Genomic DNA, 72,089 nt, shown 5'->3' on the forward strand with positions numbered 1-72,089 from the left:
CTCATTGTGGAAAGGTATCAGTCTGGAGAAGAGTGGAAAGTGTCCACAACATTGGATATACCATGGAATACAGCACAGACAGTCACCAGACAGTGGAGAAGATATGGGACAACAATGACACTGTTAACACCTGGACGTCCATCCAAAATGGATGAAATGACAAGATGACAACTGGCCATGGAGGCTGCCAGGGGACCTACAGCAACACTGAACAAGCTGCTGGAATGCCTGCCAAGTACTGGGTGTGTACCACATGTGACAACAATCTTCTGTATTCCCTATATGTCTGCCCTATGTGGTAGGGGTGCTAGATGGAAGCCTTTTCTTATACAGAAAAACATCCAGAGCTGGACAAACATTGCCAAACAATACATCAAGTCTCCCAAAAGCATGTTGAACAATGTGTCGTGGTCTGATGACACCAAGTTTGAACCTTTGGCCCACAATTCCAAGAAGTATGTTTGGCCCAAAACAACACATTGCATCACCAAAAGAACACCATCCCCCCCGGTGAAGCATGGTGGTGGCAGTATCATGCTGCGGGGTTGCTTTTCATAAGCCAGAACTGGGCCTCTAGTCAAGGTGGAGGGAATTATGAACAGTTCCAAATACCAATCAATTTCATTCCCAAACCTTCAGTCATCTGCTAGAAAGATGAAGAGGGATTTTACCTGTCAACATGACAATGACCCCAAGTATACATCTAAATCGACAAAGGAATGGCTTCACCAGATGAAAATTACAGTTTGGGAAGGTGCCAGCCAGTGGCCAGACCTACATATAATAGAACATCTGCGGGATGACCTGAATAGGGCTGTGCACAAAAGATGCCCTCACAACTTAACATATTTGTAGTGCTGTTGCAAGGAAGTCTGGGCAACTATTACCAAGTAAAGATGTGCCATGATGATAGAGGCCGACCTAAGATGACTGAATTCTGTCATTATCTAAACAGGTGCTTCCACAAAGTATCTGTTTAAACAAAAACCTTAAACCTTAAAGGTTTAAACCTTTTTCACCACTTTCCTATCACCCCTTTTTTCTTTTCTTTTAAAGAAATTAGTGCGGGGGTAAGTGGGAGTAAGCTGCAGTAAGTAGCAGTAGGTGGCAGCAAGTGAGGTTGTGTGATGCTAAGTGATGCCTACACAGATTAAGCAGTTTCCCATTTAAGCACGTGCTGGCATTGCTTACCATCATGCAAACCCACTCACAACTGCTTAAAACTGCCTTAATCACCCTGTCTCCATCAGCCACTGTTCTGCCCAGCAACAAAATAGTCAGCCCCACCAAGTCTTGAACCCAGGACCCTGTACTCCAAATTCAGAGCAATTTACCACTAAACCATCCAAGATGCAATAATGGAGGCGGTTTTTTCAAATATATCATTCAGTACAGGTATAGAATAGTAGGGGACAAACTCTGTGGAATCAGTCATGTTTAGTATATATAAATATACACATATAGATGTGTATGGTGATAGATAAATATCAAAAAGTATATACATCAGATATATGGAGCTATACATTTAAAACATATATGTATAGCATATATACATATATAGTGTTATATAAACATATGTATAGCTATCAAAAAAGGAATATATATATATATATATATATATATATATATATATATATATATATATATATATGGGTCTACTGTACTTCATCGAAGAAACACTTCTTTGAAAAAGAAAAGTAGACTCACACTTACGCGAAAGTGCACTTAACCGAAAGTCCACTTTTGTGAAGGATGGCTCAACAAACCATTAAGGAATGCCAAAACAATGTTTTTGCAGAGGGGGAGCTGGCCTGCACACCCCACATGCCCCCTATTTAAATATACCAACTCACCACTGTAGTGTGCTTTGGCGCCTCAGTGTTCCTTAATGGTTCATTGAACCATTCTTCGTGGAAGTGTACTTTCGGTTAAGTGCACTTTCACGTAGGTGTGGGTCTACTTCTCTTTTTCGAAGAAGTGTTTCTTCGGTAAAGAAAAGTAGACCCATATATATATATATATATATATATATATATATATATATATATATGTGTGTGTGTGTGTGTGTGTGTGTGTATATATATATATATATATATATATATATATATATATATATATATATGTGTGTGTGTACACATAAATATCAGTATAGATATATCTAAAAGAAAGAAATATATATATATGCCCATAACATGTAGTGGAGTCATATCCAGCACCATACATCTACACCTCTCTCAAAATGGGATGACAATGGTCCAAGAACAGGGACATAATGCACGTACAGCAGTTATGAATGTAGAATGTTCCTACAGTAACAGGATCCATGTCAGCATACATGCCCAGAAGGATGTGAATTCTGAAGAGATGGTGAACTGTACACCCTGCCATGTATGGCCCACAGCTGTCCAAAATACCCCTGTGTAGGGCGCTTACATGGCATGACTGTGTGCATACAAACACACACACAAAAGTCACCTACACACACACACACACACACACACACACACACACACACACACACACACACACACACACACACACCACCTGTGCACTGCCCATTTAATGAACACCCCCCCAAACACACACACATGATGTCAACTGTGTGGCCCAGCCTAGGCTTCTGGCAAACCCACACAACACCCTGTGCATTTGATGATACCTGTGCCACATCCATGCCATCCATACCATTGATGCAGGGACATGCTTATATGGATCTGATGCACAGGGTGACTTTAGTACACTGTAGCTATTTAATGCTGTCTAAGGTGCTGTCATCTGGCATTTGTAATGGGTACACATCAGAGTGTGTGTGTACCTTTTCAGCCATGATGCATTACTGGTGTTAGTAACACTAAGCGAATGTGTTCTCACATGCTCTATTCTGTTTGTGTTCCAGGTGTCTGTGTGCCAGCAGGATATGGCCCTGCAGACATCACCAACAAGGGGTATGGCAGTGTAGTAACACATCAACCATGTCATTGTCGGGGTACAGCTGTATCTGCACACATTTCCCAGGTCTGTGTAACAGTTCTTGCATGTGCCTCACAGATTATAGGGCTGAGGGGGTTGTATCTCAGTCTATTGTGGTTGACATCAGCTTTAGTATAGTGGACAATGGTAAGTGTGGTGGGTGGAACACACCTCAGATTAACGCTCTCAACCCCAGAGGGTATTGTCTCAACCAAACACACAGTGAATATTGTTCACACACACACACACACACACACACACACACACACACACACACACACACACACACACACACACACACACACACACACACACACACACACACACACACAGCATCACAGTTGCCAGTGTTGTGTTTGGGACCCCTACCCATCAAGTTGTGGTACCACACTATTATGCAGTTACTGCAGGAGGCACAGGACTACCACTGTGATGAGTGTTACAAGGTACCTGTAAGGTGAATAACATCATGTGGCCTTGTGGGGTATGGCAAGGGTAGCTGTATTGGGTGTGTGAGTACTCATAATAGTGTTGCACACTCACAATCCCTGCTATACACAGCAATGCACACACACACACACACACACACACACACACACACACACACACACACACACACACACACACACACACACTTGACAGTACTGACATTAGCAGACCAACCTATCTTGTTATTCGTACCATACTATTCCATACACAGGGCTTATAGGGCTGAAGAGTGTCTACAGATACCACTACAGTTGATGTGAACCTCATACAGTACACTTAGGAATGTGTACTTTGTGTACCATGGCATAAAATATGAATCCATGCCCATCCAATGGATGTCATTCACACACAAACACACATACACACAAGATACTCTTTTCTCACACACATTTGCCAGGACTGGGAGTAGAACTCTTACCTATCTACTTATTGTTACTACATTGTTATGCATTTATCACATGCAAATTATGACAATGGGGGATGTGCTGGGTGAGAGAGGCCACAAAATAATGTAACCTACACATATACACACTTACACACAATAACACACACACACACACACACACACACACACACACACACACACACACACACACACACACACATTTGCCAGGACTCATATTAGAGCCCCTAACTATGTGGTTATTGGTATTATAGTGTTATGCAGTTAATGCACATACCACAGAGCTTATAGGTTATGGAGTGTCCAAAGGTACCTATACAGTGAATAACATCTACATCACTTGTAAGGTATGGCAGTGGTAGTTGTACTGGGTGAGATGAGCCACCAACTACTTTCACCCACATGTTTACACACTCACAAACACTTTTAGACACACTAATGCACACACACACATTTGACAGTACTGAGATCCATGGGTTCAAATAGTCATAGGTGTGTACGTGGCAAATGGCCATGGAGGCTTTACAAGGCTAGCCCATGGGAATACACTGGCATCATGCCACTTGATGATACTCCCAGTGTGTCTGCTGAGTATAGTCACTGGAGTGATCCCCAGGGTGGGTATTCTATTCCCCATCCACTCCTCCTGATTTCTCTTGAAGAGGGCCAGTGATGTGCTCAGCATGACATGTATGTGGCATCTATTCCATGTTGTGGCCAATCTCTGGGTTGTGAACCTGTCCCTCCAGCTTGTCCTGTTGATTCTGAGGATGGGGTTGTGTTTGAGATATCTGGGGCATGTTGTGTGGACAGATTGTTGTCCTCGAATGTAACATTCCTGACAGGGTTGGGTCAGACATGGCTGTGTATGTCAGGCAGAGATTCATTGCAGTTGTTGGAGTCTGTCCATATGGGGCAAGTGTGTAGTACCAAAGATCCTCTTTGTGAGGTACATTTGCAGCCTCTCCTGTTGTCACTGGTGTCCAGTAGGGTACATGGCAAATGGGCCATAGTACACATTGACTGGCCTACTAAGGGATGTGTACAGGGAAACACTGTCCTTTTACTTCCCGGATTCATCACCCTGAGTCAGGAGAAGTGACACATAGAAGGATGTTCAGAAGACAGTGGCACTGTGGTGGTCACCATACAGCTCACTGTCAACCTGTCTTCCCAGTTCCATTATGCCAACAGCAGTGTTCAGTGGACTACCATCAATGTATTACTTTATGGGAACCATGTTGTACCCAAAGGGGATGGTGGCACATCATCTGCCATTGAGCTTATGCCCAGGGTTCTGACAACAGTCATAGGTCTCAGAGATGCCTTTCTGAAGGATGTCAACCTCACGTGGGGTGGTAATACTAGCACCCACCTTGTAGTCATCTGCAAACATTGTTAGCCAGGGCGCCTTTGTATTGGGCTGATCCTCAGAGGTGTGGATCCCAAACATGAGGGAACCCAGATCCACAACCTGTGGGACTCCACTCATGGATTGTTCAGCAGTCTGACATGGAGTCCACTGCTTTCACACTGTGGGTTCTATCTGTGAGCCGGTTTGCAGGCCACCTACTGGTGTAGGTGTGGCTGCCTATCTGACTGTGTTTGTGTATGATTCCTGAGTAGGGAGTGATATTCAAGGTTTAGATGGGCAGCCTATCTTGTTATTCCACACAGTCACATAGTTATTGCACATGGCACAATGCTTATAGGGTTGCAGAGTGTCTACTGGCCCCTGTACAGTGGATGGCAACTGTGGGCCTTGTAATGTGGACACTGGGACATGTACTGGGTGGGCAACAGCAATCCCCAATGGTATGGTTCTCACACAAACACAACAGCCCCCCTGATAGGATACTGGTCACACACACACACACACACACACACACACACACACACACACACACACACACACACACACACACACACACTTGCCCAGACTGAGATTAAAACCGCTACCTATCTATTTATTGCTACTACAGTGTTATGCATTTATCGCACGCGTCACTGAGCTTATAGGGTGAAAGTTGTCCAAAGGTACTTCTAAGGTGAGGAACATCACAAGCCCTTGTAAAGGTATGGCAATGGGTGATGTACTGGGTGAGAAAGGCCACAAAATACTTTAAACTACACATATACACACTTACACACACACATTTGCCAGAACTGGGATTAGAACTCCTACTAAACTAGTCATTTGTACTATAGTATTACACACTTATTGCACACACCACAGAATTACAGGGCTGAGACCTGACAAAAGGCACTTCTAAGGTGACTGATATCTGCAGGACTGCTAAAGAAGGGAAAGGGGAAGTGTACTGGGTTTGAATGGACCCAAAAGTTTTTACTTGTAACACACACACTTTTACATTTGCCAGGACTGAGATTAAAAATCCCACTACAGTGTTACGACACACACACACTTACATTTGCCAGGACTGAGATTAGAACTCCTTTCTAGCTAGTTATTTGCATTATAGTGTTATGCAATTATCACATGCACCACAGAGCTGAGGCTTGATGAAAGTCACTTCTAAGGTGACTGATATCTGCAGGACTGCTAAAGTAGGGAAATGGGAAGTGTGATGGGTTTAAATGGACCCAAAAGCTTTTACTTGTAAACACACACACTTTTACATTTGCCAGGACTGAGAGTAGAACACCTACCTAACTAGTTATTTGTGCTATAGTGTTACACAGTTATCACATGCGCCACAGAGCTTAGAGGGTTAAGGTCTGACAAAAGTAACTTCTATGGTGACAGACATCTTCAGGACTGCTAAGGTAGGGCAATGGGAAGTGCACTAGGTGGGGAAGGCCTGTTCATTCCTAGATCCCACTGACATTTCTCTAAGTGCATGAGCATGCCCAGTGTGAACTTCTGTAGTACATATGGGACTCCATTCCAGGGATTGTTGTACTCCAGTATGGTTTGTTTTGTGCTACACCCATACCTCTTTACCGGTTGGTGCAGGATATCTGGAGATAGCCTATCAAAATGGGGGGTACAATGGGCCATACGGTGATTGTGACTATTTATCTCAGTAATGTATAGGTTGCTAGGGTTACAGGGCTTGTTTTAGCAGACATCTGACATATATGCCATTTGAAACTGTCATGTATTGTTTCAGTACCTTGTGACATACCTCCTCAGATCATCACAGTGATTTACCAGAGGAATACAGGATGGATGTTGCACACACCAGGTTATGAGCCAAATGCTATGCATTCTTGCACAATCCAGCCTGTTGAGAGATGTGCCTACAAGCAATTGACTGCTGGTGCTGTGGAAATGGTCCAGCACCTTGGCAATATATTACAATTGTGGAATCTCTGTGCATTTCTGTTCTGGCCTGGTCTGTTATCCAGACCACAGTTGGGTAATATAAGTCAGAGAGGATCAGGGTGACAGGCAGACTCCGGATAGATTTGTAGGGGATAAGATATGTGGAGGGTGTGTGTCCTGGGTCAGATATGTTCACCTATAGTTACCAGTACTTTGCATTTGGGTCTTTTCAATGGTTGACTGTACTTGGAGGGTCTTGTGTGTGTCAGACTGTTTGACCAGCCTGGAGATGTGCTTTGTCTCACACATATGTATGGCCCACCTCATTTTGCTTGTATGGCCTCATTTTGGGGTCAGGATGTTGCTTAGGATGAGTTATCAGGGAAGGGTGTGTTACTCTCCATGGCTGTAGGCCACGGTTCTGTGGATGAGAACATGTCACCATCTTCCAGGGTTAGGACTGCCTGCAATGAGTGCATTGACTCCTAGCCCTGCCTGTCAACTGTACAGAGTATCACAGAGTGTCCACATCCATGACTCATATATCTTGTTGGTTACCCAAACAAGTGTGGTTTTCAAGGACAAGTGTTTTGCAAGTCACTCAGGGTTGAAGTCAGATATTACTGACAGTTGACATTGCAGTTTCAGACTTTGTATCCATCAGACATTCCATGCTACTACAATCATTCCAGCAACTTTATAACATTATTAGAGCAGTATTTCAAAGGTGTTCTTCTCTTTGGACATTTTTCACCCCATTATTCATGGCTTTGTCCAGATTTCTGGCTCTCTGACACTGGCAGATTTTTGCCAAGCAGTTAACAGCATGACCTTTTTTTGCATTTTGTAGACTGAGTTATGTTGGTGTTATGGACCCCATGACACTCCCTAACAGGGCACTGTGGGTGAGGCATAGGCATTTGCCAGAGGCCTGTAGGCCAGGTGTGACAGATGTAGGCCATCTGTAGCAAGGCAGTGCATTCTGATGATCATATGTTCCCAGGCTGCTGGCAGTAGACAACAATGGAATGGTACCAGTATGTTGACTGTGGGTGTTACTGACTATTGCTTTCTGTTTGTGTTGAGACATCACTCTAGTTGATGGCTGGATGCTGCTTATGGCTAGGGACATTTTACTGCATTTCTATGGGGCTGTGGAGGGGGAAACATCTGTACACAATACACATTTGCAGAGACATTTTGGTCCCATTTAGCATAGTGGTGTGCCCTATCTTTGAAACTACAGGCATAACATTATCGACCACAGGTCAGATTGTTCTGGCATGAACATTTGTAGTTTCAGACTTCTTACCTTTCAAAGCCATACTGCCACTGCCAGACCTGCTGTGATGTCATTGTGTAAAAATCTGTAGGTGGGGACTTCATGGCTGTCACCATGTGAGGGCCTTTGCCAGACATTTCTGTATGGTTTTCTACAGCTGATATGCTGGGGGTGGGTATGGGATCCCCACTTTGACATCCATGCATGTGATCTATGACCCCCCAGTTATTTGGCTCACCGCATATACTGCAGTGGTATTTGTCAACTAGGGTGCCATTGCATGGTGTGGGTAGGCCAGTGCTGGGGATACACTTCCTGCTGTCCCACAGAGCTGTCAGTTGTATACTGCTATCCCAGTTAACCACCCCATTGCCTTGCATGCTTGATCAGTACCATAGATATGTTATCAGAACATTCCACTCCATTCATTTATTTTATTAAGGAGATTGGCTTACCTTTTGCCTGAGGCTGTTGTGAGGATGGTGCTTGGGGGCTGACTATGTTGGATGCACGCAGTACACTGCCTATACATGGTAAGGTACAGGTGGTGTGATGCTTGGCATCCATTTTACTGTGTGTGCGAGTCAGAGAGAGAGATCAGTCCCTGGGGCCCTACAGTGTCAGTGTATGTGCTATGTGTTGCCTCTTTGCTAAGGCCAGGGCATACTGGGCATGCCTCTGTCTGCCTACAGGGGCAGGCTCAGAATGTTCCTCCTCCGAGTTCCTCTGTGCCTGTGGAGACATTGGCAATGGTGGGGGCTGTGTGGCCCTTCCCCATTTTGTTCCTGCTGCAGCTGTTTCCACAGGATCATATTGTGTAGCATGGCACATACTATGAACACGAGTGCACTTGTGGGTGGAGAGTACTCCACTAGATATGTCAACACAGCGGAACAGTGACTTGAGCATCCCAAACACATGCTCTATAATGATCCAGGTTTGTCCATGTGCTTTATTATGGCATTGTGTGGCTGTGTGTGCATTTCTGATGGGTGTCATCATCCACAGCTCCAGTTCATAGCCAGCAACCCCCACCAGATGGCCATATGGGATGTCCCCATTGGCAAACAACCGGTACAGCTGTGACAAATGCCAGATGTGGGAGTCATAATACCTTCCAGGGCTGCCAGCACACACGTTTATGATAATGCCCTGGGCATCGCACATGACCTGGCAGTTGATGGAGTGGAATCCCTTGTGGTTTAGGTAGACCCCACACTGGTCACCGGGTGCTGCTCTGATGTGGATGTGCATGCAGTCTATGGCACCCAGTACCTCTGGGTATTCTGCTACACGGTGGAAGAGATGCATATTGCTGATCCTCTCCTCACAGATGCTGGGGAAGTAAATGTGCTCAGCGGCATGTTTTCACATGGCATCCAGGAACTGGTAGAGTATCCTGGACACAGATGCCTGTGAGACCCCCGTGATATCCCCAGTTGGTCTTTGGAAAGTACCTGCAGCTAGTATTCTTAAGGCTTACACATACCTTGGTATCCACTGGGATGGGTTCTCCTCTGTTGGTTCTGGGTCTGAGGCAAGGCCAGCACAGCTCAAAAAGTTGCTGAAGTATGTCCCTGTCCACCCTGTAGCACTCTACTATCTCCAGATCATGTAGCCCTTGATAGGTTACCCTGGATCTGAACACTCTTCTCCTCCTCCTCAGTCATAGTTGGTTGTCAGCATTATCCTCCTCACCACCCTCAGTCTCTAGCACACACTGATAGATCAGAGCAACAGCAGCCCCTAACATGTTTTGTTACATTTGTCAGTTTAAAATTCTCCCAAATGTGTATACCAGTGGTGTAGAGTTTGTGGGAAAAACCAGACTGAAAGGTGTTAACATAGTTCATAGTAGTGTCCTGGGTTGCTGCCTGTGTAGTTGGCTGATTCTGCTACATTCCACCTGCCAGCTATGCTAATTCTCCTTGATTGCCTTCCTTCTGGTGTTTCCCCTTATCATTTCCTCCCTGTTTAAGCCCTGATGGGTGCTGCACATACACAGTGCTCAATTGTAAACAGCTCTGCTATGTCTGTTGTTTTTTTTGGGGGGGGGGGTTTGGTTTTATGCCTGGTGCATGCCACACACACCCGTTTAGCTAAATTATATGCTCTGCATTTAATGGTATAAGAAAATACAGCCTCAGACATACCCTCTTCCTTAGCTGTGCTTAGCTATGGGCAAACACAGGCCACTGAGCTCTAATGTACTTACAGCAAATATGACACACACACTTTTCATGTTTGCTGCTCCTCCTGTTTACTCGGTGGTGTTGGAGCACCTACATGGTTAGGTGCAATCTGACACTTAGAAGAAAGTTCTAATTCAGTATAAGTCCTCTCATTTGCATACACCACTGCCTTACTCCATAGTTACCACACTTACACTGGGCCTTTCCCCTTAGCAACCACTATTCCCTGGTATTGTTTTCATTCTGCATACCATTGACTATAATGGCAAAATGCAGATTTCTGTAAAAAAATAAATTTTCCCCTTTTTTTTTTTAATTTTTAGCACAATCCCATTTGTGCGCCGCTGCCCTATGCTTAAACAGCTGTTATCAGCCAAAAAAAAATTATTTAAAAAAATTAAAACTATTTTTCATGCCAATGGCCATATATTTGGCCATTGGCATGCCTACTAAATATAATACATGCTTTCTTTCGAGCTGTCATGCCTCGGTTTTCTCATTTGCAGAAATGTATTCATCTAGTATATTTTCTGTATATATTACTGTAATCAAACAAACTAGATTCCTGCTTTTATGTATATATTCTGTATATGTTACTGTATTTACTATCTGTAACACTATTACTTCTGCACCAATTAATGTTTATATTTTTTCGGTATCTATGTTCTTGTTGGAGCTTTTCTCCCTGGGCCTCCATTGAAAATGGGCTGTTGTAGGCCCATTGGACTTTCCCGGTAAACAAATGCAATGAATAAATAAATAAATAAATAAAGTCTAAGGCAGAAGGGCTCAAAGATAAGGAATAAAAATGGAAGATGTATGAGTTGTGCAACTTCAGTACTCAAGTTGGCAATCATTCCGTTAAATGTTCCTGTGATACTGCCCTATTATTTTAAAGTCATGCCTGGCTGAGGACACAGCTCCTGCCAGATCATGTCAAGGTAAAGGTATTGAATGCACCATCTGATAAAGATTTCCTCACTGGACCTCCAGATGAAATGGTGTATAACAGTCTAAGGAAGAAAGGGAAAGCCATGCTGTCAGTCCAATATTTTTTTCATTTCTAAACTCCAAACTAAACATACCAGAATCTACTAAAGGCAAAATCTTACTAGGGAAAGAAAGCATGGTACAGGAAAATGGATAGCATGTCCATAACACCCAGAGGGAACAAACATTACTCATTCAAACTCATTCCCCCATTTCTCAAAAAAATACCACCTCAACCCTCATTCCTCCTTACCCTTCCTTCCACCTCCTCTTCCTCTTAAAAATGGGGGGCTCAGGTCTCAGGGTGAAGGACTGTGAGGTAATTACTCAGGACCTATGGGTCATCAATACTCTAAAACAAGGACACAAGCTCCAGTTTCTAATCATACCTAAATTCCCAGGGATCCTTACCCCATGTTCCAAGGAACAAATACACTTGGCCCCTCCTGGTTCAAGCACTTATACAAACAATACAAAAAGGGGAAGAGAATGCAGGATTTTTTCTCGCAACTGTTTTTAGTGCCTGGACAAGAAGGTACTTGGAGACCTATTTTAGATCTCTCAAGGTTAATTAATTTCTTAAAAGTGTCAGCATTCAAAATGCTTACATTGCATGGCCTTCTGGTTCTTGTAGTTCCTCAGGCCCTTCTAGTCAACTAGGATGTAAAAAATACCTACTTTCACATTCTTATTGTAAAGGTACAGAGGAAGTTTATATGATTTAAATAACAAGGAATTCACTGCCAGTTCACCAAATTGCTCGTTGCTTTACCTACTGCATCCCAGGTATTCACAAAGTGCATGGCTAATTGGTTATTGTAGAGCCAAGTGTATTCACCCCTCTTGCTACCTAGATGACTGCAATCAATTGAGCTTCAAATGAAGAGATTCAGAAGGTTCTGCTGTTTACTCTAGCATGTTTCAAAAATGTATGTATGTTTTTAATCTTGCAAATGTACCACCTCACCCCAACAACATAAAGTTTTGTTCCTAGAGGTATTACTAGACTCAAAACAACAGGGGACAGTTTCCCAAATACAAAGTGCTCTCATTGTATAAATAATTCCAGACAATCTCAGAGTCCCTGAAAGTTCTGGGGTCAGACTCGCCTGCACACTGATGGCCCCCTGGCAAAAAAATGCACATAAGTAAGCTACAGTGATACCCCAGGATGAAGTGGTGTTAGCACACTTGATCCTTGGGGGGAGGAGGTGCACAAACAACTGCTTCCTTTAACCTCCTTTCCTGCCTCCTCCTCCAGTGTCCTTCTGATTTGCTGCTACAGCTGTCCTGTCCTGCTTCTACTTCTCATTCAACCCCCTGCTTCTCCTTTCCTCATTATGCTCTTACTGTAAGCTACCCATAATCCTTTTCACCCTTTAAACCTTACCCGCGGTTCTCCCACTCCATCTTTACTCTCTCTCTCCCCTCACTTATCAAGCAGTCCCATAGTGTGCTCTGGCCAACATAAGTGAGCATTTCACTTTGTTTTTCTACAGATTTGCATCAATTTACATTAGTTTTACTGATACTGAAGTGTCGTCTATGGCTTAGGTTCAGGAAAACCAACAACTGTACTAATTTTTGTTCCTGTTTAATTTCATGTGTATGACTTAACTCAGGAAAGCCTACAACTGTAACTGCATTGACTGTTATTTTTTGCCATTTTTCACTTGTGCATGACTCTGAATAATCAGGTGACCTTACTGCCTGCTTTTGCACGCTATCGCCCATGCACTCGTGTTACTCTCCGATCGTAGTTTAACCTGGTAGGGCCTATGCCACATGTGCATTTCAGTGTATCATCGGCTGTTGCTCTCTATAATTAGTGTACCTCTTCTCTTCTTTATTTGTCCTTACTGAGACTCAGACAACGACTACCTTAGCCTGCAGTAGCTGCTTGTTGTTAAAGTGTACTGTTCATATACATTAACAGAAATTGTTTTTACTCCCAGTAACGGCTTTCTACTAGTGCTTTATATATTACACAACTCCATCAGCTGCAGTGACCTATACTTAGTATTTGTTTTCCCTTTTAGTCTGCTCTCACTGAACCTCAGATAGTGACTGCCTTAGCCTGCAATAGCTTATTTTGTGTTTAGGAGTACTATTCATAAATAGTAATACACATTGGTATCTGCTTCCATTAGTGGCACTTCTTTCAGCGTTTTATAGAGTACACAATCTCCTAGCCTGCCAATGTGTTTTTACCCTATGTGTTTCACTAATACACACATTCTGACCAGCATTACTTGTTGATATGACTCTTTCTTCTTAGTTTAATAGAATGCAAAAACCTGCATTACGTATTGGAAATGTTCTTAAACTGTAAAAGGCTATAAACAACTGACTACATATGTTGCTTTTTTGTGTAAGTTATCAGAAAAGGCTTTGAACTGTGAAAGATCTTAAACTTCTCATTAAGTAACTTATAAGGTCACTTCTGCTTTTATAATACACAGTGTATATATACACGGTTTATTTGCTTGCTGTTTCACTAGTGACCATAGTCTACTGTGCGTGTAACAATGCATATTTTATTTGTCTTGCTTTGAAGATTTTGCCTCATTTACATGCAAGTGTTTTTGCTACTAATTATACTGTTTTTTTGCCTGCATTCCTCCATTCTTCTCTGTTGTACATACCCCCCTGCACATCTCCACCACTCATCTACCGCACTTAAAGTCTTACCTGCAGTCATTCCCCTGCACACTTCCACTCCACTCTCGGTTTTCTAACCTGCCCTCTCTCCCCTGCACCATAACCACCCAGGGCCCCTCCCAAACCATTTCTCTTATCTCAAGACCACTGCCACTAGTAGCTTCCATCAGTAGTCACTCTCTCATACCCCTCACTCTGTTACATAGTATACCCCTCCACACTTCCACTCCACCCCCAGTCTTCCAACATGCACTCTCCTCCCTGCACCCAGAGGTCCTCCCTAACCATTTCTCTTACCACTGTCACTAGTAGCTCTCTCCAGCAGCCACTCTCTCTCACCCCTCACTCCATCACATACTATAACCCCCCAACACTCACTAATAGTTGTTCAACTCTTTGTATCTCTTACCTGGGTTCCACTTCTCCCTAACCCTTCTTTTTCTTTCTTCTTTTTATAAGTTAGCAATAACTCTACATCGGCAAAGGCCACTGACCTACCCTGCCTGGAACTACCTGTGGTCAAGTCCCGTCATGGGTGCCTACCTCAATTTATTAGAGACTGTATAAGTATGTCCTGCTAAATGCACTAGTTGATACCTGAACTGTTGCTCTTGTGCAGGCTATTCTGTTGCACATCTCCGGGCCGCCCCCTGTTCTCTCCATCTACCCTGCTCCCCCACTCTCCTACCTTTCTGGAACTAGTATCTCTGTCTGCTGTACCTCTCCTATGCTCATTCACTAGTTTCTCCAACTATGAACTGTCCCTCCTGCACTCCTCCACCCTTCTGACCATCTACTTATCTCTATACTCTGTACTACTCCCTCCCTTCCTTCAGATTTGTAGCTGCTCTACCCCCATCTGCTTCTCCTATTACCACTCCTGCCAAACATACCTGCTTTACTGATTGTTTCCCTGAGAGATATCCATAGGTGTAACCCCGCTCTGTTCATCCTCGCTATGCTCAGGCTCACTTTGCTCCCCAACCACCCCCACATCAATTACATTTCTACTATCCATTCCCTCCCCTTCCTGTCTGCTCAACCCCACACTCCCACTTCCTGCCCAAAACCACTCCCACCCTTATACCAGCCATACTTGAAATACAGCATTACCTACCTTCAACTAGAGGACATCTTCACAACTTTTCTTCACACACTCTAATATGCAACTCCCTCTCTTTACCACTCCTCTTCTTATGTTTCTCTCTGTTCTAACCTCTTATCACTCTCACCTATCCCACCCTTATATATGCCCCCCTACCTCTAGCATCCCTGAAACTCGTCCTAATACCTGCTCCTTTAGTATTTCCCCATCTCTCTTCAACTTCACTACTCACTGTTTTCATAAACTAACTATACTTCAGAACTGCGCACCCACCTGCAAGTCCAAATCTAAATTCTATAACCATCTCTTACAATTTTCTTCACACACATTTTTCACTAATAACATACTCCTCTCTGGGGACATCCACCCCAATGCTGGCCCCCTCTCCTCTCCCCACAGCCACATTCATCATAATACTCCCTCCACCTCCCACTCTCCTCATGCTTCAATCCATCTTCATCCTCCCAATTTACACTCATCCCTATACAATTACCTAGCTATCTACTCGCTAAATATTCAAAGTATCACTAACAAAATCTCTGAACTTCACACCTCGATAGCCCATACCTCCTCTCACATTCTATCCTTATCCAAAACCTGGCTCAAACCACACATCTCAAACAGTGAAATCCTCCCCCCTGGCTATAATATTTACCGCTCCAACAGAATCCCAATAAAAAGGTGGTGTAGCCATCCTTTACTCACATGGCCTAAATTTCTCACCTGTCACCATCCCTATCTTTGATTTTCACCCAGCAGAACAAATCATCCTAAATTGCCACCTTACCCCACACAAGAAATTTGTGATCACTTCCATTTATATCCCACCTGGTAATAATATCCCCTCCCTAGAAAATATCCAGTCATGGCTCTCCCATAACATACCTTATGAATCCCTCATTCTCAGAGATGTCAGTATAGACTGGTCCAAAGTGACAACTGACTCACCTCAATTTAGTATAAACCTACATGAATTCCACCAACTAATAACATCCCCCACCTGCCTCCATAAAACCACATCACACACCTCTACTATTGACTGGATTCTCACTAACTTCCCCAACCTCTACCATAGCCCAGCTAGCCTATCAGACTCCTTAAGTGATCATCTCCCCACCTCTATTCTGAGACATGCTACCCAAGTACCCAAATTACACCTATACAGAGACTGTCGTAAAGTTACTATCTTTAATAGTACTCAATTCAACTCTGTACTGTCTAATGTTGACTTGTCCATCCTTAAGTAAATCCCTCTTAATGATGCAGTGTGTAAATTTAATAGCATTTTCCTGAACACCCTCAACTCCCTCGTCCCCTCCAGAAGAATTAGAATCAAACCAAAGTATGCTCCCTGACTTTCCAAGGATACTAGATCCCTTATGCACAAGAGACATAATGCTTGGAAAGTCTGGGTTAAAACTAAAGGACTACCCCTACTACATAATTACAGAGAACTACAGAATCTTGTCAAGAAACAAATCAATAAGGACAAAAAAGCCTACTTTAACACTGGCCAACTCACTAGCAAATCCAACCATGTAACTTCTGGTCTACTATAAACAAAATGATTTTCCAGGCTGTCCTTCCAACCCCTCCCCATTCCCTAATAAATCTCCTCTAGAAACTGCCACCGTCCTAAATAAACACTTCATTGACACAATCCAAAATCTCACACCCTCCAACTCTAACCCTACTACTCCCCGACCCTCCAAACCCACTCAATAAAAACCCTTTCTCCTTTCAACCTATACCCACTTCCTATGTCAAAACACTTCTTCTGAAGCTTAAATCCTGCTCTCCTTTGGCAGATAATCTCCCTCCTACCTTCCTCAAACAAGCTGCTGATTCTATTGCCTACCCTGTATCCATTCTCATCAACAGATCAATTCAAGAAAAAACAGTTTCATCCATTTGGAAATCCTTCTTCAGTATCCCCCTGCATAAAGGAGGTAACTCAATTGACCCATCTAACTGCAGACCCATTGCCATCCTATCCCTGCTCTCTAAAATACTTGAAAAATACATTCACACTCAGCTTCTCAACTATCTCCTCCAATATAACCTTCTCACTTCCACTCAGCATAGTTTCCGGCCTAACCATAGCACAACCACTGCCCTCCTATCATTTACTCATATTATCGCTGAGGCCTGTGATAATAACCAACTCATATCCTGTGTCTTTCTTGACCTATCCAAAGCTTTTGACATAGTCTCTCACTCTATACTGCTATCTAAACTTGCTAACATCAACCTACCTTATATCGGTCTAGCCTGGTTCTCTAGCTATCTTTCTTGTAGGCAGCAATCTGTCAGATGGCTCTCATCCTGCTCTTCATACATTCCAGTCCCTTCAGGGGTTCTGCAAGGTTCCATCTTGGGTCCCCTTATGTTTAACATTTTCACTAATAAACTATACACATACTGTAAACAATCCTCCCTCGTCCAATATGCAGACGACTCAACTCTCATCTCCACCTCCAGCAATATCTCAGAACTCCATACCCTAACCCAAAACACGTTTCAATCCACTGAAAAGTGGCTGTCTGATAATCAACTCATCCTTAACCCTAAAAAGACCAAACTCTTGCTCTTTCTCCCATGTTCTCTCTCTCATCATAAATCAACCTTTGCTATTACATCCTCCAATAACACTATCATAAAACCCGAACCCCACACAAGGCTTCTATGTGTTATAATTGATGATGAACTTAAATTTAACCTACACATACTCCAGTGTATAAAAAAAACTCACCAGAAACTAGGCTTGCTATATTGCAACAAAAAATTCCTAACCACCAATGTCAGACTCTCCCTGGCACAAGCACTCCTCCTCCCCTTCCTTCTATATGCTGCCCCAGTTCTAACAAACATTCAGGTCACAACATTGTCCAAACTTCAATAAACATATCACAAAATAGCTAGATTCATTATGAACTCTCCTTACAACTCACACCACTGCCTGGCACTAAACTCTCTCCAATGGCTTGAACCCCCCAACAACTCCTTCTATCACAATTTCAAATAATACACTCTATACTTTTAAAAACATCTTCCTACTCAGCTCTCCCCTCCCTGGTATCCACCTATTCCCCATCTCAGACCCTCCACATATCAAACCAGCAACTCCTGGATATCTACCTACCAAAGAAAAATGTGGCCAGACTTTTATGTAAATGCTCTGTTGCCCAAGCTTGGAACAAACTATACACATTCGCTCCACTAGCACCAACTATAATTTAAAAAAGAACTCATATTACACCTACTAAACTCCAAGACTTGCCCCTGCCATGACCCAACCTAACCCTATAATACTCTTGTATCATAATTCCCTCCACTTGTGTATTAATAACACTCTCACCCTTTTCTCACCTAGTAACCTTCTATGTGTTTACCAGATAAACTCAAGCTATCAAAACTGAAGTCTTAACTTTTGATGTATATTTTGATATATCTTTCTACAAATGTTATTTTGTTTATTTGTTATTGCGCATGTACTTCTAATTTTTTTTTACTATATTGGAGTCTAAATTTTTTCTACATACTGTAAACTATTTGAGTGTGAATTTTGAACTGTAATTTGTTTGTTATCTGGAGCTTTTCTCCTCGGGTCTCCACTGAAAATAGGCTACTAGTCCAGTTGGACTAACCCAGTTAACAAATGTCAATAAATAAATAAATTAAATAAATAAATCAGCACAGACTCATATGGCACAGACTGAGGAGGGTGTGTGCTGGAGACATGATAATTCAAGTACATGACCTAGATATGTCACAGAAAGACACACTTGTGTCAAAGAAATTAGAGCAGCAATACTAACCCTCAAAGCCTTCTACATATTTGAACCCAGGAGGCTTAACACATCCTTTCAGGAAACACTACATTTAAATAGCACATCTACAAGCAAGGGGAACCACTCCTACCTACTGTGCAGATTAGATAGTTTGGGAGATATACCAGGAATCAGGCTTAACTCTCATGGCATCTTACATTCCCATCTCAGGAGAGCATCTTAGTAGATAAGTCAAATGCAACACACACTAACGGATGGTAAATAGAGATGTGTTCCTGGTGTTGACTCACAGGAGGTAGTAGGTCATCCTGAAGTAGGCCTTTTTGCTTTTCCAGACAGCAGACAACTCAGAATCTTCTGCACCTGATCAGCAGCTCCAGAAACCAAGATGATAGATACCTTCTCCATAAAATGGGCAGGCCTATTTCTCTCTGCTTGCCCTGTGAGATATCTGATCCGCCAAATATTGCAGAAGATCAATGAGAAGAAACAATAAATGCTTTTAATGCCTCCCTTTTGGCCCAGACAATATTGATTATGTTCCTGCTAAATCTAACAGTGCCAGAGCCCATGCTAGTGTCTTAACACATGAATCTCTTAACTCAGAAAAAGGCATTCCTGCTGCATGCAAACCTGAGGACCCAAAATCTGATAGCTTTCACAATCTAGTACTCATCCCATTTAGTTGCTTGTTTTTAGAGGTTGTGCTGAACACTATAAGGACAACTAGGAAACCAAACAAACGGAAACCTTATGTAGCAAGACTCTCCACCTGGTACCTTGTAAGGAACCAGAAGCTAAATTCAATAAAAGTGTCCTTGGTTGTCACTAATCTGTCAAGTCTTTACATAATAAGACTTTTATGCCTATCTTAAGGTGCATGTACCATTTATTTCAGCTTGCCTGCCCCTGGACACAAGATATATGTACCATCTATTTCAGCGTGTCTGACTCTGGACCCAAGATATACTGTATGTACCATCTATTTCAGCTTGTCTGCACCTGGACACACCCTTATACTTTCAGCTGTCAGTTAAGCAATTCCAGAAAGGAGTGTTGCACCTCAGACCATATAAAAGTGGCATTACTCCACCTTAAGGCCTCTTATATCTTAGTATCCATACTGGAAAGCCATCAGTTTGGTGGCTGTTACCTCTGTGGGAAAGATTTTGGTACTACGGGCTGTTACATGCAAATAAGCATCTCTGATTTCCACAAGGGCATAGTCACACTACAAACTAGTCCTACTTTTGCATTTTTTTTCTAAATCCTCAGAGTAAAGGAGAGGGACTATAACAATCCTTTGAGGTACATACTTACATTTTACTTAGAACTAAACAAATAAGAAATCCATACCAACTGTCTCCTTTACTAACAGCAGCAAAGAGAATCCTGTAAGTAGAGTATTTATATAAATGGTTAGCTTACTGTGCCTGTCTTTGGTATTTCTTCCATGGCAAGGCAGTACCTTGCACATTAAGTCCCATTCCTCTACAGCCAGTGTAACTACCATGGCTTTTCTCATGGGAGAAAATAATCAGTCCATCTTGGAAGCAGCTACCTAGTCATCAGTCCACACCATCCAGGGCCAGAACAGGTTTTGACAAGGCCATCCATCAGGGTCTTTGCAACCTCCTCATGTTTTGTTTTTTTATATAATTCCAGGGCTCACACCTACAAGTCTCAGAATTACAATAAGAAGTCCTCTGGGCTCATTTACAAACAGGAGAGATAGATGGGAGCTTTGTGCTTAGGTTATTTTCCCTGAAGATGACTCTACCAGGTCCACCTGTGCACTAGTGCCTCTATGCAAGTCTTCTTGGCGAAAATCCTGACAGCCAAGTAGAAAAAGTAGAAATCTGTTAGTCAGACCAGCTGTCAGGCCCTATGTAGGCAGGAACTCCAGATATAAATGTAGCAGTGAATATACTCAAACATATTTAGTTATGGCAAGTAGCCAATACAACTGTACTGTCTTGAACTATTTATACTAAATTAAGAAAAACAGTTACTAACTGACTAAGAGTGAATTTAAGTGTTTTGAAGAGCTAGGTTAATTTCTCCACTCATGTATCCCTACATTACAGTACTCTTTTGTCAACTACACACAAAAATAATCAACTACAACTGTGGAATAAACTTATCTTATAAGTTGAACAAAGTGACACCCTAGCATTCTTCAGATTAACCCAGATGTGTAGATAGGTATGCATAAATTTACGCTGGGGTTGACCTGCATTGCCGTTCTTGAGAAGCGGGTACAGCATAAAGGTGTGTATTAGAAAGGTGTAAATGGGCTATGTGTTTGCCATGACCCTATGATCCTATGCATACATTAAATACTTCTTGCCTACTCTTATTCTCTCTATCATCTCTTTCTTATTTCCCTCTCTACCATAAAGCTCATCTCCATAATTTCCATATATACTCTTTGTTTTTCTATTCATGATCAAATCATGCCACATTTGAATAAACCCATTACTGCCCAGACCCAGTTGTAGTTTATTGCACAGATACGCAATGGTCTAGCTTAGAAACTTTCATGTGGAGCCAAGAAAATAAAAAGAATGAAGTGCAAAATCTTATATGTTGCTTTGATTCAACAGAAATTAATGCAGTGCCTTAAAGTTGAGATGGTATAATGACAGACCTTTGGAATAAGTCAGCTAAATAAATAAATTAATCAATTAATTAATGAATAAAGCATTATTAAACCATGTGTACTCCTCAGATTCTACAAAAGTCAAAGAAATACTTTAAAACAAAATGAAAAAGTAAGAGATTTGAAATTATGCATTCTGAATATTGACAAACAACTTTAATGCATGAAATAGCAACTGCCAGGTCGAGCAAATGTAATATAATATAATATAATATAGTATAATATAATATAATATAATATAATATATATAATATAATATAATATAATATAATATAATATAATATAGGTTCATAGGTTCATATTTATTTACTAGGTTAAGAACCACAAAGGCCTTTTTAAGCCTAGCCATGCATCCCAAATCTCTGACAAGTTCTGATACCTTTGATAAGTGTAAGCAGGGGCCTGGGAGATGAACCATTTACATGTTACCTATAAACCTGCAAGTCTCAGAATTACACAATATAATATAATATAATATAATATAATATAATATAATATAATATAATATAATATAATATAATATAATATAACATAACATAACATAACATAATATAATATAATATAATATAATATAATATAATATAGGTTCATAGGTTCATATTTATTTAGTAGGTTAACAACCACAAAGGCCTTTTTAAGCCTAGCCATGCATCCCAAATCTCTGACAAGTTCTGATACCCTTGATAAGTGTAAGCAGGGGCCTGTGAGATGAACCATTTACAGGTTGCCTGTAAACCTACAAGTCTCAGAATTACACAATATAATATAATATAATATAATATAATATAATATAATATAATATAATATAATATAATATAACATAACATAATATAATATAACATAATATAATATAATATAATATAATATAATATAATATAGGTTCATAGGTTCATATTTATTTACTAGGTTAACAACCACAAAGGCCTTTTTAAGCCTAGCCATGCATCCCAAATCTCTGACAAGTTCTGATACCTTTGATAAGTGTAAGCAGGGGCCTGGGAGATGAACCATTTACATGTTACCTATAAACCTGCAAGTCTCAGAATTACACAATATAATATAATATAATATAATATAATATAATATAATATAATATAATATAATATAACATAACATAACATAACATAATATAATATAATATAATATAATATAATATAATATAATATAGGTTCATAGGTTCATATTTATTTAGTAGGTTAACAACCACAAAGGCCTTTTTAAGCCTAGCCATGCATCCCAAATCTCTGACAAGTTCTGATACCCTTGATAAGTGTAAGCAGGGGCCTGTGAGATGAACCATTTACAGGTTGCCTGTAAACCTACAAGTCTCAGAATTACACAATATAATATAATATAATATAATATAATATAATATAATATAATATAATATAATATAATACGCAATTATTTACAACATCGAAATTAAACAAACCTCATAAAACTGTATCAGCTATACCCATATAAAGCTGAAGATGAATAGTAAATAGTAATGCACATATTCTGGGATTAGTAAAACAATTCTGAGATAAGATTAAATAGTCTATGCAAGTTATTACTAGAAATAATCTTTTTGACCCTAGGCTAATCCTGGTTGGAAAATGTGTTTTACATGGGTCTTACCAAATTTAAAGGAAAACTAATATTAATCAATGTCCCAGAAATATCCCACTACATTAAAAACAAACCCTTTTGTTTTCGCAAGTAAGCCTTGTTTTGTCTGGAAAATCAGAAAATACTGCATTGATTATTACAGGAGAGTTTTGAATTTCTGTAATCTGAGAAGATTTTTTGCTTATAAGAAGAAAAAAGATACACTATACTCTGTGATCTGTTAGTAACGTAGCTTTCTTGAACATTTTTCTTGCATTTCTTGATTTTGTTGTCTTTGAGAAATGTATATATTGATTTCATATTGTGGCTTAGTTTTAAATCGTCATGCAAACAGTGCTAGCTGCAAAAACATGTTTTCACTGTTTGTTTACACTGACATGTAAGACTAAACAAGAAAAGGAACAGGCTATGCACTTAATTTATGAACGAGAGAAAACAGACACTGATGAATTTCTTTTCTGAGAATCCTACCATGAGACTCAGCTAGACTGAAAAAAGGAGAAAAACACTTTCAGCAAACTCTGTTTTTCTTTTATCCAGGTCATTTAATGCAAAATCAGAAACAAAAGTTTTGTTAATTACTACCTACCACCTTAAAAATTAATTTCACTGAGGATCAGAGTTTTCACTTTTTCTTAAAATGATATAACACATTAAACTGAGCACTTTTTATTTCTTTGTTTGGCATTTTCTTATTTCTTAAAATATAAGTAACATTTAAATAAAACTTTTCTCTCTTGTTCCTATTACTGTCTGCTGAACAGCAAATCACTGCAGTGAAATAATTAGAACCCTGTGGACATAAGCTCCATGTGTAAACACCATCGCCTAACATTGAATATCTATGAATGTTTTTATAAATGGTCATGACAGAATAATGACATATTCTCTTGTTATGAAGAATACTGAGGTTGTTTCACTTCTGGTCACCTACCAAGATATTTGATATTTGTGGAAATGAACACAATGCTGCTTCATATATCTATGTATGTATATATATATATATATATATATATATATATATATATATATATATATATATATATACCAGAAGTTATCAAAACATCAAAAAAGTCTTACAGAGGATGCATATAGGACCTAAAAGACAGACCTTAGCAAACTAGAGTAATGTATGTGTGAAAACATTTCCAAACCTCCCATTAGTTGGACATCATGGGAGATATGCAAGTTAGAGTTCTTTCTTTTTACAATACCACATTATATTGCCCTAGATGCCAATTGTATCTTACTGACTTTCTTGCAGAGAGCTCTGTAACACTTATCAAGTATTTCAACTGCATCCAGAGCCATCCATGCTAAAATAACACTTTTTTTTGTTTACTGCAATTGTACTTGCTTTATATAGTGATCACTACAGTTTTTGAGAATTTTTTAAAAGCCGCTGTTTAATTTTGTGGCAAAAAAATCACTTCTCTGTTTGTTGGCTTTTCTAGTTCTGTTTGCTTCCAAATTGTCTTGCAGATGAGCAAATTAGCCAAGGACGTAGTTGTTTGGTAGTTGTTTGTTGTTTAATCTGTACTTGAGATCTGCTTCTGCTGGGGTTTTACATTAAGAAATGTCAGTATCATTCATTTTGTGTCAGAATATTTTTATTTAGTCTCTGAGTCGGGAATCACTCCAGAGAATGCAAAGTATGGTTGTTTATTGGCTACAGGGCACAGAAGTCGGATTTCAAGCTTTTTTCCTCTGCTATAAATCAGTCAAGTTTGCACAAAGCTGACACTGAGCAGCATCAGTTAGAAGTGCCCTGTATAGTAGTAAATGCCTAGAAATTAGAATTTCTGTATAATGTTAGGATTAGGTCCAAAACCTGTTAAATGTTATGGCATGGTACAGAAGTAAGCTTAGAGCAGCTAACATGCACATAGAATAGCACTACCATATCCTAGCACTGTATAATATCTTGCCTTTAAAAATACCTTAGGAGACCCCTGTTAAAACCTAACCCTTAATCCTAAAGAGCCCATGCTCACTGCCATCGTTTTTAACCTAAATGAACTGTATTTGCAGCTGGTACAGACGGTTATGACTGCAAGCTGTAGTTCCTGTGGTAAGGTGTTTAATGCCCTCATTTGCCTACTGTGTGACCTTGAACAAGTAATTTAACCAGACATTGTTGCTGGGTCACCCCTGAAAGGGGACTGTTTGTCTGGTGGGCCTGCTTACTTAACAAATGGGTATTATTACTTATTATAGCATCTGTGCTATCATCTGCTCATTGTTTGACACTTGCTACCAAGCTAGGACTGACTGTGAGCCTATCTAATTAGTTCTCTAATGTTTTATGTGGCAGTTAAGAAAATGTTTTGTCACATTTCAATGAGCCACATTCTTTACCCATTTCTAATCAAATCCTCAGTGTGTCCAGTTAGAGAAAATGTTACTGATTACCCCATACAGGAGTGAAATTAATTCACAATTCCATTAGATTTCTCTGGCATAAACTTCCAGCTGTAAATCCATGCTGCCTTTGGCTTCATTCCACAGTGGCGTCCAAATATTCTGCAGATCTTTCCTTCAAAATGGGTCACCCTACAGGCAGTTTAATTGCCCTTGTCCTGCTTCCACTGTTATAAATGGGAATCACATCTGACTGTATTTATTGTTGTTATAAGTAATTCTCTGAATCCACGGTGGTGGTGCTGCGTTAGCGTTGTCGCCTCATAGTAAGACGCTGTCCGGTTCGATTCTCAGCTAGAGTGTCTTCTTCATGGAAACATGCGTGAATGGACGTACCTTCATTGAAGGTTGTGCATCAGGGCTGGTAACTCGGCACATAAAAATCAACTACCAATCATTAGTGGACCGGAGTTCCGCTGTGGCGACCCCTAACCGGGAAAAAGCCGAAAGACACAAACAAACAAATAAGCAATTCTCTGAATTTCTTAAGAATTCTGATTGAATTTTATCAGGCCTCATTGCCTCGTACACCTTTATTATTTTTTTTATTTCAGATCCTTTATTAGAATATGCTGATAAGCTATGATATCTTAGACATTACTAAAAACTGGTTTGTGGGAATACCCATTCTCTTTCTTAACTGATGATAAACAAATTATTCATTTAGTAGACCTTCTGCTCTTCCACATTTTCCTTCCAACCATCAATATTTTGAATTTGTTATTCTGCCCTTTATGTGTCTTTTACTGTTATGCATCTGTAAAATGTTTTCCCATCCTTCTTGAAGGAACTGATCATCTTTCCTGTCTGCCATACCAGTACCTTCAGTCTCATTTTGTGTATTTCCTTGTTGTTCTCTTTCTGTGCTCCTTTGTATTTCTCAATTGATATATTTTCCCTTATCTCCAATGCCACTTCATTAGGGAAAACATTTGTTTCTCATATAAGCGTATTCTCTTCCAATGGTAGTATAGAACTAGCATGCAGCATTTGTGATGATTATTTAGAACTTTTCTGACATATTCCTTTTTTCAAATATGATCCGACTGCATTCCTTTAATCTCAGATCTGATTGAGTCAAATCTGTATTTAAGTTGTTGGTGAACTCACTGTTTGGTAAGTGTGCATTACAAAATGGCTGCCACCTTCCAGATCTTAAATCCTCCCTTCATGTATTCAATAATGCTTCTACGCTCCAGAAGTAGCTGCTTGTGGACCACCCTGTAATGTCTGTAAGTCTGGCTGGGTGGTAGCTAAATAACAAAGTGACAACATCCATAAGTGAACTGTCTAGAATAAAGCAAACTACACAATATGCTGCTTCATGTAACTTGCTCTTAACATTTAAAGCTACATATTCCATATATCATTTCCCAATTTAGCTATGAAATATATTTATATCAACCTGGTTTATACTCATTACATGATGTCATACTCATTGTGTTACACTGATCACATTAAAATTAACTAACAGTTTTAATCAATGTCATTTTTTGTTTTTAGTACCACAAATATGTTTCAGTCTCTCTCTATATATCTGTCTGTTTTTTTCAGAGGTGTTCTGTAACTAAGCAGTTTAATAGGGATATTTACAGTGGATATGTAATTTTTCTTTGGGGACAGTTGTTGCTACACTATAGCATTTCTTGATGACAGCAGTTTAGTTGCCCTTTTCTGCAATTATTGACTAATACAGTTCTCACAGTCTCTATTTTGTTACACCATAATTACCTATAACAGCTATGGTTGCTCTTCTTCCCCGAAATCTGACACACTTGTCTTAAGCAAATGTCAGGCATTCCTCATCCACAACTTTCTAGCTTTTTATTTTTTTAATTTGTTAACTGGGTAATCTCACCAGACACGTGTCACTTTTCAGGTACAACAACCTAGGAAAACTGTTGGGTTAAGCAACTTGCTCAGAATCGCATGGTAGGTAAATGGAGGGTGAGGGAGTCAAAAACTGGACTGCAGGAAGTAGGTCATTACCAGCTCATAACCTTAAATCTCTTTAACTGTCAGATATTATCACCATAAACAACAACATCAGGCTCAGGTTGTAGATCTTCCAATGGCTTTTGTATTCTACTCTGCATCCAGCCTGTAAATCTTGTTGCCATCTGCAGTTTCTATCACAGCAACAATTCTGTCTTTACTGGTTATTTCATTCAGTGCTTCCTTTACATTGTATTGATCTTCAATCACAAGTAGTGTTGTTAAAGCCGGTAGTTCTTTTTTCAGTGTCCTGCCCATTAACACCTGAGATGCAGAGCCAGACTAAATACAGTGGAGTACTCCTATATTCTAAAAATGCAAGATGACAGTTGTCATAACCATGGCACAGCTCCTTCTCATCAGATTCTTCACTGGTTGGATAGTTGAACCCACTTCTGGGTACTGTAGGCTGGATGTTATATGTCTGAATTCCAACTCACACACATCTTTCTTGTCCTTTATATCACAGACCATTGTCTCTTGTGACAACATGAGATATTCCCTGTCTCAATAATCTGCACTTTAAGGCATTAATCATGCAGTCACTTGCTGTGTCTGTCAGTTTGATTATTTTAGGGAACATACAGTAATTAAATACAAAGATAAGACACATATCTTTTATGTAAGGCACATATGAGTGGCCACTGTCCTTAACAGCACTACCATAATAAACAAATATAGCAAAATAAATAAACAGATGACCTAGTGATATAGTATACAGACCTCACTTCCTTTGGATTGTTTCTATGGCATGAATTGCGGATTACACAATATGTAGTAGTTGTTCAATATGATCTGACATTCCTTGCCAATATTAGAATACGAGACTCTAAAACCAGGAAATGAACACACAAAACGGATCCAAATAGGAGCAAAACCAACGCCAAATAAGCCAAAACGTGCTGAAACATGCTGAAACACAGGACAACTTTATTGCAGTTGTCCTGTGTTTCAGCACGTTTTGGCTTATTTGGCGTTGGTTTTGCTCCTATTTGGATCCGTTTTGTGTGTTCATTCCTTGCCAATATGTAAAATCTCTCACTCTTTATACACATTTAACTATTCCTGTGGGTGAGCTCAAAAACTATTATTTTTCAGCTTTGAATACAGAGCTATGGGCACAGCTTATTTCTTCCTTGAAAGAAAAAATTGACTCCCACTGCAATGTATTGTATTGCTAGACTAGTGTCAGTACGCGTTTAAAATTATTTTCTTTTTTCTTCCATCATATTACACAAATTATCACCAGGTTTTTCTCTTAACAGTTCTTTATCCATCTCTAGAAAATATGATGTTATCAATGCATTTTCAATGTGCAGTGTTTTGCCTGGCCAGTATTTTGATTTTAGACCATACTTAGGATTAAGTCACATCCTCTGCAGTCTTGGAGATGCTTGTACAATGACTTTCTGAATAATGTTTTGCAAGGATTTTTGGCCTATTTCTATCATAACTTCTTTACTACAGATATATTTCTGACATTTCTTGAATGCAAATACTTTTGCTAATGGTTCTTTTTCAGTTTTAGTATATTTCTTTTCATGTCTATAAATATTTTTGCTACAGAGGCAATTTGTTTATTCTGTTACCATAGCATAGGGTAACAGAATAGGGATATTAAGGGATATATAATAGGGATATTTACAGTGGATATGTAATTTTTCTTTGGGGACAGTTGTTGCTACACTATAGCATTTCTTGATGACAGCAGTTTAGTTGCCCTTTTCTGCAATTATTGACTAATACAGTTCTCACAGTCTCTATTTTGTTACACCATAATTACCTATAACAGTTATGGTTGCTCTTCTTCCCCGAAATCTGACACACTTGTCTTAAGCAAATGTAAGGCATTCCTCATCCACAACTTTCTAGCTTTTTATTTTTTTAATTTGTTAACTGGGTAATCTCACCAGACACGTGTCACTTTTCAGGTACAACAACCTAGGAAAACTGTTGGGTTAAGCAACTTGCTCAGAATCGCATGGTAGGTAAATGGAGGGTGAGGGAGTCAAAAACTGGACTGCAGGAAGTAGGTCATTACCAGCTCATAACCTTAAATCTCTTTAACTGTCAGATATTATCACCATAAACAACAACATCAGGCTCAGGTTGTAGATCTTCCAATGGCTTTTGTATTCTACTCTGCATCCAGCCTGTAAATCTTGTTGCCATCTGCAGTTTCTATCACAGCAACAATTCTGTCTTTACTGGTTATTTCATTCAGTGCTTCCTTTACATTGTATTGATCTTCAATCACAAGTAGTGTTGTTAAAGCCGGTAGTTCTTTTTTCAGTGTCCTGCCCATTAACACCTGAGATGCAGAGCCAGACTAAATACAGTGGAGTACTCCTATATTCTAAAATGCAAGATGACAGTTGTCATAACCATGGCACAGCTCCTTCTCATCAGATTCTTCACTGGTTGGATAGTTGAACCCACTTCTGGGTACTGTAGGCTGGATGTTATATGTCTGAATTCCAACTCACACACATCTTTCTTGTCCTTTATATCACAGACAATTGTCTCTTGTGACAACATGAGATATTCCCTGTCTCAATAATCTGCACTTTAAGGCATTAATCATGCAGTCACTTGCTGTGTCTGTCAGTTTGATTATTTTAGGGAACATACAGTAATTAAATACAAAGATAAGACACATATCTTTTATGTAAGGCACATATGAGTGGCCACTGTCCTTAACAGCACTACCATAATAAACAAATATAGCAAAATAAATAAACAGATGACCTAGTGATATAGTATACAGACCTCACTTCCTTTGGATTGTTTCTATGGCATGAATTGTGGATTACACAATATGTAGTAGTTGTTCAATATGATCTGACATTCCTTGCCAATATTAGAATACGAGACTCTAAAACCAGGAAATGAACACACAAAACGGATCTAAATAGGAGCAAAACCAACGCCAAATAAGCCAAAACGTGCTGAAACACAGGACAACTTTATTGCAGTTGTCCTGTGTTTCAGCACGTTTTGGCTTATTTGGCGTTGGTTTTGCTCCTATTTGGATCCGTTTTGTGTGTTCATTCCTTGCCAATATGTAAAATCTCTCACTCTTTATACACATTTAACTATTCCTGTGGGTGAGCTCAAAAACTATTATTTTTCAGCTTTGAATACAGAGCTATGGGCACAGCTTATTTCTTCCTTGAAAGAAAAAATTGACTCCCACTGCAATGTATTGTATTGCTAGACTAGTGTCAGTACGCGTTTAAAATTATTTTCTTTTTTCTTCCATCATATTACACAAATTATCACCAGGTTTTTCTCTTAACAGTTCTTTATCCATCTCTAGAAAATATGATGTTATCAATGCATTTTCAATGTGCAGTGTTTTGCCTGGCCAGTATTTTGATTTTAGACCATACTTAGGATTAAGTCACATCCTCTGCAGTCTTGGAGATGCTTGTACAATGACTTTCTGAATAATGTTTTGCAAGGATTTTTGGCCTATTTCTATCATAACTTCTTTACTACAGATATATTTCTGACATTTCTTGAATGCAAATACTTTTGCTAATGGTTCTTTTTCAGTTTTAGTATATTTCTTTTCATGTCTATAAATATTTTTGCTACAGAGGCAATTTGTTTATTCTGTTACCATAGCACAGTCACTCTACTATTCTGGCTAGAGTATACTTGCAACAGGGATGGCTTATTCATATCATAATATTTTAATGCTAGTGCATTCTTAACAAGTTTCTTAAAGGGCCCAATTCCAAAAGACTTGCTGTCAGTGTAAGTGGTCACTTAACTGAAAACAATCTGAGAGCAAGTGTTTCTAGAACCTGGTCCCTGGTGTAAGCTTGTTTATAGAGGGGCTTTAAACCAAAGTAAGTCACCTGCACTTACAGCACGTCTTTCAGAATCAGGGCATACTTACACTGAGAGCAACTCTTTCTGAATCTGTTCCAATGACTTCAAGAGTCTTCCTGTTCATAACTCCATTCTCAGCCTACATCTTGTTCTAACCACTTTCTTTGAGTCAGAGTTATCTTAAGCATATTACATACAATTTTTGAATTATACTGCATTGATCTTAGAAACCTCTATAATGTTTCATGTCTTCTGGTTTTAGCATTTGCACAAATGTTCTGACTTTTTCTTTTTTTTCTGTTTTAGGTATGAGTCCTTTTGACCTTATTGTGTGATCCACATATTTTAAAAATTGTCACTCTTATTCACTCTTTTATACACTTGCTCTTGTATAACTTGAAATTAGAAAATTGTAATCCATTTAATAGTTGCAGCCATCACTTTCTATGCTCTATTTTTGCCTGACTCCAAAGTAGCAGGTCATCAGATATGTTAGTGCTGTCACACCCTTTGCATTCATGTGTACCAACTCTTGGGTATACTGTAGCTGAAAAAAATACCAAACAAAAAGCTAAGAAACCACTTTCTTCCTAAGAAAGCATTACATGGTCAAAACTTGGGGCTTTGTTCATAAACACTTTCTCTTCCAGAAATTCAGGTTTGTACCTAATACTGAGAAAAAATTAGCATTTGTCATTTTTGTGACCACTTCTTCAGGTATAAGCAATATGCAATGCTTTTTTTAATTCAGATCTTATGGATCAATGCAGCTGTGACTCTGGTCTTGCTTCAAAACAGTGATCTCACCATTCACCCATTCTGTTGGTCCAAACTGCTTCTTAATGGCACCTAACCTTTCTGCAATTTAAATTCCTATTCTGTTTTACTTTTTAGAGATAGTCAATAAATTGGTATAGTCATAAACATTACATTGTTATGGTTCTGCACAGTACCCTGACATGTCTCTCTGACTGTACAGCTACTTACGTACATATACTCTTTTGTTTCACACCATGAGTGCTTTTAAAATATCTAGTTTTCCACAAGTCAAACAACTAAAACATTAGCAGAATTTATTTATTTAAGTGCTATGACTTGAAAACGGATCTTACATTTCATAAGTTTGCATTCTCCCTTCAGTAGTTTCTGCTCCAGTTGTTCCAGATAGTAGACAGAACACATAAACAATATGTATATGGCTCTTGCTTTGGTACTATTGAACCCCAATACTAAGTATCTTCAGACAAAACAGTGTACTCTGCATCTCTATCAACATTAATTTCACATTTTTGCTTATTATTTCTTTGTTTCTCAGCATTTCCAAAAATCTAACTAATATTCCTGTCTCAGTGCCCCAGAGGCATTTCAGGATTCACTGTATCAGTTCTTTCAACTTCAGTTTTACCCAAAAAACTGTTTTTGGCACTGGTCATTTTCATATTTCTGTTCAGCAACATTCACGTTATTTTGAATGAACTTGTATTTTCATTTCATTAAAAATTTAATTTTCTAGTGTAGATTCAACAAAATGTACTAAAATCAAAATTATCTTGCTTGCAACCGCACCTACTCCATGAGGTTTGTAGTTCTACCACATGAGCTTTATTCACTTGTTTCCAGTACTGTTACAAATCATTGTCACATGTTTCTGTTTTCATATACATTACTTGTCCAAATCATTCTCACATTGTTTCTAATTTTTTACTTTTTGTTTGACTTTACATTTTATTTTATGCTCATCGTTTTCCTCAGTTATGGTTTATATTTTAACTATGTAGTGTTCATTTAATTTTGTATATACATATCTGCAGCTTTTGACATGGTCAAATCTGTTTCTCTTAACAGCCTGCCCCTTGTTCCACTATTTATTTCATTACAAAGATTCTGTCATAATAATTAGCCATGTAACTCATCAACTTCAACTCATTAACAAAAGCATCTGTAGTTTACATAGGGCAAGAGCTGCTAAGCTCTCTTGAGCAGAGTATTAAAACAACAATTTCTACTCAAAATATATTCAAATGTCAGGCAGACAAACTGTGCAGATATAGCAGAGAGTTAAATATGTGTGTACATTTCAAGTGTGCTATTGACTATATCTGTCATTAATTACATATTCTCCTAGGTCCCTAAAATGGATTGTGAAGTAAAACATACTTGAGCGCTTCTGCATTTCACAGGTATCAGGGGTTGCTTACTCTGCTGTAGGACCTTGTGTCCCAATAATGAACAAATGGTGAATACAGTTCAAATTCATTTTGAGATTTCAAATATTTCATACATTTTTATCTTATTGTTACTTGTTAGTTTTCTTGTTTTCAAAAAAGGTAAAAGACTTAAACACAGTCATTGCTTTTTCCCTTTGATATGGAAAAATGTGGCACACTGTACCATTTCAATTTTCTCTGCTAATCAAAATATTTCAGTTTTTGTTATATTTCCTTGAAGTGAAAGAGTTTCTGGTGGTTCCATCTGGCCATTGTTTCAACATTTAGTCATACTTATTTATTATCAGACATATAAACTCTTGAAAGCAGATGTATTTTTTGATCTGCAGATATATATTTGTTCACTATGATTCTGACATATTTGCCAAGATGGTAGGTAAATATCACAGAAACACTGAGTTTATCGGTCTGAAATTTCATGAAAATATATACCATATGACATATAGATTCCTGTAGTTAACTTACTGGTATTTAATGCTGCATACCCAATATATACCCTGTAGTATGTCAAAATGATTATTTTGTTATGTGTGGCTGCATCCAACCTGTTTACTTTTATACTTGACATTTTAAAGGCCACCCCTACAATACTTTTCCAAGGAATGCCATTCAGTCATTACATTCCTATTAACTGTCCTGGCATTCTCTATTTCTTGTATGAGCCATGGTACCTTTTTTCTTCAACATTTACTTGTACAGTTTTTTTGCTATGATCTATTTTTTATTATTGTTATTATAGAAGGCCACAACTCCTAAAAACTGTGTGTCTATGGTATACTTATACCCCAGGCATGGTTCTCTGTGTATGATGTTTCTCTTACTACATTGTCAAGGTATTGCTTGCTCCAAGATTTGGTATTTATAGTGTTTTGTTTTCCATTTTAATATTGGCCTGTCTTTTTTGTTAAGTTAATCTGAGATGAGGGTAGATATGTACAGGATTCCTAAATTCCTTTTTCCAAAGTAACTTCCTATTTACAGTGGTTGCATAAAAAGCAGAATAAATATTCCTAATAATATTAGAACTTTCACTGCTTGAACTTCTTGAGGTCAGTGCCTCTTTTGTCTGTGTTGCATCTTTCCAGGACATGGACTAATGAATGGTCTATGTTCATACAGGCACTGGAAAGGAGGGAAATGGGGGGATGTCATTTTCAGAATAAGAGAAAGCAAATGTTTGTTAAAATCGGGTTTCTCTGAATCAAACCTCTGAGTCCATATATATATATAAGTAGTGGTAGTGTGGAAAGACCAGCCCATGTGTACTGGGTATAAATGTTGCCTCCCTCTCAGACTTTTGACTAGAATGCTTTGAAAAAGGTTTTAGTTTCCTGCTCTTCACTGATACAGAGGATATTGAAATTCTCTCCTATAACTCTGAAATTCTCTCCCATAACTTATCTCACTCTACTTTACATAATTTATTTTGTCAGTTAGTAAATAAAATATGCTCTGATTAAGCTAGTAAAATATATTCTGGTTTAGGTCATGGCAAACTTTAAATGATTCTGCCCTGTACTGTTTCCTTCACAGTTTCATTTGATATGCCTTTGAAAAATGATTACTTTGACACCAGGTCTTGTTAATCTTAGTTTGACTTCCCTTGCTAGTTTGGCTCACTTCTAGCTTCCATAGTTTTCCTTAGTATGTTACTGAAACTAGCTTTTCCAATAATATGTCCTGCAGTCATGTGTGATTTGGTCTCCATTTCTCAAATGGTTTGTTATGAAACAAAATTAATTTATTACACTTTTTGCTACTGTGTTGCATTAATCCATACAGAATCACAAATCAGTTCATAGATCCTCGGTTTTACTATAGCAATAACCCACGCCTGGGTGTGGGTAATGCTAAATTTACCCACGGTTGGCGTGGTTTGGTCCCGAGGGCGAAGCCCGAGGACCAAACAAAGCCAACCGTGGGTAAATTTAGCATTACCCACACCAGAAGTGGTTATTGCTATATATGACATTATTTAAGAAAAGAAACTATTACTTTTCTTAAATAATGGCATAGTAAAAATGCCTGTTTACTGCCCTTCCGCAGATGTCTGGCATCGGTGGCAGTTCTGATGTACTGCGCGCCTACGCAGTACATCAGAGTTGAGCAAAAGCGGAGAAAGCAAGATCTCCGTTGCTTTTTAGTGTCTCGCTATGTTAAATGAGTTTAACATAGAGAGACAGTTTTAAAATAAGCAACGGACATCTCCGTTGCTTATTTTAAAACTGTCTCGCTATGTTAAACTCATTTAACATAGACTAAAGGCAACGGAGATCTTGCTTTCTCCGTTGCTTTTTTTTTAAACACTGTCTCGCTATGTTAAACCCATTTAACATAGCGAGACAGTGTTTAAAAAAAACGAGTTATACTAATGGAAAAAAGTCCGGGCGACCGGACCTTTTTCCATTAGTATAACTCGATTTACAACGGGCACGCTGGCCAATCAGCGTGCACGTTTTGGGGGGATCATGGTATAATAGATAATATTCCAGTTTTGGAGATCATCTAATTGTATCTGAGTTTTTGACAATCCATAATGAAAAACATTACAGAAAATAAATGAAACTGGGACTGTTTACCACAGGAAGTGAGGATCAAAACACCCATCCTAGAGAAATTACAAATAGGTACAACACTTCAAAGCTCAATCTGCAAGGCTTTCCGGGATAAAAAGAAAGCTTAGGTAAATGTGACTCTCGATATGTAAGAGGTGTTGTTGTTTCAAACACATATCTGCAAGTTCTCCAGACTTGCACTATTACTTTAATACTCCAGCATACAGTAGACTGCCTCCTATAGTTACAGAGGTTTCTGTGTGTGTGTGTGTGTGTGTGTGTGTGTGTGTGTGTGTGTGTGTGTGTGTGTGTGTGTGTGTGTGTGTGTGTGTGTGAGAGAGAGAGAGAGAGAGAGAGAGAGAGGGTCAGAGAGTATTTTTTCAGTACTATTCCATAACCTTATTTCAACTACAGTCAATTCTTAAATTAAGAAACAGAATAACTATATTCATTAACTTCACTTCATAGCTGTCAATTATATTTCTTGCATAAATCACGCCATTAATAAAGAGAAGTTATTTGAGACCTGAACTACTAAAATATGGACTATCAGAGTAATTTCATAAGCTAATAACTAACGCATAGGAATACATTAGAGGTCCTTTGTGATAAGTGCTTCTTCAGAGATTAAAAGAACACAATTTTCTTATGAATTTATTAGCCTTTTATACAAGAATTTATGCAGAAGCATTTTCAGCATACTGAAAGCTTATATTTAATAGTTTAGTCTCATACTGTGTTCTGACTTCTAAAAATGCAAAATGTGTTACTCTCCAACACAGATATTATACCAATAAACTGATTAATGTTATAATTACAGTAGATAAGTCTAGCCTGCGATATTATGCTGAGCACAAAGTGATTATCTTTATCCCACAGTTATTGTTCAGCCAAATCAAACATATATACAAATGTGAATGTAGGTCTGACACATCTCTATTAGCAAAATCAATGTCTAATAAATGCTAGCTAAGGTCAGCAGATACAACGTCACAGTACTAAACTTTCTGCCTAATTAATGTGACTATCTAAAGTAAAATGCCAGAATTTATACTCCTACTAAAAAGGGATTCTGCACTACATCTGGGTAATATTATATGTCAAATTAAAGTATTGTGATTATTTTTAATTCTTACATTATGCCAAAAATAATAACAGCAACTTATGAGCTGTTTCATATTTAATAATATTAATGGAGGAATCAGGTAAGTGGTCTTGAGCCTTGGGTCCTTTATCAGACCAGAACTGCTACAGATGCAAAACACAAATTCAAATATATCTTTATCTCCAGGCACATATGGCACAACATTATAATAAAGAAATAGGCTGCAATGCAGTATGCCCTGTGGATAGTAGACCATCTCTAAGCAATTATATAGCACTATACAATAAGGCACACCATGCATAAAGTACAGGAGTTCCAAGCACTTAAAAAATTATATTTTAATAAGGCACATGGGCTAATCTATCTCCAAACACTTATAGCAATGGAATATGCTATATTAGGGTACATGGGTTGCAATGCACCATCTTTAGTCAATTAGAGCACATTAATATAATGGGTCTATATCACGAAATCGAACTTCCAAAATGTCGAACACCATAAGTTCGAACTTGGAAGATCGAATTCGGATAACATCGAAACTTCAAAACACCGAATGTTTTCCCATGGAAAAAAATTGCTATTCCGAAAAACACACAAATAACGCAATCACACCAAACACCTTCAAAACCTACACTAAACCTAACATACACCACTATCTATGCACTATCCTTAACCCAGCCCTAACCCAGAAGTCTGTCACTACCACACACTTACTTGACCCGCGCCCTAACCCTAAAATCCATCACTACCACACACTTACCTGACCTGTGCCCTAACCGTAAAGTCCTTCACTATTGCACACTTACCTGACCCTCCCCTAACCCTAAAGTCCGTCACTATTGCACACTTACCTGACCCACACTCTAACCCTAAAGTCTGTCACTATCGCACACTTACCTGACCCGTGCCCTAACCCCTAAAGTCCGTCACTACCCGTTTGTACACTTACCTTGACCAGGTCTGAAAATGCAGAAGCTGGAGAAACAGCCAACCAAATTCTTTCCCTGGGAAAGAATTCGGGTTGCCGCGGCTTCAACATTCTCAACTTTCGAACTACCAAGTTCAGATTTCCGGTATTCAGCAGTCTTAACCTTCGATTTCTTGATAGGAACCCAATATAATAAGGCACATACTATCTTCAAGCACTTATAGCAGCACATTATGTTATAATAGGTTCATAGGTGTGTACTAGGCTAATGGCCCTGGAGCCTTTACAAGCCTAGCCCATAGAAGTGCCCTGGCATCAGGACGCACCATGTTAGTTCGCAGTGCCTCTATCAAGTTCAGCCACTGGAGTGATCCCCGGGGTGAACTTTCTATTTCCCATCCAAGATTTCTCTTGAAGAGGGACAGTGAGGTACTCACTAGGAGATCAATAGGTCACATGACTTGTGATCCAGTTTGCCCAGTGTACACTGCATTATCTCCAGTCAGTTATAGCACTATCCTATAATAAGGTGCATAGGCTACAATGCATTCTGCCGTGTGTATAGTACAGCATCTCCAAACATTTACATCATTATACTTTAAAAAGGCACACAGTCTACAGTGATGCACATCATGTGTATGGTACACAGTCTCCAACAACCTATCCTTCTATATTATAATATGGCACAAGGACATCAACTCTTAAAGTAGCTTGTATTACCACAGTATTAGTTTTATCAAGACCGAGATACAACTAGTTCCTTGGAATCTAGCTGTAACTGCCAACTAGAATTGTTTCAACTGCATCAAAAGACGCTTGTTGGTTGCAACAAATTGTGCTATTAATTTTCAAAAACAGATTATAGCAGTCAGAGTAAATTAATGATATAAGTTATAAAACAAGCCATCATTATACACGGTCAGTGTTCAACACACTCTATAACATATGCATTATGAAGAGATGTGCTGATAAGAATAATCAAATAATGTGTGAGGCAGATATTAATAATTATTGGAGTGAGGTCTTCCTTATATTTTGCCAAACACTAAATGCAAAGGGGCTATGAATATCATGACTAGCAAAAGTCTAACCATGATTCATTGAAGAAAACATCTCATAGCTCATCCACCTCTAATGGAAACAAACTGAACTTGAATCCTTCCCTAAAGCGCAACTGGTTTTCCAGCAAACTCTGTATTGCCTTTTTTTATATTTTCAGCATCTCATGCTTACTAATTGAGTCTGGCTATGGATTTTATAATGATAAAAAACTTGTTGATTTGCCTAATGTAACAGCATTCAGATTCATACTCGGTCAGACCTTTTTGATAGATCTTTTGGAAATAAATAGTGAGTTTGTAGATAATACATAAATATGTCATTTGGGGCTGACTGTGAATCTTTTCAGACAGTTCTCTAAAAATGTGATTGAATATGAAACTAAGTGTGCTACTGAAACTTACTGCCTCACTGCTACATGGGAACAAAGAACGTTTTCCAGTACAAGTCTGAAGAGGAGGTTGAATTTTGATATAACCTTCTGGCTTTCACCTGATGCATCTTAACCTAAACACAGTTGGTCTTAACAAACACACACGCATGAGCACATACACACACGCATACAGACACACAAACATACACACACACACACACACACACACACACACACACACACACACACACACACACACACACACACACACACAAGCACAGACAGACAGACACACACAGGCATACACACACACACACGCAGACACACACACACACACACACACACACACACACACACACACACACACACACACACACACAAGACCCAAGAATTAAAAGAAAAATAAACTACAGATTGAGACATTCTTAACCTTCATTCTTCCTCTTTCCTGCATATGAAAATTTTAACTGCATTAAATCCCCGAAAGTCTTAGTACTACTCTTTTTTTATCTAGTGTCAAAACCTTCAAGGAATAAAAAGACCCAAGCCAAGTATACTCTCTGCTTAACGAATACATTCTAATCATATATATCAGCTTTTTAAAACACTTTTACAACATTTCCACCACTTCATCATACTATGAATATCAACTAATACCTGCTTAGCTTCCTCTTAACTATTTCCCGCCTGTCCAAAGGTTATATATAGGACCTTGGTTTCTTGTGATGATACCTGTATTACCTCTACCATCCCTTCCAACACAAACCCTTTCTGCTCTGCATATCAACCATTAATTCTGACTTCCTAAGTTTGTGTAACATCTAAAATGCCCTTGAATTAATCTGCATTCCTGACCATCAGAACCATATCACAAGCACATTACAAAATCAATGAAAACAACCTTTCTCCAGTATTGTGTTCAAATTTCCAGTTGTGTAAATAACTCTTCTAGTTTTCCATGACAGAAAAAGCTAAATAAATACAATGTTTTCCTTGTGAAGCAGAACTGCTGTTTTCTGCATACTACTACACTGTAAGATTTAAGCACTTCCCCTACAGGTGAGAAATAGATGCTGAGGAATTCCTAAACATACATAGGGGATGGTTTTTGAGATGGGTTCATAGTCTCATAGGTTCATAGGTGTGTACTAGGCTAATAGCCCAGGAGCCTTTACAAGCCTAGCCCATATGATTACCCTGGCATTGTGCCACACGACCTTAGTTCCTAGTGCCTCTGTCAAGGAGAGCCACTGGAGTGATCCCTGGGGTGAATTTTCGATTTCCCATCCACTCATCAAGATTTCTCTTGAAGAGGGCCAGTGAGGTGCTCTGTTTGACATGTATGGGAAGTCTATTCCAGAGCATGAACAGTCTCTGGGTTATGAACCTGTCCCTCCAGCATGTTCAGCTGATTGTGGTAAGGAGGTTGAGGTCTCTGGAGCATGTGATGCAGAGGGATTGAGATTTCTTTAGATGTAGCATTTCTAACAGAGCTGGGTCAGACATGGCTTTGTACGTCAAGCAGAGATTGCCTTTAAGTAGGCGATATGAGACAGAGAATAGTAGGAGTTTTTTGAGTCTGTCCATATAGGACAAATGTTTAGGTAGGTGTGCATTTTTTACTATGTGTAATCACAACCATTCTTTAGTCCAGAATACAACTGCCATGTGAACTGATCTTGTGTTTGATTTATGTTTCCCTTTCTGTAGAAGAATTACCACTGAGACTGGTGTGGTGGCAAAAGATGTACAATGCATTTAAGGTCTTTCTTTTATCATCATCAAGCCTCAGCATCCAGTTAATGGTTCAAGAAGGCCCCACAATGCCACCTGCTAATCCCAGAATCAAGGCTCTGAGAAAATCTGGTAAGGTGGCCATGGGCTGAGCACTACCACTGAGTCAAGTAAAGGTACCATATCTGCCCCTGCAGCTCCAGAACTTCCTACTCTATGGGTCTGTACAAGCTCCAACTGGTGATGGCTCACACTGATGGTTCCAGTGTGTGTGTCAGCAGTATGCCTAGTTCAGAAGGCAGTTCCCTCCAGTGCAGTGTTTTTTGCATTGACATTTGTCAGTATCCATGTTATCTCCAGTCACAGTAATATTCCTACATGCACATGCTATCCTGTTCTACGTAGCAACAGGCATCCTCCACCTGTCTATAAATGTATGTCCAATATAATGTCTTCCCACTCTGTACCAGTATCATTCCTCTGCATCTCTTGTTCCTTGCACATTCTCTTCAAGTTCAGTCCCAGAAGATCATTACTGTGTAAAATGTATATGTACACATTGCTACTTCTGCTCCCCACCTCTGCACCACTGCATACATTGAGCAATATGGCTGTGAGATACTCGGGCTGATGTATACATGAATAGTATATTATACAGCATATGTATGACAATGGCAAATCACTTCAACCATACCTGTTCATAGGTTCATAGGTAAGTACTAAGCTAGCTGCACTTGGGGCCATTTTAGTCCTAGCCAATTTCACTTTTTGTGCGCAAATTAACCTATCCCATTTAGCTATAGACTAGGCTTAACCATCCCATGTCGATAATTTTATGTTACCCCTAATGAAAATAAATGCAATCATACCATAGATAATTTGAGGGGACCCATGCATGGGATAAAGCATTTAGGAGCTTCTACTCTCCATTAGTAGTACAGGGGGCAGTCATGGAATAAATGTTCTCTTTCCCATCCATAGATCCATGTGGTGCTTGAATATGGACAGGGATGAACTTTGTTTTAAGTAGATGAGGAGTCTGTTCCAGAGCAGTCGTATCCTCTGTGAGATATACCTGTCCCTCCAAATCATTCTGTGGATGCCACAGAAGAGGTCTAGATCCCTAGACTGAGTATTTCTGATGCCATTTGACTTACCAATGTGCAGTACTGGGTAAGAGGAAGCCTTGTATGCCAGACACAGGTCACCTTTTAGTAGTCTGTATGATACAAAGTAGGGCTTTGAGTCAGTCCATGTAGAACATGTTGTTTAGGGCTTGCATCTTTTTAGTTGGGTATCTCTGTGGGCATTCCAATTGCTGCATGTGCCTGGACAGATACATGACAAAGGAGGCATTATATTCAATGGTTGGCCTAAAGATTTGTGAGTAAAGGGGGGCAATAACATCTACACACAATCCCTTTATTTATAAGCTGTGCAATATCAAAGGATTTTAGCACCAGTTATTTAATTGGTACAAACCATCCTGCAGGATAGCAAAGCTATTGAGGGATTCAGTGATTACTTCTAAGTTGCAGTCATCTGAAATCGTAGTCAGACAGAGCCTTTTGGTATTGGTTTTACTTCAGAAAAGTAGATGCCAAACAGGAGAGGTCCCAGCACAGAATGCTGAGAGACTCCACTGTTTTGATTTTCTGTGTCCTATCTGAGAGCCAGTTGGCAATCCAATGTGTGACACAGGGATTTATTTTCAGTTTATTTAGATATTCTACTATACCTGAGTGCAGAACTGTGTCAGAAGCTTGGGCCAGGTCAAGGTATGTACTATTTTTCCTTCAACGATTGCTTTGGTGACCTTATCAAAAAATTCACCAGGTTGAGTAAGCTTGCCCTGCCCTTGTCAAATCCAAACTGAAATGGATCCAGTGATTGAAGGTTCTGTATGTACTGATTGATTAGTTCCATGATAAGTCATTCCATGGCTTTGCATATGAGGCTGGTCAGACTTATGGGTCTATGGAAGGTCCTCCCTTATTCAATGTTTTATGGTACCAGAACAAAAAATGTACCTCCTTATTTCCAGCAGACAGTTACACTTCCGTACCAGGAAGTGATGCGACTACCTGAAGTGTTTGAGGCTGTATACTGAATTTTACTGGAGAATTCAGGATTGGTGTTAGTAATGTGTGATCAGTCCTCATTTGTTTCTAAAAGGGCTACAAACTTAACAAAAATCTTTTTACAAAAGGATAACACTGTGATCCACTAACATTTGATTAAGAAAAACAAGGGGACTTATACATGTGACCAATGTGGTGCATGTAATTATATTCTTGATGGATCCTTTGTAGACCTGAGGCATTTAGATAGAACACTACCTGCTTTTCACATTACACATGTAATTCTTCAGCAATAGTTTATATTGCCACTTGTTCAGCCTGCAAGTATTTTTATATTTCAATGACAACTACAACATTTTCTAAGAGAATTAAGGAACAAATTGTGCTATAAAGCAGAAAATGTTAATAATGTTTCATATAGACATACTAGAGACTATTTAATTTATAAAATATTTCCTTACTGTGTTGGATCATGAACTAGCTGATTATAGGAGAGGCAATTTTAAAAACAGACGAGTGTAGAGAGACTGGTTGGCAGTTGTGTTTCCAGGTTTAAATGAAACCAACAATATTTTTTAAGAGAAGATGACAGAAATAAGTAGAGAATGGGCTGTTATGTTTTTGAATGTTTTATTTTATATTTTAGATATTTCTTTAATGTAATACATTTTGATCATTTGATGTTATGTGCTTCACTGGTAGTTCAAATAGCTATTTTAAACTGATAGCGTTATCGTAATGAAGTCCTTGGTTAACATTGGATAAAAGTGCTTAATAAACCATTTTTATTCTTGGGTTTCTAGTTTTCTAGGCTGTTTTTTTTTTTTTTTTTTTTTTTTTTTTTAGTCGTGGAACAGATTATGTTACTCTGAAGTGACATCTGTGAATAAACTGTACCTATAAACTGATTTATAATTTATTAGCCTTTACCCAAGTGGCTGTTTTAATATTGTACTGTGAATTTTTTGTGGCCTTGCATCAGACCTGGCAGAGATAGAAGGTAAGTAAATTTGCTTTAGTTTGAGATACTCTGAACCACAAACACTGTAGTTGTGCATATTAATGTAGTATCTCAGCAAATAAAAACCTTTAACCCAAAGTCAGGCCTTTTTATGGCCTGCTTCATATAGAAGTAGATCAAAGATCAATTATTTCCCAATAAGGTATAATTTATTGCCTGTCTTATTATCAATGCACACTTATAAATTGCTTTCATTTCAAGAAACTGGTTGTAAAATGTGAGATTTCAGGTTGTCTTCAAAGTTTAGAATGTATAGATAGGTCCAGCAGCAGGAGTACTTAGGTAGTATCTTCATGCTATCTATCACTTATAAAAATAGAAGACTTTTCTGCCATGACAAATTTGTTTTATCCTAGCTGGTGAAAAAAGATCATCAGTTTTCCCTGAAAGTGTATTTATTGGCTTGTATCTATCCAATAAAAAAAGATGAGTAAGTGCTTTTATATGAGAGTATATTGACTTGTAATCATGACATTAACTTCCAGTGCGGGTGTTACATCTGTACAAACCTGAAAGCAATTATAACACAGATAAGGGCTACCTGGACCATAGTATGTCGTAAGGGCTTCCTGGTCCATATTATGTCATCAGTCCATTATTTCTCCTTTAAAACTATGGAATATCCAGACTTATTTTTTATCTTGATACCTAAGAAGGTTCTACTGGTGCAAGGACTTTCTTCTCCCCAAGAGAGATCAGTGGAGTAGATTTTCAGTGGTTAACACAATATAGAGAGATAACTGTTTTTATATCTGTGTATTTCAGACGTAGACATAGTTACTCAAGATGGATTACATTTGATCTCCAGGTTTTCTATGCTTTTCTGCATGCATTCTGCCTTGTGTTTTTAAGTTAAGCAGCCTTGCCTTTTTTAACTCCTGAGGACAATAGTATCTTCCAACATTACTCTGCAAAAGACAGACTAACATTTAATGCTTAAAAAATATGCCGTTGAAAGGCAAGTAGGGAATGGATATAGTGGTGAGGAGTTCACCCACTGCCTCAGAAGCAGAAAAGTGACTCCTCAAGGTACAGGCTGCCATACTTAGTTTCCCAGGACAAGCATCATTGATCCTACCCAGAAGAGTTAATACCAAAATAAGTGGTCCACTCCAATAAAGAGTGCCAGCTCCTGGTTTGTAGCAAAGAATTCAAAGAAATCTTAAGTTTTTATGAGTATTTATAAAGTCCAGACTCTGAACTTCTGCCACATTCTCCTGAGAAACAGAACATATATTGAAAATTAGTACCAAAGCAACACAAGGAATAGTATTCGCTACTGAATTTAGATATCTAGGCTGCTATCATCCCAACCAAATACATTGCAGGTAAAAGTCAGCAATGTCAAGGAATTCTCTGTTTTAGAATATATAAAATTAGCCATAAAACCAGGTTCCAATTAAAGGACATGAAATAAGCTAAATAAACAATACTGAAAATAGTCGGTATAAGGCAAAGCATGCAGGCATCTAATCTAACGTGCCTGTTTGTTTTAAAAATATTTTGTTTTTCATTTTTGGATCACCTCCTGCAAATGAGGCTGTGTTTGATAAGTTTTATCTGCTCAGTGAAAATAAACTAAATTAATGAGGTTAATAATAAAATGTGTCTGTCTTGGTACTTGAACAGTGGGAAAACTGTATTTAAGCAGTTTTGTAAATTTTTTTTTCTTGGACCAAATTCTAGGTTCTTGTGTTGATGCATACTTGATTTGACATCTGTACCTGCAGACTGCAATGTTGACGCACACATTTGTTTTGATTATTCTATAACCAAATAATAATAATGTTTCCTTATATTACCCACTCTGTGAATATGGTTAGAAAAAATAATTTAAACCCAACCAAAGTGGTAATACTGAACAGTATACATGAAACTGTATCTCAAGAAAATCCTCTTCTGGTACAAGAAGTTCATATGCATCCTAGGTCTCAACACAGCACTGTAAGCCAGAGCCGATCCAATCCATTTTATTGGATAAACACAGGTTTTATAGTACTTTCTTCTTTTAACTATCTGCTTATGTGAATGCTTATTTAAAGGACAGAAAGCAAGATAAATTTATAAAAAATTTAAAATGTTTTAAGATAAAGGCAGCAGTCTGGTTATCATGTTATGTCATGTTGCTGACATGCATAACAATGAAACACATTTGCTATTAGTCAGAAATATAAAGCTAAACAGAACAGGAAGTGTCAGAGAGAAATTGTTTAACTTTTTTCAGCTCAATTTCATTTAACTTTCGTCTCAGACTAATGTTTATATTTGAATGTATGGAAAACACAGTGCTATTTATACAGACAGAGCTTTCCTGACTCTTCCTTCCTGAGTTTCAAAGAACTGTTTGTCTAAATGGTTCAGAATTTAATAAAACTAGGCACAGAATTTCTCAGCTGAGAATTTGCTGCATCAGCGGAATCTCGCCATATAATCTGCAAGCAGGCCAGTCAAACTGGAAGTTTATAAAGCTGTCCTTCTTCCAAGTATTCTGGCAATGATTTGTTGTATCAGACACAGGTGTCAAAGGGCAGGCTTCTTGTCTAGTACATAAGGCAGTTTAATCTCATTAGTCCAGAGTTAGGGAGTCATATGCAAAACCAGAGAAATATAACTTTTCTCTGTTCATAATCCCCTAGTTATAAACCAGATAGTGTTGAAACTGTCTGAGAATCATCTGCAGATAACTGTTGTATTTGACAATTTCTTCGCAAGCAATAAAATAAGGCATCTAGTGTATATTATAATTAAATAATTTCTGCAGGATTTGTACTTTTCCAGAAATATATGGTTTACTACTGTGCCCACTATGAATACACTCAGTGGAAAGACTTGGGAATTATTTTATGTGCCCTGACCATATCTGTACTTACCTGGGCCCAGTCAAAGTTCTTACTGTGGAGATTTATAACAAGATAAGTGGATCCAGGATGCACATTCAGGATTACTTCTAGCTAGTTTTATTTATCAATTGCAATCACAGTGATAGCTTAAGGAATAACCATGGCAACAATGCACAGCATTACCCATCTTACTCTACGATCCTACCTGCACAGTACCACAGTGGCCATAACTTTCAACTTGTTTGCTCAAGAATTCTGGACAAAGTCAGAAATAATGGGGGTGGGGCAAAGGACCAACATCAGGGGCAAGTTTTAAATATTGCTCTTTTTCACTTTTAAAAAGTTAATAGAACAAAGGTTTTGTATCAACATGCATTTTCTAAACAATAAGAAACATAAAACCCTAAAGACTGGCATTACTGGCTGACTGACTGTAATCCACAGTGATTTAGCGGAAAAATCAAAAGTATTACAATGGATAAGGAAACATATAAGGCAAAATAAAAGACATTCTTCAAATCAAAGGCAATTGACAGGTATGCACAGTAACAATGCACAGCTGTACACATCACAGTCTGCAGTCTCACCTTCACATTACCATGGTGACACTGCACAGCAGTGTGTGGCAGTTAGTGCACAGGGTTAAGGTTATGAGCTGTTAACAAGCTGTGTCCATGAGGCCAAGTATTGATATGCTTTTGGGCAACTGGGAAATTGGGTAAGGCTCATCAGCTACCTACTGCACCACAAGCCTAGTAAAAACCTATGAACCGAGCTAACAGACCAGTTCATGGAACAGGAACATAACTAACAGAATACATTTAATTAATCAATTCTTGGAGTAACACAACTTTATTTTTTTCAGATTCATGTTTGTGGTCAGGAAGGAAATAAGAGTAAGAGAAATGGGAGTAAGGCAGTGTGGAATAAAATTTAAAAAAATGCCTTAAGCAGATATTTATTCAGTTACAGTGGAGGGGATGGGCAACTATGGAAAACCAAGGGAAAAGTAAAAGTAAAAAAAAAATGTAAAAGGCTTTTAAACAGGTTTAAAACAAGTATATAAATGGATTGGTGAATTTCTACACTTTATTCTGTTTTTTCAACTACTGTTTGGATTGCTTTACTTTCATTAGTGGATTTATACTTTGGAAAGTTTTTAAAGAAAGTATTTTTACCACCTGTTATTATGTGAGATATTTACAGTCTGGTTTTTATTAGGTGCCTGTACTCTAAGGGACTCTATGAAATCTGAGATCTTCCACACAGAGAGGTTTTCATGTTATTTGTTGTTGGACCCAGTATATTGACATAGTGGGTTTGTGAGACTTCGAGGGACACCACGGATACTGTTTGTTTCGGAAATGTAAAAGTTAAAGTCCAGAAGAGCATGAACGGAAAGGCTGCAGCAGAATGTCAGGGAGCTAAGATAGAAAAAACAGTACAGAAGGGGAAAGGACACTGCAAGAGGAAACTAATGTTAGAAGCAGTGGGCAGGAATCAGCTAAAGGAAAGAAATACAGGAGTGGAGATCTGCAACATGGGTCAGAAAACTGTGGAACTTCAAGGACATTGGACTAAAGTAGGAAGGAGGAAAGATAAAAAAATGAGGGAGTGGGGCTTTGAAGTATGGCTGTAGTGAAGGAAAGGACATTACATTTACATTTACAGGAAGGTGAATGTTTTCGAACAAGACATCAGATAACTGCATGAAATCGAAGGCCCAAGTGGATGAGTGATGGCCACTACCAAAGAAGACGTAATCAGAAGATAAAGGCTGCTATGGAAAATGTTAGAAGGGCCAGTTGTAATGATGGCAGTGTCAAATAGAGAGCCACACACTGGGAAAACAAAAAAGAAGAAAAAATGAAAGAAAGCAAGGGCATAAAAAGGAAGATGAGAAAATAAAAGATATGAAAAAAGGAAGATGAGAAAATAAAAGATATGAGGGAAATTGTGATATAAAGATGAAAAGATTGAGGGATGATGAAAGTGACAGAGTTGCCTAGAGAGGAACAGAAGAATGAGTGATGAGGAATGGGTAAGAAATGCCTCCTGATTAATCAGAAATGGTGCATAGGGAAGGTATGAGCAGGGAGGCAAAATATGGACGGGTACAACTGAGCAAAAGAGGAAAGGTAAATGACTGAGAAGAAGTAAGAAACACAGGGAGATGATAAATCAGGTGGTATGCAAGCACTGCTAAATGCTGTTACTAAACCAGAACAAGCAGGTGGAAGTGAAGAATACCAGGCAAAATGCCACACTGATAAACTCAAGCCCTAATGAGGTAATCAGAAATTTAAAGGAGAGATCCCATATTAATGCACATGGGGAGATTAAATACTTAATAATGGAGCCAGTAGAGGTGACATAGGAGAATGTACTGGAATGTAGGAGGTCTGCAGGAATATAGGGAGCTGTAAGGTCTTTCCTGAAACCCTGACAGTGCCATGTGAAAAGGTCAAGGAAACAATGATAGATATCAGACAGTGACTGGTGGTGTGTAGCTAGATGAATTTCTATCATGGATAAACCAGAATGTATCTAATGAAGCTATAATCCTAGGAGATATAAATATTAACTGGCAAAATCTTACCTCCAACTCCCCAGCCAACAGCATAAATCTATACAGTATCAGATTCTATCTTAGACTGGATATTAGTTACCCACCCCCACAACTACTTTAACTCTGGCACCCTGCCCAATATACTAAGCGACCACCTCCCAGCTTACACATACAGGACCCATCCTCATATAATCAAGATGCACTCCTTTAAAACAGCCAGAAATCTCACCCACTTTGACCTAAATAAATTCTCTAGCATTCTACAAACCCACAACTGGTTCCAAATAAAAACACTCCCCCTAGATAAAGCAGTTAATTATTTCAATAAACTATTCCTGGATACTCTAAACAGCTTAGCCACCATACATAGCAAGCGAACAAAAGTTAATCAAGCCCCATGGCTAACTAAACCGACCAAACTATGCATCATCATTCAGAGAGACAAAGCATGGAAAATTTGGCAAAAGGATAGAACACATCAAAACAAAATTAACTTCACACAACAAAGAAATAGAACCAAGAAACTAGTAATCCAAGAATAAAAATAAATGATTTCTCCTGTAGGCTAGCAACCTTACAAAACAATCCAAAGAAATTCTGGAAGTCAATCTCCACCCTTCTCAATCTTGGCACTCCACAAAATCCATCTCCCGCACCCAGTAAGACCCCTCAGCAAATTTCCCATGACTTCAATAGCCACTTTATTACCACCATCCAAAAATTAACCAAAGACTCCTTCAACAAGCCAAAATTCATACTCCCTGAGTACTAACAATGCCAAACAAAATGACAATGTACTACTTATTCCTGACAAAAATTCCAGTCCTTCCACAATTCACTCCTTTTCAATTTAACCAGTACCCACTTCTCTCATATGTAAACTATTAAAAAAGCTTAAACCTTGCTCCCTTTCCGCAGACAACCTTCCCCCAGAATATTTACAACTAGCAGCAAATGTGATTGCATATCCAGTTAGTATTCTTATAAACTGCTCTCTCACAGAAGGATATGTTCTGCATCTTTGGAAAAAATCTATAATTATACCACTACATAAAGGTGGAAACTCTCATGACTTCTCAAACTCTCTATACTCTCTCCACTATTCAAAATCCTTGAGAAGTGTGTACACACACAATTACTCAAGTACCTCATTGATAATGATCTTCTGTCTCCCACTCAACATGGTTTCCGCCCAGAGTACAGCACAGTTACAGCCCTACTCTCTTTCACTGATACTGTCAGCTAAGCCTTAGATACAGGTCACCCCATGTCAGTAATCCTATTGGACCTGTCTAAGGCTTTTGACACAGTATCACACACTAAACTTCTGATTCAATTAACAAAACTAGGCTGCTCACCCTCATCCCCCAACTGATTTATATCATACCTAAACAATAGGCAACAATCTGTAAAGTGGCAAAACATCCAATCGGAGTATCTATCAAACAACATAGGAGTCTCACAGGGTTCCATTCTAGGACCATTACTATTCAACATCTTTATTAATGATCTCCACAAAGTCTCCCAGCTAAGTAAAATTATCCAATATGCCAATGATTCAAGTATAATCTTTCAAGCAACTTTTCTGACCTCTTCACACTTATTCAAAATGCTTTCACAGAGATTGATTCATGGCTAAACAACTCACAACTACTACTAAATGCCAAAAAAATCAAAACTTCTTCTATTCTCTTCAAAACCACCAGATATAAACTTCAAAAGCTTCTCTAAAGACAGAACTCAAATTCCAGTAGTGAAATCTGCCAAACTATAGGTGTTAAAATTGACAACAAACTCACCTTTGAAACACACATTCTCAATGCAATAAAGAAAACACACTTTAAACTTGGCAAACTTTATCGTAATAAACTCTACATGGACAAAGACACCAGAACAAAACTAGCAATCACCTTACTCATCCCTGCCTTACTTTATGGTAGTTTCATCCTTACTAACCTTCACTTATCCCTCAGCAACAAACTTCAATCTTGCTTCTACAAAATAGTTAAATTCGCCTCAGGTAAACCTTATCGCTCACACCATTGCCAAGCAATTTTTGAACTGAATTGGTCGGATTTCCCACACTACCTTTGCTATACCCAACTAATGCGAGCCCACAAATTAATTTATAAACCAAATACCTTCCCAGCACTCTCATCAATACTACAAATTTACATATCATCACGCACCCTAAGATCCTCCAATAAATTAATACTAAGTGTAACCAAGCCCAACAAAAGAGCTGGATAATGCTTGTTCTCTCACAGCATTGCAAAAAAAAATGAAACTCCCTACCTTCCCACATTACCCAAATTGACTACATAAAGAAATATAAAGTAGCACTGAAAACCTACTTCCTTAACAACCTCAATTGCCAGTGCAAATCAAACAAACCACCACAATACCAGCACCACTTAATTTCTAACCCAATTTTATAATTCTAAACATTTTTGGTACTTGCGTATTATCGCAACCAGATTTGGGACATGCGGTAATTTGTCAGGTTTCAGTCAAACTATCTCTGTTAACTGTACAATGGTTGGGTAAAGTGTTAAGTACTTTTCTGGGATATGGTTAATGGGCTTGGTAGAGGAATAACAGGAAAAACCCTCTTTGTGGGTAACGTCCTTTTCCAACGTCAGTTCATCATTACAGCGATAAAGATGCCTGCTGCTTGTCAGTGTGGTAAAGACTGACCGCTCTTTTTGGGGGAACATTTTGGTAAATGCTTACTATTCAAACTGGGAACCCAAGTTCATACAGCAAAGGAAGTATGCCAAAAGCAGAACACACAACACTTGCAGTAATGCAAACACATGACACTTTCTACATTGTGACTGTAAGCAGTATACCGTTCATTCACACTGCTAGACTGCATCAAAAGTCATGCATTCCAGATTCAGATTTCACGAAAGGAAAGTCACTAATGAATATATGCAGTGACTTTTAGTCGGCAGAAATCATGACAATAAAACTTGACTGTAAGGACTACTAAGTAACACATTGAACATGTTTTGAAAGGCAATGGTTCTCTTCTGGAGAATGTGTTCACTTTGATGAGTCGTGACATTAACTACCACTGTAAAGCAGCAGTCATGTGTCTATTTCGGCCAAGGATGCTACCTGCAAAGTGCAAAATTGCCTTTATTCCTGTTTGTATGTGTCAAAGAATGTGACCCAATACTGTTTAACACTTTACACTACCCTTCTTTCATAAACAGACATAGTTTTGCGGAAAAAATTATAAACTATGCCACCGGCAAAATCTGGTTGCGATAATACGTAAGTACCATTTTTTTCTACCAAATTGCATCTCAGCTCTATTACCATAAAGCTGTTTTTAGCAAAACCTGCCATGTTTCTCATGCAATACCATAAAGAATCAACTCATGATGTTTCCACTACACTACAACCTATCATCTAAGTTTATATAATTTCTGATATACACCAATAAATTTTATACTGTGTGTATATTTTTGCTTTTTAATGTTTTAACTTTTGATTATTTTTGCTGTTTAAAAAAAAATTCTGTCTATTGTTAATATCTGACTGTTAATTTGTGAAGCTTTTCTCCCCGGGCCTCTACTGAAAATGTGTTCCTGACCCAGTGGACTTTCCCTGTCAACAAATGTCAATAAATAAATAAATAAATAATAATAAATAAATAGCAGACACCAGAAAAATGTGGTAGCTATTGGAAATGGAAGAATGTGACAGAAGCAAGGGTTATACAGCAGGCACCAAAAGCATACATATACATAGGGGAAGATAGTCATGAAAATAAGGATGCAATAATACATAAAGGTAATACCACTAAAATAATCAGGGCAGTGAGCAGGGCATCAATAGGTAATATGCAGAGCAATCACACAGGGTAGAAAAGAAGGAAAAAAGAGCAGCGACAGTAAAGACAAAAGTGATTGTCAATGAGCAGGAGATGATTCTGTTCTTTGTCAGTAGCAGGCATAATAACATGCACTTTTTGTTGTAGTATTTAGAGAAACAGACCCTCTATCTAGCGAGGTTCTGCGGTTCGATTCTTGTCTGGGAATACCTTCTGTGTGGAGTTTGCATGTCCTCCCTGTGGTCATGTGGGCTTCCTGTGGGTGCTCCAGTTTCCTCCTATATTCCAAAGATATGCAGCAAGTGGACTGAGCACTCTAAACTGGCCATAGGTGAGAGCGTGTGTGCAAGTATGAATCAACTATCGTGGCAGGGCTAGCCATCCTGTAGTGCAATCCTTGGCTGGAGATGATTGTCACTGCAGAAGTGACACCACGACCCCATGTGGAAAATGGGAAAAGGGGTTGAGGATGGATGGATTTAGAGAAACAGACATCAAGGGTGAGTATAGACTGAACATAAACATGGGCTGCACTGCTCAAGGATTATGATATGTTCTGCACTACTTCAGAGTGTATAAAAAAGAGAAGGGGGGACTAAAGTGCGGCAGTGTACACAATACTGGTAACGCATGCAGTATAAGCTAAGCAGGTGAGTATGGGAGTCACTCACAGAGATGTCAGACATGACAGTAGCAATGTAGTAGAGAAATCCTTGGTAATTCATTTCTGTGTGCAGACCAACAAACACTGGAAAGAGAGATTAAGATGGGTTAGGAAGAAAGATAAACAATTCTGAGCAGAATGACAGTCATAGAAAGTATGACAAAGTCGACCATCAACCATGGATTGTCCACTTGTAGGTAAGGAGGGTTAAGGAACTGGAAATCACAGAAGCAGATGCCAGATGACAAATAAAAGGTCAGGTTCCTATACCAAAAATAAGACGTTGTACTTAATGCTCTCATTGACAACATGACGAGTAAGTGAAGTATCATTCATGATAACTGAAAAAAGAAAAAGGAGCGAGATCCACAATACCACAACCCTGAAATAGATGGCATAACTTACTCGTTGACACTTTTAACACTTTTTTTGTATACTTCCATTTAGCATGTATAGTTCCATATGGCATCCTTACTTTTTCAGAGCACGACTTCCTTAACTACATGACTTCATTAATACTAGGAAGTGTAAGAAAGAATAATGTATAAGTAACAAAGCAACACTAAGATTATTAATTTAGGATGTCATGCAGTGGATATCTGAACTATTGTTTATCACTTGCTATTCACAGTTCATAAATACATCCAGATTTTCATAACTGACAGAGCTTTATGTTAAGGGCATGGTGTGAAATGTTATGATGTCAGAAAGAAAAATACATTGTCAGTGTCCGCATATAATACAATATACTGATGATACTTCAAGTTGCTTATTAGCTAGTAATTATGAACCTATGCAATTTTTCCATACGCATATTAATATTTCCAAAACCAAATGGCTTTCAAAGTATTATACGGCATTACTTGAAACCTCAGAAGATGTTGAAGAAAATTCATATTGATATTTGCAGTGTTAGTTGGTTGTCCTGAGAGATTTGTTGTTATGTATAGTATTAATTATAACACTAAACAAAGTTTTTCATATTTCTATAAATATCTTAATTATCGAGCAGTCAGACAGCAATTTTTTTGTTGCTACGTGAAAGCCCAAGTCTGGCTGGTAAAAAAAAATTGTTTGGCACTATACACCTAGTACAGTTTTCAACACAAGAAAAGTTATTTGTGAAAGTTTTTTTTCTGCCATCCTCATGATCAGCCTAATAGTTTTTCTTCCTGCACTCAAGTGACCCCATGTATTTTTCCTTTTGGGTGAGAAACCTCCAGCCATTCCATTCCCCAACGGAGGTGAGAGTGAAATGTTAGGGAGTTGGGTGGTCTACAGATCCTGTAAACTATCATATTCCCACCCCTGCTACAGCCTTGTGAGATCTGCCATAGCTGCGTTGTGAGGTGCATGCATGCTTCTGTGCATGTGGAACCTCCCCATTCAGACAACATTTTTTTGTCTCTTACTGATGTGGAAATTGGCAATGCAACATTCAAGCTTCCTCCCTCCCTCCCCACAGGATGGGCGAGCCGGTATTGCCTGTTTACTCCCATCCACCTCTGCATGGTTCCTCCAGTGCTCATCTTGCTAGTCAAATACAGGTAATCTCAGGTGTAGTCAGGTCTTTATCCCTCTGTACCACAAGGCCAGGTCAGTTGTTTGCAAAACATTATACCAAAATATAATTCTGGGTTTGTGTACATAATAATATATTATAGTACTGATATAAAAACTGTGGATTTACTGATTATTGTCATTGTGAAAAATATTTTTTTAAGGATAACATTGCTGCTTGTACATTTTTATTAATATTTATTTTTCACAAGATATTTTCATTTGTTTGACATACTTTTTAAAATGATTTATCTGAAATTTCATTTGAATGTATGGATGTGTGCAGGCTACTAGAGGTGAGCGTTTGATAGCTCATAGATGTTAATGACTTGATATAATCAACTTCAGAGTGAGAGCAAATCTTGAGAAAGGGGCTTTATTCCTTTGCTACAGCCTTTGCCAAGGTACAAAAATATTTAAGTGGCACAGGTCTTAGGGCAAATATGAATGCTTTGAAAAACACACATTGCTACTGAGCTTATGAGAAAAGCATGAACTGCAGCCTGTAATGAAACACATCATTCTATTTATTTAGTTTATTGATTTTTTATGTTGTGTTCACCTGGCTAGTCAATCAAGAGCTGTGGCCTATTTTGTAGGGTAGACCTAAACTACCACATATCAACTAGGAGAAATTTGGCCAGGGCACCAGAGAAATTCCCTTCGTCTTTTTATGCACTTCTCGTTTTCATTACAAGACTGGCTGGGAAGAAGATGCAATAGTGAAATAGGAGTGCAAGAACATAGAAAATATGGCTGATCACTCAAAGTACTGCAAGATAAGTCAAATGATTAAATTCAGCCTGAAAGAGTTGTTGAGCAATGACCAGAAACTGAGCTGTAATATATTAGTACACTTCCTTGGCTCAACGTATGTTCAGAAAGACCAGACATATTGAGGTTTCCTTGATTACAGTGCATTGACATGAGTACTTTCATCAATAACAAACCTCATCAGATCAACATCATCACAGGTACAAGCTCCATATATGCCTAGTACATACCTATGAACCTATGAACAAGGGGGTGGGAGGAGGCAGTCAGTCTGATTGGTCGGTCTTTTGAGGGGTTTCCTGAAAGTGCATTTGTGATTTGCAAAAAATTCCCAACCTAATTTGCATGAGGAGTGATTATGCTGACTGCTGTCCTTTGTTCGAATTGTTTTATTTGCCGTCATCCAATGTTGTGCCTTTCGGCTTTTCCCGGTTAGGGGTCGCCACAGCGGAACTCCGGTCCTCTAATGATTGACAGTAGATTTTTACATGCCGAGTTGCCGGCCCTGATGCACAACCTTCAACGAAGGTATGCTCATTCATGCATGTCTCCACACAGAAGACGCTCTAGCTGAGAATCAAACAGGACAACGTCTTACTGTGAGGCGACAATGCTACGGCAGCACCACCACTGCAGTACTTGCCGTCATCCAATATTTTAGCAGAAAAAATGGTATAACTTTTTTACATGCAAAAATATATAACAAACATAAAACATAAAATGTATTAGATAGTTTTAAAAGCATTTAAAAAGAAAACAATGACGGGAAGGTCTGGAGATGTCAAAAGGTTAAATAAAACTTTTGAATAGGGGAAGCATTTTTGAGGAAGAATTGGAGATCTGAGTGGACAACATACACAAACACAGTCAAACAAGGAGGGTCTACACAAAGCAGTTCTGGATTATTGTACAGCTCATTTTGATAGACATATAGTTTGGATTGAAGTACTGAAGCCATTAAGTTCTCTTTTCCTAAATTAATCATGTTGCTGTCTGATAAAACTGAAGGAAATATACAGGAAGGAAATGAGACAGGGACATCAGAAGTGGTGGCAGAAAATATATATTTTGTTTCATGTGGAGGAAGAAGAACAGGCTCAGAAGGAAAGATAATGAAGTAAGGGCAGTTGATAGGAAAAGGAACTGGGAACACCCAAGAGATTGACAGTTTACGAGTAATAGGAGAATGGATATTGTTTACTATTAACATGAAGAGCGTTACAAACCAGACAAGTATGCATGCTACTTTTTGACTGGTTAAGAAAACCGCGATGTTATTTTTCTACAGGATTTAATAAAAAAAAGATACATTTTGTTGGGCCAACAAGTTTTGTGGTCATTTGGAACAGATAAATGTTCTGGGGTGACAATACTGTTCTAAAAGGGCGCAGGTATACATGTACTGTAATATAACCAGAAAGACTACATATTGCTGACTGCTTATGGGGAGGATGATATAGACTATGCAATGTGTACACATCAACTGCGGAAAAGGTATAAGAAGGCTTATTTTCTGTGTTACAAAAATATGTGATAGTGACTGTATTAATAATTTGTGGAGGAGATTTTAATTGTTCTTTGAAACAGAGAAAAAGTAGAAAGTGAAATAAATATTTCTATGTTAGAGGTAGTTAAGAGAGCAGAGCTACAGTTAGTCAAAGAATAAGAGAGAGCATATAGGAGGGAGAACTGTTTACAAAAAATAGATTATTTCATCTACAGTAAAGTTATATAAATGTTTCAGAGTAGACCAAAATGGTGGGATTTACAGATCACAGAGCAGTGTTTATGTCTACTGGAAAAAAGTTAGGATGCCAGTAGAAAAATAGTTAATATGGACAGATGAAGAATTAAGATGAATGAGGGAATAAACACGTATTTTGATAGGATACAGGAAGATCATTTAAATATCAGGTTCTGTTATAATGCTTTGGCGAGTTTGTGGGAAGCTTGTAAAATAAAGATTATAGTAGTATAGGTACAAGAGGTATGTAGAAAATGAGATAGTGTAAGGAAGCTGAAAGGTTGTATTTGCTTTCAGAACAGGATATTTATGAAAAGGAAAGACAATTATATGGGGAAAATGAATTGAAGATAAGAGACTGCTTAAGACAGCAGAATTTTATAGTAAAGAGAAGGGAAAAGTGAATCCATTATTGGTGAAGGATATGCAAAAAGAATGGATGCATACCAAATGTTTACAGGATGAAGACATAAAGCATAGGACAAAAAAGAGAGAGAAAAGGAGGAAGTGTAGATGCCTTTGCAAATGTTATATGGAGGGATAGCATTAAAAGAAGGAGGGATCTGAAGGCTTAAACAGGTTGGGAAACATGAACTTGGGATGATATAAGCAGATATTACATTATGCGAGATTAAAGGAGCATAAGGGGAAAGTTAAATTGAATGAGGAGCTAGGAGTGGCTGGGATAACTTAGAGGTATTATAAACATATGAAATGAGCAACAGATGGATATTTGTAGACATGTATTACAGGAATGGGGCATACATGGACATACAAAGTGGATATATGATAGTGCAAAGAAATGTATATAAAAGGGGAAGGAAAAAGTCTGTGTTAGTCATTGGAGACTATTAGTAAAGGCAAATACAGATTAAATGCAATATTGGCTAAATAATAAATGTTAGGTGGGTAAACTAATTTGAAAGATGGTAGAATCAGAGCTGTATTGTGTAATAACAGGAAAGCTATTCAGGAAATATTACTTATGTTAGTGAAATAATTATAAGGGAGCGAAAAAGAATGGCAACAGTAAGAGGTATTACTGAAGCGTTTGGTAACATAAGTTGATAACAGGAATGTTATATAATTATAGTTTTAGAAAAAATAATTGGCATAATACATGATTAAGTATGACAATTTGCAATACCTGGTTTGACAATATTTTACTTAAAACTTATTGAAAAGAAAATCCCTTTTGTTTCCTCCTACTTATTCGGTATTTTTTCGATATATGCCAGTGGATCTAACAGAAGCTCTTCCATTTACAAATTACCTGTATGCGGACTTAAAACAAGTATAAAAACAATTTTCGCAAATAATTTAAACACTTGAGAGTGGTAATGATATTTTTGACTAACATAATTGACTTTGACCTTGACCCTTGTGTTTTGTCCATTTCTCAGTTTGCTCTATTGTCCACCACAGATGAATAATGAGCAGCACCCCCCCCCATGTGTGTCATATTACATGGTCAATCTTTTTATTTATGTCACGCCCAAAACACTGAACCTCCCAGTACATCACATGCATTGTCATTAATGCATGAAGTGAATGCATGTACCCTTTAACTTCTGCTGCAGATATTCATCAGCAAGCCATGACTCACACCGTTGGCCTGATGTAAGCTCAATGGCCTTTCCAAAGAGGTTACTACAAAGGGTAGTCTCTCTCTTCTGAAGGAAGAAATAACCAAGAATTACTTAAATTCCAATTCCATTGCCATCTTACTAGGCATCCTGGTATCTGGGCTACTAACAGAACTTTAAATTAATAGCGTTTTCTAAAAATAATTTTCTCTGTGCCACTTGAAAAAAAATCAGTCAGTACCATATCAAGAGTGCAGAAAGAACCCAACAGGGAGAAAATCTCCATTATACAGACATCATGGACAGCATTTGCATTGTTTCATTTGCAATCAGTTTCATTCATGTACAACAGTTTCATTCTTCAGACATCCTTGACATCAGTTACATCATTTGCAAACAGGTTTGATTAAAAATAACAGTTACATAAGTTTGCATATGAATGTTTTAAAGTAAGGAGGTATATGAGGTGCAATATCATTAGTGTGTATAATTGTCAGGTTTTACATAAGAATATTCGTTACAATAAAGACCTGTTCAGAATCTTGGACATAAAAAGCTAAGATAAAGAGTTAGAGCAGCCCAAAGAAGGGAAAGGAGGGAGGAGGGAGAAGCAAGATAAAGGAGATGAGATGGTAGAGGAGGGTATAGTTGTGCTAATAGTGCATTAAGTTTTGTGCAGCAGAGAGCTATGGCACAAGTTTATAGAACTATATTAGTACCATGAGGTGGTGCAGGTACACGGCCATATTAGGTGTTCTTTCAGTTGGCATTTAAAGTCTTTCAGGTTGCAGAAAAGAGTGCATTCAGACAGCAGTTGCAGGACCTACTAGATAAAGCAGGACAACATGAATTGGTGTTGATAATGGGTGACTTGAATGCACATATCGGGACAGACTGAACAGGATATGAGGACTGCCTGGGTCCACATGGGTGGGGCAACAGGAATAAAGGAGAAGCCATTCTTAGACTTCTGTCTGGCAAATGGCTTGATAGTAGCCAACACATGGATCAGAAAGAGAGATAGTCACAAGATCACATACAAGAGCAGTCAACATGCAACTGAGGTAGACTTCCTCCTAGTAAGGAAAAGGCACTGGGGCAGAATCCATGATTCCAAACTCATCCCCAGTGAAACAGTCAGCCACCAGCATAAACCACTAGTTGCCACAATCAGCTGCAAGCAGAGAAGGCCCTAAGGTCAACAAAGACCAGGCTGAAGACCTAGAAGTTGACTAGAGAGAAAGTACAACAGTTCAAGGAATTACTCAGGGCTCAAGCACCCCAAGAAGAGGAGGAAATAGGTGGAGTTGAAGAAGAACGGCAGTGCCTAAAAACAGCATGTGTTAGGACTACAGAAAAGATATGTGGCCGAGCCAGGTATGGAAATAAGGTACATAAGGAAAGCTGGTGGTGGAATGCAGACGTCCAGGAAGTCATCAAAAGAAAGAAGGAGTGCAAGAAGAAATGGGAGATAGAAAAGACTGACCAGGCTAGGAAAGACTACTGGTTGGCTAACAAAGAAGCTAAGAAAGAAGTTGCAATAGCAAAGAATAGGGCATTGAAGGCACTCTACCAACTTCTGGAAAGTGACTCACTAAGGGACACAAAGAAACTATATCAAGTTGCAAGGCAAAGACAGAAAGATAAAGAAGATAGTCAGACATCCTTCAGAAGGGATGCCAGCAACAACCTGATCATCAGCCCAGAGGACATCAAAGGCAGATGGAAGGAGCATTTCCAGCAGCTTCTGAGTGAAGAAAACCCCACAAAAGCTGTACTGCCCCAGAAACAGCCTACAATGAGAGAAGAAGAGGAGGCCACCCTAGAAGAAGTAAGAACAGCACTAAGGAAGATGAAGTCAGGGAAAGCAGCAGGCTCAGGTGAGGTCACAGCAGATATAATAAAGATGCTGGGTGAGATAGGGGAGAAATGGCTCCTAAGGGTACTAATAGCAATGTGGTGAGAAAGGCATATCCCAGATGACTGGAGAATAAGCATACTCGTGCCAGTGTACAAGAACAAAGGGGACATCTACAACTGTGGGCAGTACAGTGGCATCAAACTCCTATCACATTACATGAAAGTTCTGGAAAGGGTGATTGATATGTGGATATGCAGAGTAGTAAATTATAAGATGGGAGATTTGCAGTTTAGATTCAGATCAGGATGCAGCACAATTGACCTGATGTTTGCATTGCGACAGATACTTAAGAAGAAGCTAGAGATGAAGAGACAGTCCAACTGGGCATTCCTAGACTTGGAGAAAGCATATGACAAGGTCCCAAGAAAGCTGATCTGGGCAGTACTGCGGTGATTTGAAGTCCCAGGAAACACTGGTAGAATTAGTGCAGGCTATGTACAAGGACCCAATGATTCAAGTACGAACAGTGTTTGGCCTAACAGAGGGTTTCCCAGTGGGTGTGGGTGTACATCAGGGTTCAGCTCTGAGCCCACTGCTGTTCATACATTGATGGACTACATTAGCAAGCAGGTTGGAGGGGACAGATCAACAAAGCTGCTGTATGCAGACGTTGCGGCAGTACAGGCAGACTCTGAGCTAGAACTTCAGCAAAGGATAGGAGAATGGAATGCAAATCTGAAGGCACATGGGATGAAACTAAGCACAGATAAGATGGCAGTAATGTCAGCAAATTGGGGAAATCAGAAGAAGCTGAGAATATAGATAGAAGGGAAGAGAGTGGAACAGGTAAATAGCTTCAAGTATCTGAGAGGAGTAGTTGATGGGAAGAGTAGTCTGAATGAAGAGGTCAAAGCTAGAATCAGTGGGGCTGCAGCCAACTGGCATAGAGTGTTAGGTGTAGTCTATGACAGAAGAATGTCAAAGAAGCTGAAAAGCAAGGTATACAAGACAGTGGTGTGACCAGTACTACTGTATGGTACAGAAACCTGGGCAGTAAAGGCAGAACAGTTGAAAAAGCTAGAGGTGATGGAAATGAAGTGCCTGAGAAAGGTGATAGTTTAGTTTATAGTAAGTACAAACCTAGCTGCCCTCAGGGGCCATTTAAGCCTAGCCAATTTCCGTTGGTGAAAATCAAACCCTATACGTTTTGTCTATGAGGTAAACACCTTAACCACTATGCCAACTTATCTTTTCAGGTAGGATGCATACTGTGGGACAGATGAGAAATTAGGACATAAGAGCAGAAGCCAAAGTAGCTCCAGTTGCAGAAAAGATCAAAGAGAACAGATTACAGTGGTTTGGGCACATGTGTAGAAAAGCAGAAGACAATCTTTTGAGAAGATTTGGGACAGACAGGAAGAAGGTAAGAGGAAGCGAGGACACCCAGCAAAGAGGTGGATGGATTGTGTGAAAGAAGATCTGCGACAGTCAGGCATGAGTGTTGAAGATGGCAGGAGTGTGGCACTGAATTGAAAGACTTCAAAGGTAGGTACGAGGCTATCAGCCCTGGGGCCTATACAAGCCCAGCCAAAAAGGTACCCTGGCTTTTGCCACCCAAGAAAATTATTTTCCTGTGCCACTGTCAAGCAGAGCCACAGAGGTGATCCCCGGGGTGAATTTCCTATTTCCCATCCAATCATCAAGATTTTTCTTGAAGAGTGTTAATGAGGAGCTTTGTTTGATATAGATAGGTAGTTTATTCCAGAGTATGGGAAGTCTCTGGAACAGGAATCTATCCCTCCGGCATGTTCTGTTTATTGTGGTGACAAGGTTTAGGTCCCTAGAGCATGTAGCTCAGAGGGATTGGAATTTCTTTAAGTGGAGCATGTCCAACAGCTCTGGGTTTGACATAGCTTTGTATGTTAGGCAGAGATCACCTCTGAGTAGGTGATATGCGACGGAGTAAAGCTGGAGTTTTTTGAGATGGTCTGCGTAGGGCATCTGTTTGAGGTCGGTAATCCTCTTTGTGAGGCATTTCTGCGGCCTTTCCAGTTGTTGTAGATGTCTTGTGAGGTACATACCAAAAGGGACGTTGTACTCTATAATGGGTCTAATGAGTGGTGAGTAGAGGGGAACAATAACCTCTTTTTTTCTGGATGAGAAACCTTTTGTGATGAGGTGTGCCACATGGAAGGATTTCCTGACTACTGTGGCAATGTGATTATCAAAGGAGAGACTACTTTCCACCTGTGTCCCAAGGTCTCTTATCACACTTTCTGTGGTAAGTATACTACCGCCTATGTTGTAGTTCATGGGTACAGAGTTTTTACCAAAGGGGATGACAATGCACTTTTTGGCATTGAGCTTGAGGCCATGGCTTTGACACCAGGCATCTGTCTCAGTGAGGCCCTTTTGCAGGATGTCCATATCGTTAGGAGTTTCGATTATGGCTCCTAGTTTGCAGTCATCTGCGAACTTCATTAGCCAAAGACCTTCTGTGTTAGCCTGTACTTCAGAGAAGTAGATACCAAACAGGAGAGGACCCAGGACTGAACCCAGTACTACTCCACTTGTCACTGGTCTGAAGTCGGATTTGGAGTCTGCTACTTTCACATTGTGGGTTCTGTCAGTGAGCCAGTTGGCAACCCATCTTGTGACACAGGGATTTATACCTAGTTTACTGAGTTTATCTATAATTCCAGAGTGGGGGATGGTGTTGAAAGCCTTGGCAAGATCTAGATAGGCTATGTGAACCACCTTATCATTGTCTACGGCTTTGGTGACTGCTTCAAAGAAGTCTATCAGGCTTAGGAGATATGATCTACCTTTTACAAACCTGAACTAGTTGGGGTCCAGAGTTTGGAGATTACCATTTTCTTTGTTGGTAAGTTCCATGATGATACGTTCCATGGCCTTACAAACCAGGCTTGTCAGGCTAATGGGACGGTAGTTCCTGGGGTCCGTGGTGGCTAACCCCTTGTGCAGTGGGATAACTATTGCTGTGTGCCATTCAGCAGGCACAAAGCCTGAGGTGAGGCTATGATTGAACATGGTACTTAAGTGGGGTGCCAGTTCATTCTGTAGTTCATGTAGAACGCAGCCTTGGATGTTGTCTGGTACCATGGATGCTGTGTTCTTGGCTTTGGAGAGTGTGGTTTTTACATGTGCAGCCGTGATTACAGAAACTTTGCATTCTTCCGGTATAGAGATGGGCTCTTTAGGGGGTGAGAGGAGGGTGAAGTTAGCACTGAACCTATCTACCAGGATGTTGGCAATATCAGTTGTGTCTGTATATTTAGTGCCATTGTGTTGTAACTCAGAACAGATCTGAGTGTTGCCATTGAGATTCTTGACATAGCTATAGAATGCTTTGTGGCTGTCTTTAGAATCAGTGGCAATTTTGTTTTCTTAACTAGCATTGGAGGATTTTATCAGGGATCACAGCTTCTTACTGAGGCTGACCAGGGAGCTCCTCCACTCATGGGATTTTACTCACTTCTGCAACAGTTTCTTCCTTCTGTTGTACAGTTTGTTTATGGCAGAAGACCACCAGATTGGCTTCCTTTTTTTGGAGGATACTGTGTTGGTTCTGTTTGGGATAGCACGATCCATGCACTCATGTAAGTGCTTATAAAGTGCAATTGTGTAGGATTCAGTAGTCATAACTGTATTGTCCATCTGCATGAGTGTCATGAAGTTCACCACTTCTGTCTTAAGAAACATGAAGTTGGCTTTGGAGAAATCTTTTACCATGGTTTCCTTAATGGTGGTGGGGAAAGGATGTGGATATCTAGGGTAATTAGCTTATGGTCGGATCAGACCAATGAGGCATTGACTTAGGTGTGGAACACCGGTCACTCATGTTGGTAATGACTAGATCTAGGATATTGTTGCCGCTGGTGGGGGTGTGGATAAGTTGATCCAGGGCATTGGAGTTTATGAATTCCAGAAAGCGTTGAGTGAAGGAGTTGGTACATGAATAGTTTTCCCACTTAATGGTGGAGTAGTTGAAATCGCCCATTATTAGGGTGTTTGGTTGAACCCTAATATTTTCCAGTACATCAAGAAAAGAGGAGTGGGAACCCTGGGGCATGGTGGGTGATCTGTAACAAGCTACAATTTGGATTGCAGTTTTGCCCAGAGTTAGTTGCACTAGGATAACCTTGGCTGCATTATGCTGAGCAACTTGCCTGGAGGTGTGGATATCCTTAATGAATATGGACACACCTCTGCCTTTGGTGTTCCGGTCCAGGTTACATGGCCGATAAGTGTGGTATGAGTTATAGCCTGGTAGTGCAGAGGTGCTCTCTGCAGCCTTGAACCAGGTCTCAGTCACTGCACAGATATTGATGTTCTCCATTTTAAGGAGTGCCTCGAGTGAGTGCATTTAGAGATTTAGACTTCTAGCGTTGAGTAGCATCACCCTCAGTTTTTGCTTGCCTGTTCCTGTTATGGTGGTGAATTTGTCATTTGAACCTTGCCTAAAAAAGGCACTATTGGGGCGGCAAGAACCTAAGCCAGTATCCAAAATCTCAGGGGTGACAGGTGCAGGCCATCTCTGGCAAAGCATCGTGGTCTGTCGACCATGTCATCCCAGGCAGACAGATACTGGATCCCTTTAGAATGGCACTAGAAGCTTAGCCAATTGCTGAAGTCAATCATTTTGTCCTTGTACTGCGGCATCATTCTGGGTGATGGCAGAATGCTACTCAGGGCTAGGATCATACCTGCCTGGGCTACAAGATCAGAGAGCTCTTCCATGTCTCTTTTCATGTAGTCCAGGGAGGTACGTCTCAGGTTGTTCACACCAACATGGACAATGACAGAGTCATATTTGTACTTGTTGTGGAGTGACCTGAGTGTGTGGGTTATGTGGCGGATCCTGGCACCCGACAGGCAGCTGACAGTAACCTTCTCCTTGTTTAGCCTGGTGAGTGGGACATCAGTGTGCCTGACTATAGAGTCACCTATGACTAGTGTGTTGGGTACGTTGTTTTGCCTTATTGGCTGTGGTTGAGTGGCACACTGAGTCTGCAGGCTATGTGTCATTTGGGTTGTATTGGGGGGTGGAGGTTGCTGGCATTTCTGCTTTGGAGGTTTCTGTTGCTTGAGCAGATTATTATTGAGAGCCTCTGTGAAAGTTTTTGTGTTTCTATGTGTGGATTTTGGTGGTGTAGATTTAGTGAGACTATGTGATGAGTGTGGTGTGGTGCAAGTGTTTACCTTCTCCTCTTGACTGTCAAGTTCAGTCTTAATTGGAGAGAGCTTTACCTCCAGTTTGGCTAGATAAGTGTATCTCTCACAGGTTGTAGTGTTGGGTGGTAGGAGAAGAGGGTTGTCTGTGTACATGAGGCAATTTCTACATTGCCCCAAGATGCCCAGATTCATCAGAGAGACAGGAGAGAACACTGGGAGCTGACCCTTGGACATGCCTGAATAAAAAATTATTTTCCTCTAGATAAGTGAGGAAAGTGAGTACAAGAGCTGTTTTTCTCTAAGCAAGTGAGGAAATTAAGTACCAAAACGGTTTTCCTCTAGGTAATGAGGAAGGTTGAGTGCTGTAGTAATTAGTAGGTTATTTAGTGCTTACAAGTTCTGAACAAGTGCTGATCACGAATAAGCAAATTCAAGTGCTAAAACTAGGAATCTGTATCTGGACTAAACTAGTTACAGGAAAGGGGGAAACAAGTGCAAATGCAAAAAAACTGCCCAAACAGCCAATAACTACAATTTCTGGGCCAGAACCACTCCTTATGTGGTAGATAGGTTACCTAGTACTTACCACTCCCACTGATAAGCTAGAAGGCTTCCCTCCAACACAGAAAGCTTGGGGGGGGGGGGCTCAGAAGCCTACATACAGTCCTGAATGCAGCAGATCTGAATCTGGACTACACTAGTTACAGGAAAGGTATTTTTGTAGATATATATATATATATATATATACAGAAAGATATCTAAAACAGCAGTAAAAACAGTTCAAATGCAGTGCAAGCTAGCACATTTGAGTATGTAGCAATGTTAGACCAAACAGTTTAAAAATGCAATTCAATTAAAAATGACTAAAAACAAGTGCAGAAGGAGTCTATTAGGTAGAATGAGGTAATGAGATGGGACTGGGGGGAGTGTCCCGCTTCAAATCTACAGTGGGGGCGGGCAACTGCAAAAGCCTCCAAATTTAAACAACAAGACAGGAATAGGGAGGATGGGTATGGGAAAACCAACAACTTCAGCAGAGATTTGAAAAACTATACAGTGAAGCAAAAATAACAGTGCACAACTCTGAAGTCAGCCAGCAATGATATAAAATTAGTCAAACAACAATTACCAGTACACAACTCTGAAGTGCCAGAAAAATATACTCCGCTCTGTATATCTCCAGATAGTTTGAAGAGCACTCTGTCAGGACACAGGAAGACTCCAGCAATGATATGCAGGCTGTTACTAAGAGGGTCTAATTTTATGCAAGTGGCAACAGTTAACACAATACCCCGACCCCCATGTAGAAAAAATGGGGATGATGATGATGAGGTTGCAGACTGTTTTTACTTGTAGTAGGATAGTATTTCAGCTATTAACAACACAGGGTAAATACAGGGAGTATCCTGCATTGTCGTTAGGCTTAGTTATAGAGAGTTATGGTTTGTCATTGGAGGATATTGGACACGTCGTAGTGTAGGGTTGAATGATGGAGTGAAAGGATGAGAAATTTTCAGGGTTGTGCAGTCATTTGAAGGCTGTAATTAATTGTGAGTACAACAGAGAATTATTTAGTTTGAGCCAGTTTAGTTGCTTTAGAGAAAGAGCAGTGGTGTGGTTTATATTGCTGGTTGGCTGTGAATTTGGCTACTTTATTTTCACATTGTTCTAGTCTGGCTGAGAGAAAGGAGTTAAGATTGGTTAGGATAGGAGAGGCATATAATAGGGTGGAAAGTAGAAAGAAAGTGGTTATATTTGGTCTAGCAGAGTCAGTAAGGTAGTGTTTTACTCTACAGAGGTACCTGGCTTTTGGTTGACTTCTTTATGGCTTGCTGAAGATGGAAATTAAATTTCAGGTGGTCGTCTGTAATCACACCTAGCAGTTTGGTGCAGGATATTAGTTCTATATTGGTCTTGTTGGATTACAGCATATTAAAGGTATTATTTTAAGAAAGAGAAGTAGTTGTTTATTCCTTTTTTTTATTCAGGAAGAGATGCAAATTGTTGGGCCAAGCTTCTATACAGGAGAAAAGTTTCTGGGTAAGTGTTTGGATCAGGAGTAGTATCCTAGCAGCACATGTTAGACTGGAGTCATTGGCATATTGTACTACGGTGACCTCTTTGTCTGCTGTGTTTATGTCATTGATAAGTTAAACAGCAGTAGTTCTAGGATGGAGCCCTGTGGGACTCCAACAGACATACTAGCATTTAGGAAGGAAAGAGGAGAAAACGTCTTGTCATTTCCCTGCTTGGGACCTATTAGTGAGGTAACTAAGAAACCAGTTAAGTAAAGAGGGTGATAGCCCATAGGAAGAGATTTTAATTAAGAGAATTTAATAATAGACTGTGGCACAGGCTTGGTTATATCCAGGTTAGAAGACCTGTATTTCCTCTGTGATTTATTATATCTGTGAACTTTAGAGGGGTAATGGTTATATTGTGACTGGGTCTAAAACTATGCTGTGAGGGGTAAAGGATGCTATGAGAAGTAATATATGTAACAAGCTGAGAGTGAATACATCTTTCCAAGAGTTTGGATAAGGGTGAGAAAACGGTAAGAATTTGTGAGCTCAGTTGATGAGCCACTTTATGGAGGAGGACTATGTAGGATTTTTTTCTATAAGTTGCAAACATATTTTTTCTTTGATAGAGAGGTTTATTAGAATCAAGATAGGATATGCAAAGCCATCTGCAGTGAGTTTGAGATATTCAGATGGAAAATGGTCAGTTGGTAATCTGCTTTATGTTCAGTTTAACAATATGTATCTGATTTAGATAACATCTTTAAATCTATAGTAGTAATTCCAGTAAACTGCTGTTATGGTTTTGTCATTAAGTGATCTAACTGTTGGTATTAAACCGTAGTTTCTGTTGTGAGTGGAGTGAGAGACAAGCTGGTTCAGGGGATTAAAGTTTTTCCAGGCCATTCAGTAACAGAACTAAATCCATCCAAACAAGCTGTTATTATTGTGTTCTTTTAAATGGCTGCTGACTTGAAATAGTTCTAGACCATCCAGCAGCAGAGATAAGTCAAGATTTTTAATTTCGTTCTTGTTTGCTTCTGAGTTCATTTTGACTGCCAGTATCTGTTTTAGCAAAACTCTTTACACCTATATTAGTAATTCCAGTAAAAGGTATACTGCATTTTGCACTTTAGGTATTGGTGTTAAACCCTATTTTTTTCTTGTAAATGGAGCATGAGTCAAGCTAGCTCAGGAGTTGACTGATTTAAGACAATTCCAGGTCAATCAGTAACATAGCTAAGTGACTAACAATTTTCCCATCAACCCAAGCTGTTATTGTTGTGTTCTTATACCCATTGTATCACTAGTTGGCTGCCTCTAATGATAGTTTAATCACATAATCACTCCCTCTTTTGGCTGTTGCTAGTAAACAGAAAAGTAACATTTTGTAAAATTTCTCCCTTTAAGCTATTCTAATACATTTGCCTTACATTGTATTCCATAGAGAGAGAATACACAGTGACCACTGCACCAATCTGTGTTGCACTTTTAAACTTGGTGGCTCTTGATTTGTCTACATTTAATATAAATTTGTCTAACATAGCTTCTCCCAATCTCATTTGAATTACTCATACCAATGAGTACTAGACAACCAAACTGGGAAGTTTCTCCCCTTTGACTTCTAAAGCTTGAGATACCCTCTTTTTCATATCTTTCATATTGTCCTATCTGCTTAGTGCTGAATTCACTTTGTATAGATACCTTAGCACTATGCAAGATGGGAGGTCAGCCATCAGCCTGCCAGTTTTACCTTTTGCAGAAGTCATTTAGCACTAGGTCTTCTAAGATAGTGAACAAGCTGCCTTATGCTCTTCTCCCCCCCCCCCCATAATAATTCCAACTTGAGATATGCATGTACATGCCCAGATTATTAGAAATAAGTTTTGTGGTTATTCTGTTTAAGCTTCCATTAGTAAAATAAAAGATAATGAAGTTCTGTACAATAGAAAACAATAAAATCTTAAAGAGCACATTGAGGATGGAGATGCTGTTTTGTTTCAGATACAGTTGAATGATAACCAGCTCCATTGACATACAGGGATAAAGCCTTTACTGTGACCTAGCCAACCAAAGTCTGATCAGCAACATGGGCACAGCTAGAGCCAGCATGGGGGAGAAGACAAATAGCAAGGCTTAGCCTGTTTGCTTCTTCTTAGGAGTGAAGGAAAGGACTGTGCATCCATGTATGCTGTCCATGTATGAAGTCCAGGTGGAGACCATCACATGGAAGGTGCAGCCGACCTGAGAAGCAGGACTAATTGATTATATTGCATGCTGAGGCTTTGATGTACATCATGAATGTGCACTGTACACCAATAGGCATAACCAGACTTGCAGCGAGGAGGTTATGACTTCATGAAAAAACCCCGATTTCCTAGCATTCAAATGATTAGGCCATGGGGCTCTTACCTCAAGAAAGTAAGGGTTTGATGGTCACAATGGGGAACCTGAGCAAAAATAAAAAAAATCTATATAAAATCCAATCATTATGCAATGTGTTGGAAAAGTATGCTGAGTAGCTTTGATAGCAGAGCCATATGAGGCAAAAACAGGAAAAAGTGAAATGGATTATGAATAACTCTTTATAAATCACAGAGCATCTGTCTCTGGATTTGTCTGAGGTCTTTCTGTCATGCATCAGC

This window comes from Protopterus annectens, chromosome 10.part0 (assembly GCF_019279795.1).
Source record: "Protopterus annectens isolate FY-2018-M chromosome 10.part0, PAN1.0, whole genome shotgun sequence".
Classification (NCBI taxonomy): Eukaryota; Metazoa; Chordata; order Ceratodontiformes; family Protopteridae; genus Protopterus; species Protopterus annectens.